General features: G+C 36.5%; 5 protein-coding genes and 3 long non-coding RNA genes across 13 annotated transcripts in view; 1 reads left to right on the forward strand and 7 right to left on the reverse strand.

Annotated features, from left to right (window-relative positions):
• The window catches only part of LOC130722521 (D-cysteine desulfhydrase 2, mitochondrial), a 4,744-nt gene extending 777 nt beyond the window's left edge, over positions 1–3,967 (reverse strand). Inside the window, exons 1-6 of the mRNA XM_057573270.1 lie at positions 3,687–3,967; positions 3,190–3,492; positions 2,629–2,671; positions 2,179–2,502; positions 1,101–1,230; positions 783–959 (exon numbers count right to left, since the gene is read on the reverse strand). Of these exons, the coding sequence (XP_057429253.1) occupies positions 783–959; positions 1,101–1,230; positions 2,179–2,502; positions 2,629–2,671; positions 3,190–3,492; positions 3,687–3,719 (1,010 nt within the window). The 5' untranslated portion in view covers positions 3,720–3,967. The remainder of the gene's footprint in view (positions 1–782; positions 960–1,100; positions 1,231–2,178; positions 2,503–2,628; positions 2,672–3,189; positions 3,493–3,686) is intronic.
• Positions 3,968–5,386: 1,419 nt separating this feature from the next.
• Positions 5,387–13,216, reverse strand: LOC130722520 (oxysterol-binding protein-related protein 1D). The gene is made up of 8 exons (XM_057573269.1): positions 12,239–13,216; positions 11,217–11,573; positions 10,569–10,656; positions 9,863–10,332; positions 7,708–7,863; positions 7,116–7,424; positions 5,995–6,339; positions 5,387–5,684 (listed from the first exon to the last, which is right to left on the reverse strand). Exons 1-8 carry the CDS (start codon positions 12,767–12,769, stop codon positions 5,502–5,504), a joined length of 2,439 nt encoding a protein of 812 aa, XP_057429252.1. The 5' UTR covers positions 12,770–13,216; the 3' UTR covers positions 5,387–5,501.
• A 16,782-nt stretch (positions 13,217–29,998) lies between these two features.
• Positions 29,999–31,634, reverse strand: LOC130723591 (uncharacterized). The gene is made up of 2 exons (XR_009014308.1): positions 31,420–31,634; positions 29,999–30,283 (listed from the first exon to the last, which is right to left on the reverse strand). It is a non-coding gene; the product is annotated as an uncharacterized LOC130723591 (long non-coding RNA).
• An 883-nt stretch (positions 31,635–32,517) lies between these two features.
• Positions 32,518–37,476, forward strand: LOC130722738 (T-complex protein 1 subunit epsilon). The gene is made up of 9 exons (XM_057573567.1): positions 32,518–32,882; positions 33,352–33,670; positions 33,835–34,183; positions 34,415–34,547; positions 34,726–34,778; positions 35,999–36,101; positions 36,378–36,544; positions 36,892–37,005; positions 37,152–37,476. Exons 1-9 carry the CDS (start codon positions 32,684–32,686, stop codon positions 37,320–37,322), a joined length of 1,608 nt encoding a protein of 535 aa, XP_057429550.1. The 5' UTR covers positions 32,518–32,683; the 3' UTR covers positions 37,323–37,476.
• A 1,018-nt stretch (positions 37,477–38,494) lies between these two features.
• Positions 38,495–39,233, reverse strand: LOC130726809 (uncharacterized). Its single transcript, XR_009015011.1, has 2 exons — positions 39,069–39,233; positions 38,495–38,863 (listed from the first exon to the last, which is right to left on the reverse strand). It is a non-coding gene; the product is annotated as an uncharacterized LOC130726809 (long non-coding RNA).
• A 3,829-nt stretch (positions 39,234–43,062) lies between these two features.
• Positions 43,063–46,057, reverse strand: LOC130723950 (probable pectate lyase 5). The gene is made up of 4 exons (XM_057575099.1): positions 45,939–46,057; positions 44,168–44,905; positions 43,758–43,896; positions 43,063–43,460 (listed from the first exon to the last, which is right to left on the reverse strand). The coding sequence occupies exons 1-4, from the start codon at positions 46,037–46,039 to the stop codon at positions 43,236–43,238; spliced, it is 1,203 nt and encodes a 400-aa protein (XP_057431082.1). The 5' UTR covers positions 46,040–46,057; the 3' UTR covers positions 43,063–43,235.
• Positions 46,058–53,548: 7,491 nt separating this feature from the next.
• LOC130723686 (uncharacterized) lies at positions 53,549–56,142 on the reverse strand. 6 transcript variants are annotated; one of them, XR_009014334.1, is made up of 7 exons: positions 55,784–56,142; positions 55,484–55,666; positions 55,202–55,306; positions 54,708–54,882; positions 54,498–54,580; positions 54,335–54,365; positions 53,549–53,853 (listed from the first exon to the last, which is right to left on the reverse strand). It is a non-coding gene; the product is annotated as an uncharacterized LOC130723686 (long non-coding RNA). The 6 variants fall into 6 exon arrangements; XR_009014333.1 differs by having other exon boundaries at positions 54,335–54,406; XR_009014329.1 differs by lacking the exon at positions 54,335–54,365.
• Positions 56,143–68,767: 12,625 nt separating this feature from the next.
• The window catches only part of LOC130725838 (probable pectate lyase 5), a 2,640-nt gene continuing 215 nt past the window's right edge, over positions 68,768–71,192 (reverse strand). Inside the window, exons 2-4 of the mRNA XM_057577027.1 lie at positions 70,269–71,006; positions 69,773–69,911; positions 68,768–69,274 (exon numbers count right to left, since the gene is read on the reverse strand). Coding sequence (XP_057433010.1) covers positions 69,053–69,274; positions 69,773–69,911; positions 70,269–71,006 — 1,099 coding nt within the window. The 3' untranslated portion in view covers positions 68,768–69,052. The remainder of the gene's footprint in view (positions 69,275–69,772; positions 69,912–70,268; positions 71,007–71,192) is intronic.

Consider the following 71,192-nt stretch of genomic DNA (forward strand, 5'->3'; position numbering starts at 1 on the left):
TGAGATTGTGTGCAAAATTAAGAACTACAATTTTTAAGCTTAGAATTAGACGCATTGTGTCCATATCCCGCTTCCTAGGTCATGATGACTTGCTACCTGAATACTGCCATCCATCTTGAAAATTAGGTGAACTAGTCATTGTTTAAATATTTATTATGCAGTATGGCACCTTAATGGTTATGTGATTGTGTTACTATAAAAAAAGAAAGTATTATGATGACCAATTTTTGTCAAGTCTGTGTTGCAATTGATAATTATTGCATGCCTCTTTGCATTTCCATGTGTATCTTATTGTATTTCCTACATTACTAAACAATGTCTTAAAAGTAAGTGCTTCAGGTATATGAATACAAAAATGAATGTCTTTCAGCATCCTTAGAGCAAATTAATCAAATGAAGAGTCAACATTCCTTCATTACAGATTGCAACAACAATGGACAAACAAGTTTAAAACAGTGTGAAAAACTAAAAAAACAAAAAGCAAAACAAGACATCCACACTAACAATCAATATACGCCAAACCGAGTTTATAGATTTATCCACAGTGACAGTTTCAGCTTAAATTATTGCAGAATGTTTAATTTTTCTTATTTTTGTTTTATTAGAAATAATTAGAATTTTTAATCTTCATTAAGGCAGTATGCCAATCATGGCTAGAAAGAAAAGAAAGGGCCACGCTCTACCCAAATAAAAGGATCACGAATCATTCAAATTTTTAGAGCTTATTATAACATTTTTTCACAAAGAAAAGAAAAAGGTAAAGGAAGCATATAACATCTTACTTTCTTGCATGGCCACGCTCTACCCAGTGCACAATGCCTGCATCTTCTCTGTTTAGATTGTGTTCACTGAACTCAAAATTAAAATGCTTCTTGAATTCAGAGGTCAAACGTTCCTCCTGTTTTCTGTACCCATCAATTTTATCAGCCAGCATGACTGCATATACTTCCCACGGGAGTCTGCATAGAAGCACCAACTAAGATTATCAAAATTTAATGCTGTCCTTTTTAAATATGGGACAAAACTCAACATGAATTGTTGTAATGAAATTATTCAAAAATATTTGTAACTTAATTGCCATGTTAGAAACTGAACCGCACCCTAAGCAATGGGCTGCAAGTCCTATACCAACAGCTGTTGTGCCAGTACCAGCATCCAGAACAAATTTCATGGCCCTTTGTTTTCCAAGTAAATGATCCTGTGATAAGTATTGCACTAACCGAATAATACCTATACAAAGAAACAATATGTTGATGAAGTTATAGCAACAACCAACCATTAAAGATAACTAAATCTAAGCAACAACTTAAAGAAACAAAATGAAATGAATATATACGTATGTAGTAGTTTGAAAATGAAAAAGATGTTAGGATGTGAGTTCACAAAAGGTACATTGACACATAGACAGGACACTAGTACACAACTACACCGTATATACACACACGTAAGGCAGAAGACATGTTTTGCATCATTACTGGCACAGATGCATATGAATTTTCTGTCCTTTCAACACATTCAATAATCCTAAAGGAAAATGGCATTTAAATGAGATGCTTGATACGTAATGATACTAGGATCCAAGCCTCACTTGATGTTACTTTATGAAGGCTCTATTATATGTTCATAGAAATCCAGAAAGATATGCACACTTGCAAACACAAATTATATTTGTAAGAACACAAACAATCTTTATCTATGAAAATATAAAACAAACATAAGCACCAACTAAGCAAGACTCCTGCTTGCTTAAAGCCTTAAACCCAATTCTATCATATTAACTTGGCAAAAAGATATGTTGATTATGTTCCTGAAGATTTGATAGACTATGTGCATCAAGCAAGTTGGTTCCTGGAGCAGACTTCCAGTTTGAGCTACAGTTTGAGGACCCCAATCTGTGCTAATGGGGGAAATGATCTATGACCTTTTCAACAGGTGAAGTCCCCCATTGGTGAAGGCAATGTCACAAAGGGGAAGTAAAGACTGAATATAGAACATGAACTCAAAATGGTACAATTTCATCAGTGGCAAATAAAGATCGATCTCTCCACATATTTAACTGAAAATAAGTAGAGCACACATGTACTTCTACAAACAAAAAAGCCTAGAAGTTTTACTGTTTATTAGATTATGTTCCTGAAGAAATGCATGGTTATTTTTCAAACTCCATCTTCTGATTACCTAGTAGAGCAACAGAATCACCTGCACCTTCATTGACAATTAAAATCTTTTGAAGATGGTTTCCCTCACTTGTACTTACATCCATTTGCATAAAATTTGAAGAAGCTTGAATGATATCACTGAACCAATGGACAGAACCATGGTTTCCAGCCACTGATTTAGCATAGCTCTTTAGCATGTCTTCCCTGTTCGCATAAATAGTTCTTGGAACATATGTGACATTTCCGTATATTGTAGACATCAAGTTATAGCCAGTCAAGATTTCAGGCTGCTCTCCTCGTAGAAGCAGATGCGATACAATTCCTCTCTCAGCACACAGAACAGCTGCAAAATGAGAAAATCATGATTTGGATTGAAAACAATTAAGAATTTAACATCAGCTCTACCAAAAGTATACTTCACAGCAAAAAATGCAGCGCAAATTTTACCATAACCAACAAAGTGACCTACCAATAGCAGCTGTGTGGGCACTCTGACATCCTCCGCAAGTAACCTAGAAAATGCCCCTTGATGAATGTAATTTTTATCTTGGAAATCCCAAAATTACGAACATTGTGTGGTATAAATAAAATACAAGGAGTACAATAATTTAGAGAAATTCAAGGAGACTTTGAGTGAATACCCTATATGACTGCAGGAGAAAACAATCTGATCAAGATGCAGAGAAACACCCATAACCTAATATATTCTACGTTGTCCACTGCTTTACACGTTAAGCTGCAACATAGACATGTAGATACTACATACTAACATGAACATCTAATATCAGTACATTGTTCATTATTTGCATATCACAAAAATGACTACAAGAACAAAATTTAAAATTGTCTGAGACTAATACTATATCTGAAAGGAAGCATGATTTGATTAATAACACCCTTCACTGAAAATAAATTTCGGGGACATGGATTTGAAATCAGGCAATGCAGAAGCCAAGCTATGAAAGAATAGTTGTCAAAGAAAGAGTAATTTTGTTGAACATTACTACTATGAGCTGATGGATAACTTTACCACGTCGGTCACGGAATAATCTTCAATCAGAGGAAGTAGTCCATCCAGTTTTCTTCCTTTGTTTCCATTAATCAGCGGGTGCAACAAATCATCCCGCACTATATAAAAGCTCTTCTTCTGTTTATCCATCTCAACCGTGCCATCACGAAAAGCCGGCTGCGTGTTCAATAGGAAGTTACGACCGTGCAATCCATTTCCATGTATTACTTGGTGAATTTTTGTTTCAGGGCATGGCAATGTCCACCTTCTGTTAAGCAACTTTTCTATAAACTCCTCAGTTTTCAGTTTTGGTTTTGAAATTACCTACCAAAGGGAACAGATGTTCAAGACATAGGAAGTAAATTTTAACAACAAAATCAATAACTAAAGTCTTGTTTCACTAGTTGGGATAGTTAGATGGACCATATGAAGTTATCACAGAAAATAGGTTTTCACCCTAAAAAAGAGACTTGAAAATGATAACATGGATTGAAATAAATAAAAGAAGAAATGTGCACCTGAAGAGTGTTTGAATGAATCAAGTTTCTCATGGCGGTTGAAGTCAGTGACTCATTTCGTTACTGTCTTCAGACGACGCTCATCCTTATCCTTGTTACTTGTGTTTCCATTTTGCAGGTACGCAAATTTCTCCGTTCATCCTTGTTACCATGCGTTCTTTTTCTCCACTTTTTCTTTTTTTTACAAAAATTAAAAAGCAAATAGAGACGCCAAAGTTTGTTATTGTATTTTAGACATCCATTAATTTATTATAAAAAAAAGACAATAATATAACTTAAAGAGAAAAAAAAATTATAGTAAGAACTGATGGACAAATTGAGGTAATCAATAGAATTTTGGGAAATATGATTTGGAGTGTCTGCATAGATAAATCTAAGTAGTGAGATCTAGCTCTATCTAAGGTGGAATTCGCTTATAACAGCGTCGTGCACTCAGCTACTACAGGAAAATCACATTTTTCTCTAGTTTACACTTATGTTCCCAGACAAGTGGTGGATATGCTTCATTTACCTAAAGCGCTTGGGGTAAGTGCAGCGGCTGAGACTATGGCTAAGGAAATTGTGTTGTCAAGGCCCGTTTGGAGGCTACTAGGACGAAGAACAAGGCTCCTGCCGACAAGTGTCGAAAAGCTAAAGTTTGTCGAAGAAGAAAGGAAACACGTGCATCCATATCTACACTGAGGGAGATGTTGTTGTTGTGTGTGATATGGTCTTCGTCATCGGAGGGGACGACAAAAACCTTGGTATGACGATGAAGGAACTGTGAACTGGTGATGAGGAAGAGGAGGTGGAGGAAGGGGATGTTGACGAAGGGAAAGTGGAGGAAGGAGTTAGGATATTTTTGTAATATGACTTATTTATTTTTTCCTTAACATGTTACTTTACCTATTTTAATTATTAATATTTGCTCTTATGTGGTGCAAGACTTAGTGTACACTTATCCTATAAGTCACTGTTATATGATTGGAAAACTAAATAAAATGAATACAAAAAACTTGGGGCCGGTTTGAGGTTGTTGCAATTTTTTGTTCTTGATTTTCAAATTTAATGTAAATTTAAAAATATAACATTTTTAGTAAAAATGAAGCTATAATTATTTTTAACTTATTTCCATAACGGTTGCCCTAACTTCTAAAACCACAATATGGTTGTGATCATGATTTTTATTTTTTAGTTTTAAGAACATGCAATCAAGCACTACCACCACCATCACTACCACCACAACCACAACTACGACTCACCGACGCTACGACCGCCATCCGCCATCGACCTCCGCCGTCGCCGCCACAACAACCACCACCATCTACCCCAACTCATGTTATCACCACCACCACCATATAACATCTACCACATCCACCATGTATAATGTTTATAATAAATATCTTACAACAAGGGTGACTATCAAATTACAAAGTTTTTTTGAACGTATCAAATCACAAAGTTGACGACATTTTAAAATTGAAAACCCCAAAAATCTGAAATTAAATTTATAAATTTAAAAAGTAGGTTTGATTTTTTAAAATTGTGAAACATAAAACTAAAAACCGCCCGAACACGCCTTATATTTAAGTTTTTCCCTTATAGAAAATTCCAACCCAATTCACTCGTTTGACACATACAGGAACACACACTCATAACAGTTAGATTAGACTTTAGAGCAAGGATATACGAAACAGCGACAAATAGCCCAAGGGAAAAAATTTGAGGAACCGAAACACTTAGAAGGATCTTTTAATAACTTACAACCTACGTCCAGATCCACATTTAGCAGAAACATGAGATTTTTAACGGCTGTGAAGAGGGAAAAACTAGAGTTCAATAAAATACAGTCTCTTCAGAACACGAAGGCAAATCACAACTCTGTCCAAAGATATCAGGGATTCCATCCCAATTATTCTTTTCTCTTTCTTCCCAATAGCCACCCATATATCGGTAACAACCATCCTCGTCCTTTTTAAACCATCTGGGCTGCCATCCTCTTTCTTGCATCTTTCTTGCCTGAATCATGAATCAAGCATGAGTTGCAGTTTCAATAAGAGAATAACTGAACATGCACAAAATAGCATGAATCTTAAGAGATTCAATAATAAGAACAGCGGATTTTGCAAACAAATGGCAACATATAATGCTGAGAAAAAAAAATGCTGCAAGGTGTTGGAAATATTTGGACACTGCCATTATCACGAAGGGGTAAAAAGAATAACAATTCAGCTAGTCACGCCTGGAAAAGAAACAGAAGAAAACTTATACACCAACACAGTAGATACGAAGGATCATAAGTTGTGTCTTGAGTATGAATTTCAATTACCTGTCTCTGCAGCTGTTCAAGTCTCAGTTTCTCTGCATTTGCCAATTCATACTCTCCATTTTCTAAATGTCTTTGGTCTGGTCTCAACCTTGAGTCAGTTGGAGGCAACTTCTCTGATAAACCAGGCGTTATTTCATTCAGCGAAATCGCAAAAGGAGAGAGGTTATATCTTGTTTTGGAAACATAGTTGTCCCTTTCCCACAATAATGCAGCTTCTGTCATTGGATCATAACCTTTTGGCTTTGTAGTTGGATCCCCAAGTACATAATACATCGCTTCATCCCACTTCCCAATCAACATTGCTACCTTCTCTCCGGTTCTGTTGTCTTGAACAAACCCATGGACCTGATATATATGATTAAAAGTCCATTCAGTTCTATTAAAAAAAGAAAAGCAGAGAATCCAAGCTACTCATGTGAGTAGCCAAGTTCCTAGCAAATGAGAAGAGGCAAAATGTAATTTAAACAAATGCAAAAAAAAGGAATATAAATTATAACCAAGGACATTGTGCTACTGCTAACTGAATCGGAAAGCACATCAACTAAGTTCAACAAAAGTAAGTTTGATATAATGAAGTTTGAAAAAATGAATGCTTTTTAGATAAAAAAAAGTGAAATTAATTTTAGAGATATATTATTAAAATAGACATAAGATGATAGATATAATAATAAAAACATGGTACATCAATATGGATAATTTGAAAAATAAAATCTAACTCACTTTTTACTAACCCAAAAGTATGTATGAAGTTACTTTATTTACACCTAAGTTTTACTAGTTAAAAACTAACTTTTACTTACTGAAAAAAATACTCAAAAATGATATTTGTGTTGAACTTTTTTCAAACATTTGTACAGTAAATAAACTTTGTTTTTCAATAACTTCTGCACAAATTTTGTACAATTGAAAATAATGTAAAAAAGAAAAAATGTAAGATTTTTTTAATTATTAGTGAATGGTCAACTGAACTGACAAGGTACTGCATGATTTGCCACTTAATTAAAAATATAATATCAATAGTGAATTCAGTCAAAAGATGAAGTTGGGGAAGGAAAAAATGACCAAAACAAAGTTCATTTATGCATGCAGTGTCTATGTCCTAGTTGCATTTAAAATCCTACCTGATGTGGATTCCGGTCTATGATAGATTGCTCTTTGAACTTCAGTTTGCAAGAGTAGTTGCCACTGCCTTTGATGTGCATGGTACCATAGTGGTCACAATATATTTTACCTAGTATGATATTGTATATGGAAGTGGTGACCTTGCTCCACTGAAATGTTTCACCATCCTCGAACTGTAGGGTGAGGACACCTACAGGGTCTAACTGAATAGAACGGCCCCAGAATTTTCCTTTCAAATTAGAGTCTGCCCAGAACTTCCATCCACCTCCCTCACAGTGACAAGCAACTATCATTGGATGATGACTGACCTGCAGCAAGTTTCTAGTTAGATGAAAATTATCAGCATAAACTAGACACAAATCACTACCATTTTCAGATTCAATGAGCAAGGCTCAGTCAGTTATTCTTGTTAGATGCATATTAATGGCATAACAGATAGAGACAGATCCCTACCCATTTTCAGATTCAATGTGAAAGGCTGTGAAGAAAATTGAATTTATGAGTTTTCTTATCGTTCTATGTTCACAAGTAAGTTTTGATTCATTTCATAGACCTTAATTGACAGAAAATTTAAAGGAAAAATCCAGCCACCTTCTCAGAAAAAAACCTAAGTCCTTTATCTGGATAGTCGGCTTCATAAGTCTCCCCAAGTAAAGGATTGAAAGGTTTACACTGCCTGCCTTCAGTTGACGCATAGCTAGACACAGCAAAAGCTGCAACATTTAGTATTCGCATCAAATCATTCCCCTGCACCATGCAAAACCCTGACTGGTATCATAGATTTCAAACAATTCTAATCCAGTAAGCAAAAAAAACATACAAAGCATGCACTCAAAAACTGAATCTTTTCCTTTTTCAACTTTCTTCTATCATAGTAAACTTGGATGATACAGCATCTCACATCATATTAAATTGTAAGATGGCCTTGCAAAGCATACTTTATTTGGAACCCTATCTACTCAGGCCTCTGATATTAGTATAAAACAGTGTGAATGCGTCTAGACACCCAAATCCTAAACAATATATCAGTTATGGATTTTAGTTATGCCTCTTTTTCTTATCAATGCAATCTCATGGGAAGCTACTTATCCAACAGCATGAAACAAGTTACAAAACTATATTTTGCTTAGTACAAGCTCTTAATCCACATGTTTAGATAACTATAAGATTAAAGTAGAATAACTTCCAAAGGTTAAAGATCATATTGTCCAAGGATGATGGTTTATTTTTATGGCTATACCTAGTTGTAATATTCAAAACACACTGTTATGTCATTAATTGAGCTAACTGCCAAGTTGTAATATCCGAAACACATTGTTATGTCATTAGTTGAGCTTAAATTTGTTCATAAAGGATGCCTTTTTGCAAGGATGCCTCTGTTCAAAGGAGTGTCTAGTGTCGAAGACCAGAAAAACACAAACACCCCGTCGGACACCTTTTTGCAGTGTCTGAATAAAAAAAATTCATCTCGAACATGGACATGGCTCAGACTCGAGTTGGACACTTCTAAAGAGAGTAAGTTGACACCTCTTATTGGCTGGAAATTTGGGGATATTGCTATCGCAAATTTTTTGGAAGTCAATCAATATATTCATTAGATAGAGCTCTTTCTTTGAGACAAGGTGCTTACTATGTAAAATGGCGCCTCCTAGTATTTTTTTGTGAAGCTCATTAGCATATGGAAGCTATTTTATGTTTTCTTTGTAAAGAGACTAATTTGTGACTTTGAGAAAGTGGTTTATATATCAGATTGATGATTTTTTATTTTTTAATGTATAGAGGGCGAGCCTTGGCGCAACAGTAAGGTTGCTACCATGTGACTTTGCGGTCACAGGTTCCAGCCGTGGAATCAGCCTCTTGCAAAGATTGAGGTAAGGTTGCCTGCATTAGATCCACAAAGTGGATCCGGCCCCTATTTGTACCTCCCGCAGAGCGCGAGCTTTATAGCACCAGCTTTGCCCTTCTTTTATATAAGCAGTGTCCCAAAGTCCTACTTTTTAAATATTAGCAGTGTCATGTCGTGCTCGGTGTCTGTGTTGGTGCTTTATAGTTGGTCATAGACTCATAGCCTAGCTAGCCTTTAAAACAACTCCTGCTTTTACCTATCAACAACCCAAGAAAATTCTAATCTACCCACTAATCCTACCATGAATTCGGCTGTCATGTATCTGTGAACAATTCTGAATAACATTTCACGGACATATCTATCTTAGAAAAACTCAAATTCATAACTAAAGAAGAACAGTCAAAACAATAACAAAATGCAAGGCAAAAAAGTGTATTTTAGTCGGTGGTCCAAGTCTAACTGTGGAGAAGACTGACAAAAATTGTAGAATAGTAAACGTGATGTTTATTCTTGGATAGCGTCTATATAACTGGCTAATCTCAAAATGGTATTAAAAAGCAATCTCTATTTTTTTTTTTAAGGACTGAATTTAGAAACAGAAGTGCAGACAAAAAATTGGAAAAAATAGTGGAGGAATTGTTAATTAAAACACGCAAGATCAAATGAGAATTATGAAGCTATATGAAATGATTAAATCTTAACAAGCAGCTACTTCCTTAAAATTAACCAAACATGTAGATCAAATGAAAATTATGAAACTATATGAAATTTTCAAATCTTTATAAGCAGCTATTTCCTTAAAGTTGACCAAACATATTATCTACCTTGACAAAATGAACCTAGGAGATCATGCTTTTAAAACTGCTTTGAGACAAAAGAAAGCACAGCTGAGGACCTGACCTGCTTTCCCCACTCCAATGCTCTATCAACCAGGTTTGAATACTCTAGGTCTTCGAAACACTTTTGCAATGAAGAGAGCGGTTCATTAAAATAAACAGGGAGACAAACTCCAGAAAGATCCTTTCCGATATTGTCTTTAATAATTGACCACAAGCCCATAGGCTTCTCTTTCTCTTTTGGCTCTGGCAAGTTGTCCCTTCTTTTAACAAAAGGATAACTTATATCTTTGATCTCTTTCTCAAACCCATGCAAACCATCATAAAGAATATAATCTCTATCATATATGCTGCCATTTCCTATACCTTCCCGACTTCGATAGGAAGCACTTCTCAAGGCATCCGAATACAAAATCTCGTTTGTGTCAAAATATGCTCCATCATCATCATCTGTTTCAGCATCCGCTCCATCTTGACTTTCATTATCTGCTACAGAATCAGTAGCACTGCCCTCCGACAACACAGAATAAAAATCTGAGACATGAGGGGGGCAAGTCAAGGAGTTAACTTCAAAACTACCAGTTGGCAAGGCATACAGATAATTCATTAACTTCCTAATGCTTCATACAAGCTACAACTACCCAGAAGTCAACAATGTTGGTAGTTATTCAATCTGAGGCATTAAGTTTGAAAAATCTGACTAAATTTAAAATATATGACCACATTAAACAAAACTACCCAAAACAGATGATGGTTAACAGCACACTCACCACTAAACCTTCTATTCACTTGTCCACAATATGACTCACGTTCCTTTGTTTCATCCACTACAGTAGTTTCCAACTCTATCTTCTCCGTCTGCATTAATTGTGAGAGAAAAAACCAAAATCTTTATTAGCAAGCATTTCATCATTCAACATGGCATGACCAACAGTAGAGCTCATAGGAGCGAAATGGTATGTAAATTGAATATATTCCAGGAAAAGAAATCAAGAGACCAACAGTTGTACTCACTACCCATTCAAAATCGGCCACAAATCAGCATGTCAGTATTAACGAGAGGAAAAAGACTATGTAAGAGCCATTCAGTGCCCTTGTACTCATAGTGAGAGGAATAAAGGGGTTGACATAGGGGCATGCAAAATTTAAGTAATGCAGTTGTGGGCTGGACGGCTTATCCATAGCATATTGTCATGTCCGTGACAGAAACATTACTTTACACTACTTAGGGAGGTTCAAACCATATATACCCAGACCCTGCAATATTCTTTATGTAGCCTAATATGTCAACATTTAACTTAAAATAATTCAGTAGATTTTGATATTCTGAAACCCTAAAAGGCTAGGCCAAACTAAAATACACCTTATTAATTACGAGATAATGTTCCAGGAAGTGTTTCAGAAGGAAAGACCGATACCTCCAGTTGTTTTAAGGTGTCCAGCAACATAAAATGTTTCTGCTGAAGAAACTTAAACTTGCCTTGAAGATAAGAGACTTCAGAGAGCATAATAGACTCACAGTCACTAATGATTGCTTCATTAATGCCTTCCTGTGATAATCGCGAACGGAGCTTCTCTGTCGAAACTACAATATCTTCTGAAGTTGCAAGATCGCCACTAGTTAGAGCTCTAGGAAAAAGATCTTTAGCACACTGCAAGGCCTCAATCCACATGGCTCTGTCTTCTCTAGAAACGCAACGCAAGTGAAGGGTTTTTGTCCCAGTAAATATAGAAAGTCGCTTGTCATCTGACTTGCTGGAACGAACTGAAGAAACCTGTAAGCAAGACATTCAGATTTAGTCCTCACTACAAGAGACTAGCAAGGAAACTTGATACGAAAACCAAAAGAAAAAGATACAAGTATAAGGACTTGATCACAGCTCTAGCAAATATTTACGCCCAAGTCAAGTATAACTCAATATTTCAAACACACAAGTGACCCAGATATACTTTAGAAAATAGTCAATCTAACACATAAATCAATAATATCGGCAAACAAGACATGGTGATTTAATCGATATTTCAATTGCATATCACTGCCCGGTCAAGGTAAAAAAAAATGATAACCCAACCACGGAGAGTACATATATTTCAATGCGGATACATGTTTGCAAGCAAATGCAAGAGATGATCCATTCAACACCTTGAGTTATATTTAGCACGTCAGCCATTAATGTCCCAGTTCTCTTGCCTCACAACCCTCCACCCATAGCCCCCTTTTTCTTGCAAATATTGTGGTAAATCAGGCCAAGCAGCACAAAGAAACACCACACATGCATATACATGACGATTCTAATCAATGAAGTTGGAGCAAATTAATAAAAAAAAACTATAGCATGACACGAAAAAACCAGAAAATTAACAGAGTAAAGAGGCATTTCAAATTAACAGAGCAAAAACATTGAAATTTGATCAGCATCTGAAATCACAAGAAACAAACCTTCAAATGTATCTCACCAAAGGGCTTGCATTGCTTGGTGGATCCTCCTCCTCCAACTCCAGAGACTCCCCGATTGAGGTTCCAATTCGCCTTCTTCACGAACTTCGACGACTCCTCACCGATCACCCTCACACCCCTATCCTTAGCAGGGCTCATCAAGATCTTGTCCGGCCCATGAATCTTGTAATACGAAAGCACACCATCTTCAAGCACAAACCACCGTGACCTCCACCCCTTGCCGTAGTTCACCCACTTGTACAGTATCCCCGCCACACTACCTCCACCACCAGCAAACACCTTGGAATCCCGAGGCTCCTCGTCGTTGTCGTCGTGGGCGGTTGATGATTTGACGGAGTCGCCGCCAGCGAGCGACGAGTCCTGAGCGGAGGAGACCGATCTGAAAGCGCAGTTCACCGTCGTCCTGACTGTTGAATCTAGCCCTAACTGACACTGACCAGGCGATTTCGTCACCACAGGGTTCGGCCTGTCCCGATCGATCGAAACCGGAGCAATGCAGCACAGTGGATTCATCTTTCACTCAAACAAACAAACTCAACTCATTTTCTTTTTTATATTGAAAAGAAGTACAAGGGGTACTTAACAAACAAACGATCAAGCCCGATGATGCGGATCGATCTGATCGGAGATTCGTAACATAGAGAAGTGAGAAGAAGAAAGGAAGAGGTACAGTTTTTTTGTTGTTGCTGTTGTTATGGCAGGTTATAAAGAACTGAACCACTGGGCACACACATTCATTTAAATCACAGTCAGATACTAGTAGTACATAGATAGCAGTGTGTGTTTTTTGTGTGTCACTAACCTCTCACTCTCTCTTCCCATTCCCCATAGCTAGTAATAAAAACGCTCTTACTAAGCCTAAGCCATGCCATGATGCCGTTTAATAAATGCGTTGTGTTTGCATCTGGTTTCTTTACTTTTTGAGTTTTTTCCATTCAATTTCAATGAACGATGAAATTTTTGATTTGATTTTTTTGGTTTTGTTTAAGTAGTTCTACTGACTCAGTCACTGTTGTTGTTGTGTGTGGCGAAGTGGCGAGAGAAGACATGATTGTGAGAGGGGACAGCTAACGTGCGCACTTATGCGCAGGTAGTGATTGATGAGGGGGCGGGTGGGGAACGTTGTGTCCGTTGGGTGAGGGGAAAACACTTCCTTTTTTTCTTTGGGCCAGGCCCATTGCCATGATGAGAAAGGCGGGAAATGACCACCATGCACTTGGTTGTCTCATCTTGACAGCGATGGGGAGGAGGGTATGTCGGTAATTTTGTGTGGGTGAAAGCGATTGTTGAACGATGAGAGTGGATGGAATGGAAATCCGTTGAGCTTGAACTTTTGGTGGTGGTGAAAAGAGAAGCATGATGGTAGATGCTAAGACCTAATGGTTAAAAACCTAACTATGTTTGGATGTGGTGAATGGGTAAGGTAAGGTAACTAATGTCTCCATTGTGGTTCAGCATTGATTATCGTTGACTTCTTAGACCCATCAACTGCCATTGGATTGAATTACTTTAGTTTCTTTATGGCACTTCAATTAGACCAAATACATTATGTTTGTGTTGTTTTCTCGTCTTGCCGGAAGGAAAACCGGTGAATGAGACTTTAATTGCTCCAGCCAGCTGATATCAGTAAACTGACTCAAACCAAACTAGTCAAACTCCATTAGACCATAGTATTAAATTACTAATGAGTTTGGTTTGATGTTATGTTTTATTTGATTCCATTTATAATCTGTTTATGTTTAGAGTATCTATTTATTCATATGTTTGACATGATAGTAGAAATTTCGAGATTTCGAGAATGGTTTGTTAGATTTTTTTAAGGGTTAACTATAATATTAGTCTTGGTTTTTGTGTCGTCGTCTGATCTAGGTCACTCACCGGAAAAATTATTGTAAATGATCCTCATGTTTAAAAATTATTTGGAGCGGATCCTCGCCGGAGGTCAGAGCTCCGACGAGTGCTTAAATACACAGTGTTTAGTGAGGTGGCGTGGATTAAAAAAAATAAAAATAAATTATATGTCAGATTAATTACCTCAATTAACCAAAATTAATTAACTAACCCTAATCTAATTAATAAAATCATTTCCTCATTCTCTTCTAGAGCTTCTTCTTCTCTTCAATTCTTCAGAAAAATCTAGATTTTCAAATCAAACCCATTAACCTAGAATCAAGATCCATAACCAAGCCAAAATCCCACCCAAACTCAAAACATAAGTGACGAAGGAGCATGACAGATTTCCAAATCAAACTCATTAGTCGTTCTTCCTTTCTTTCCAGATTGTAATTTTTGTTTTTTGTAAACATCTCAGATAAAAAAAAAAACACAATATGAAGCTAAAGAAGGACAAGAGACCAAGAAAAGTCTTCAAGAAGAAAGCTCTCATGACCTTCGATGCGACTGATTCTGATGAAGCTGAGTCAGAAGAAGATGAAGCCGTGGAAGCTCTGATGGCTACCACTAGCAGAGGTGCTGAAGCTTCAGAAGATGACTCAGACTCTGAAGATGACGATGAGGTATTCTCTAACTTTTCTCCATCTGAGCTAAGAACTACTTTATCTGAAATAATGGAGAAACATGATGTTCTTGTAAATAAACATAAAGAGCTTAAAAGAAAATATGCTGTTAAAACCAGTTCATCAGAAGTTCATGAGAAGTCAGTCTCTGAACTCATTGAAGAGAATAATTTTCTCAAAAATGACAACTCTTTCCTTCGTGCTAAAAATGTCATGCTAGAAGATCAACTTGCATCATCCGATGTTAAGCAAGAAACTTTATATGAGAAAGCGTTTCAGAGGTTCCTAGCTAAAGGCATATATAGAAGTCTTATGGCTTCAATGATCTATGGCATAAGCAGAAATGGGAACAGTGGCCTTGGCTACTCTAAACCTATGAGAGGTGAGTCATCTGAGCCCAAACGCGAACCTTTGCATAAGCATTTTGTTTCTGCCGGTACTGTTGTTCCAGAAAAGGTTACACCCAAGATGGTAAAACCAAAGGGAAAAATTTAAACTTGACATGTCTAAATATTATAATCAAGTTCCCTTGTATTATCCTCCTGTTGCACCCAAAGTTTCAAGAACTTCTGGGAAAACTAACAAGAAAGGACCTAAGATATGGGTACCTAAGACAAAAATTATTCCTGTTGCAGACATCTTATGCAGCTCAGTTAAGACACATGTCATGGTACCTGGACAGTGGATGCTCGCGACACATGACGGGCATAAGGTCTATATTCCAAAAACTGATGCCGCTTAAGTCAGGAGGAGACGTTGGCTTTGGAGGAAACCAGAAGGGAAAAATTATTGGAAAAGGCTCCATAGGAGATGGAAAAATTCCAGTTATTAATGATGTACTTCTGGTGGAAGGATTATTGCATAACTTGCTCTCCATAAGCCAAATAGCTGACAAAGGTTATGATGTGATCTTCAATCAAACCGGCTGCAAAGCTGTTAGTCAAACAGATGAATCTATTCTGTTTTCTGGGAAGAGAAGAAATGATATTTACAAAATCAAATCTTCTGAACTGCTTTCTCAGAAGGTCAAGTGTCTCATGTCAGTTAACGATGAGCAATGGGTTTGGCACAAACGTCTAGGACATGCCAGCCTCAGGAATATCTCTCAACTAAGCAAGCTAAATCTCGTCAGAGGATTGCCTCGTCTGAAGTTCTCATCAGAGGCTCTGTGTGAAGCTTGTCATAAGGGAAAATTCACCAAGAAACCTTTTAAAGCAAAGAATGTAGTATCTACAACAAGACCCCTCGAGCTACTTCACATTGATCTCTTTGGACCAGTGAAAACTGAATCCATTGGAGGAAAGAAGTATGGGTTAGTCATTGTGGATGACTACAGCAGGTGGACATGGGTAAAGTTCTTAAGGCACAAGGATGAAACACACACTATGTTCACCAACTTCATTGCCCAAGTTCAGAAGGAGTTCCAAACCCCAGTGATTACTGTCAGAAGTGATCATGGTGGAGAATTTGAGAACAAAGCCTTTGAAGAATTGTTCAACTCTCAAGGGATCTCTCACAACTTCTCTTGTCCACGCACTCCTCAACAAAATGGAGTTGTTGAAAGAAAGAACATAACTCTTCAGGAGATGGCTCGCACCACGATGCAAGAATCAAGTATGGCCAAGCACTTCTGGGCAGAAGCAATCAACACTGCATGCTACATCCAGAACAGAATCTCCATCAGACCAATTCTGGAGAAGACTCCTTATGAGCTATGCAAAGGAAGACAACCTGATATCTCTTACTTCCATCCATTTGGAAGTACTTGCTACATGCTCAACACTAAGGAGCAATTGGGTAAATTCGATTCTAAAGCTTTAAAATGTTATTTCCTTGGTTATTCTGAAAGATCCAAAGGTTTTAGAATTTATAATATTGTTCATCAAACTGTTGAGGAATCTATCCAAATTAGATTTGATGATAAGCTTGGCTCAGAAAAGTCAAAATTGTTGGAAAGATTTGCAGATTTAAGCATTGATTATTCGGAAGCAAATCAACCAAAGAACAGCCCAGAGAATGTTGCTTCAGAGGCAGAAGCATCAGAAGAAAATCCAACAGCTTCTGATCAACTTCAGAAGAAGAAAAGAATAGCTGCCTCTCATCCAGAAGAACTGATTATTGGCAACAAAGATGCTCCCGTCAGAACCAGGTCTATGCTCAAACCTTCAGAAGAGACTCTTCTGAGTCTGAAGGGACTTGTATCTCTCATTGAGCCCAAATCAGTTGATGAAGCTCTTGAAGATAAAGGTTGGATTCTGGCAATGCAAGAAGAGCTAGATCAGTTCACCAAGAATGATGTATGGACCTTAATGCCAAAACCCAAAGGTTTCCATGTCATAGGAACCAAGTGGGTATTCTGAAACAAGCTGAATGAAAAAGGAGAAGTAACAAGAAACAAGGCAAGACTGGTGGCTCAAGGCTACAGTCAACAAGAGGGGATTGATTACACTGAGACCTTTGCTCCTGTGGCAATGCTTGAAGCTATTAGGTTACTGATCTCTTTCTCAGTAAATCACAACATCATTCTTCATCAGATGGATGTCAAGAGTGCTTTCCTTAATGGCTACATTTCTGAAGAAGTGTATGTCAAGCAACCTCCTGGATTTGAAGATGACAAGCATCCAGAACATGTCTACAAGCTCAAGAAGTCACTCTATGGACTGAAACAAGCTCCCAGAGCTTGGTATGAAAGGCTCAGCTCCTTACTTCTGAAGAATGAGTTTGTAAGGGGTAAATGTGACAACACTCTTTTCTGCAGAACCTATAAGGATGATATTCTTATAGTTCAGATTTATGTTGATGACATTATTTTTGGTTCTGCTAATCCCTCTCTGTGCAAGGAATTTTCTAAGATGATGCAGGCTGAATTCGAAATGAGCATGATGGGAGAACTCAAATACTTCCTGGGAATTCAAATCGATCAACGACCAGGAGTCACCTATATCCATCAGAAGAAGTACACCTTGGAACTTCTGAAGAAGTTCAACATGAATGACTGCAACATCTCTAAGACTCCAATGCATCCAACATGCATTCTTGAGAAAGAGGAAGTTTCCTCTAAGGTTTGTCAGAAGCTCTATCGTGGAATGATAGGCTCACTTCTTTACTTAACTGCTTCCAGACCTGATATATTGTTCAGTGTGCATCTCTGTGCTAGATTCCAATCAGATCCTAGAGAGACTCACTTAACTGCTGTTAAGAGGATCCTCAAATATCTGAAAGGAACCACTAACCTTGGCTTGATGTATAGAAAAACATCAGAGTATACACTTTCAGGTTTTTGTGATGCTGACTTTGCTGGAGACAGAGTGGAAAGGAAAAGCACCTCTGGAAGCTGCCATTTTCTTGGAGCAAATCTTGTCACTTGGTCAAGCAAGAGACAGAACACAATTGCCCTATCAACTTCAGAAGCAGAGTATGTCTCAGCTGCCACTTGCTGTACACAAACCATATGGATGAAGAATCATCTGGAGGACTATGGTTTGTCTCTGAAGAAAGTCCCTATCTACTGTGACAACACAGCTGCTATCTCACTCAGCAAGAATCCCATTCTACATTCAAGAGCAAAGCATATAGAGGTAAAGTATCATTATATTCGTGATCATGTTCAGAAGGGCACTCTATCATTAGAGTATGTTGATACTGACCATCAGTGGGCAGATATTTTCACTAAGCCCTTAGCAGAAGATAGATTTTTATTTATTCTTGAAAATCTGAACATGGACTTTTGTCCAGAGTAAGGTTCTCTTCAGAACTTCTGACCATGGTGTGTCTGAAGTCATCAGACGTTACCCTTTCAGAAGGTACTCGATAAGAAGCTCTTAACCCACTGGTTAAACTTCTGTGGTAGGCAACAATACACATGTCACTTCATTTGTGACACAGTTCCTTAAGTCGCGTGGTGTATCTGCTATAATGATGAGGCCTACTCTCCTCCACTATGCTATTTTCAGACTATCTATTTTACAAACCGTTGATTTTGCTTTTCCCTTTTTGCCTCCTAAAATCTCAACGGTTACCATTAAACCCACTATACGCACTTTGCACACACGATCTTCCACACACTTACACAACGGTTTTCAAACTCTTTGTGTGCATTTCATTCATTCATACTCCTCTCTCCAATATTCCTCTCTCTCTGAACCCTAAACCTCACTACCTGAGAATCATGGGCAAATCAAAGAAATCAAAGACAAATGTTACTGCTTCCTCCAAACAAACTGCCGAAGACCAAGAAACTCAGAGATTTGAAGAAGCACAACAAATTCTAAACACACCCAATGTGGTCACCTGCGTCAAGAAAGCTGAAGAACTGGTTGTGTGCAACGAAGCAAGAGTGGACTTCGACAACCTGGCTGATCATGGGTTCGACATCAGGGATCAAGTCGACTTGCAAGGTTGGTCTGGTTATTTCAATAGGCTCTGTGGTCCTATCTACTACAAACTGGTGGTGGAATTCTAGAAAAATGCAGTTTGCAACGACTACTACGTCGTTTCCCATGTGCTGGATAGGAAGATTGTGATTTCAGAAGAGTCCATTGCAAAGCTGCTGTGTATGGAGTTCCAACAGGGAAAAATGATCAAAAACGTTGATGCTAATGTTCCTGGCATGAGGAAGCTTGTCAATTTTGCTATTTATGACAATTGGTCCATGGATAGGACCAAGTATGCTATAAAGGATCTGAAGCCCAAGATGAAGATCTGGCAGAAGATTTTCATATCCTGCATCCATCCTAGAACAGGCGGAACTGATTACCTCAATGCAACTCAGAAGGTAATCATGTACTACATTTCTAGGGGTGAGCCTGTATGTCTGCCATTTCTGCTTTTCAACTATCTTAAGGAATGTGTTGAGAAGTCAAGAACTACTGGAATTGAGAACAAGAGGTAAATTTCTTACATTCCTTATGGAAGGTTACTCTCAGATATCTTCACTCAGAATCGACTGGTCAAGACTCTTTTTGATCTAGGACTTCATGATGATTTGGCGATGTCCATTGGAGATGCTCTCAATGGGACTAAACTGAAGAGAATGCAGATTATTGAGAAAGTTCAGATTGAACCTAAAGAAGACACATCTGAAGAGGTTCGTCCGAAGAACTACCCTGTTGATGATTTTCCTCTATGGTCTAAAAAGGACAATCCAGCATGCATTCTGGAGTATGTGAGAATGCTCAGAAGAGAAGGAGATCCAATCACCCTTGAAGAATTTGTCAAAAACCTTCCTGATAGTCCTCCTGAGATGGCAACAAGAAAATCCAAAAGAGTAACAAGCAGCCAGCCTTCAGATCCTAAGGACAAAGGGATTCTGATAGAGGAATCTAAAAAGAAGAAAGCTGCATCCAAGTCAGTGATCATCAGGGAACTCACTCCAGAAAGTCTTCCTAAGAGAACTTCAATGCAATCATCTCAACTATCTGAGTCTGAAAGCTCTGAGAACTCCTTGGAAGATTCCTCAAGTGAGGAGACTGAAGATGATGATGTTCCCCTGGCCAAGAGGCGAAAAATTCTTTTTGAGGAAGAAGATGAGCAGGATGATTGTGAGATCATTGAGAATGTGCTTCAGGTTATCAGGGAATCTTCAGAAGCTGAAGAATCCACGGATTCTGATGAAGTACCCTTAGTGAAGAAAAAGAAATTGTCTCTGAAGGGTCCATTTCAGCAGAAAGAGGCAGAATCAAAGCAGGCATCGGACTTGCTTCAGAAGCACAAAGGGAAAGAAGATCAAAGAGTACTTCTGATCCTGCAAGGGCTGCAAAACTCACTAGAACCACTTTCATCAGAAGTCCAAGTAAGGTAATTACTGAAAGCATTAACTCTGATTCTGCTTTAGTAGTTATTCCTGAACAACCCCTGCCTATATCTACTTCCATGCCTACCTCAACCCAAACAGCTCCCACTCAAACAGAACCTCAAACATAAGCTTTCTCTCAAGCTGAAACACAAGCCCCCCAATCAAACATCCAAACAGCTACCACTGTCATTCCATCCATCCAAATTCAAACCTCTTCCACATCCACCACAACTGAACCTGTACCTCCTTTCAATTCTTTCATTCAAGGTATCGTTCAAAGTGAGGCTACCCTGAGAAATTTGGTTCAACATTTCACTCCCAAGCCTCCATCCACTTCAAAGACCCTCCTGTTAACTCAAACTGGTGAGATCCCTGCTGAGGAAGAAAAAGAGGATGATGATTTTCAGATCCTTGAACCTCCTTTCAATGTGAAGCCTATTCAACAAGTAGCTTCCAACTTTGAAGATCAGCTCCAAGATGCTGCTGAAACTTCCTATGTATCCTTGTCCAACTATTCTGCAGTAAACTCACGAGATCTGAGTTTTACCTCACCTGAGAAAACTGCTACCTCCAGGCAAAGGCAAGTAACAATCTCTGAAGCTGAGCATATGGATGAATCTGACCATTCAGGAATAGAGAAGAACCATGAGATTGATTCTACTCCTTCAGGACAACCCAGAACTAATAGTTCCAATGCTTCAAGCTCAAATGCAACCAGAACTCCTCAGCCTGTCCTGACCTTGGCAACCTCCTTCCGACCTCAAAATCTCATTCAACTCATTCAGGAGTTCTCTGAAGAGGCTACCAGAAGATTGCAATGGTTATATCAGGTAACTGATAATCAGTTTGATGCTTCATTTGTTGATGGTCTGTGGTCTGCCTTCGGAAGATGGTCAGAAAGCAGAGCTTATGAATTTCAGAAGCAGCTTAGTAGTGAGAAACGTCTGAGAGTTCATGATGCGTCTGAGAGAGCTTATGAGCAAAGGCAGAGAGTGCTGCACAGGGTTTGTGAACCTTTGAGAAGAGCTATGGCTGAAAGAAACTATGTTGTCTCTGAATGTACCTCAGAAGATGCTGAGATGATTCCAGCAGAGGGTGCAGAAGACAGCTTTGACGGAATAGTCATTCTGGAAGATGCAGATGTTGATGAAGTTGAGAAGCAAGTGCCAATTCAAGTTGATACTGAAACTCCATTAGAGGCAGAAGTTCCTGCTCCTGCTCAAGCTCCAGAAGTTGCTACTCTTGCTGCCAGGATTGACATAATTCAAGATGATCAGCAGAGGCTGTTTCAAATGGTTGCGCAACAAGGACTTGTTCAGAGTGAACAAAGTCGAAAGATTCAGGAATCCTCAAGCTGAATGGAAGCTATGATGAAGTATCTGATCGAAAATCTTCCTTATTCATCAAAGCCTTGAACCCCTCTCATCTATCTTTCATGCATTTGTTTTAATTATCTATGAATTTATTTCATGTTTGACTGTGTTCAATTCTAATTCTCTTATTCAATGCACCGTCCACTTAGTAACTCGCATGCCTTTATGATTTGATAAGTTTTATGCATGTTTTTCTGTTACTTTTCTTCCTTATAATCTGCTGCCTTCTTTCTTCTCCATCACACCGCAATTCACTTCAACTCAGTCAATTCATTCTTTTCTCATCCTAAAACAACAATGACTTCTATTGAGTTAATCTCTGACCTCAAGACTCTGGTCTTTGACCAAGTCTTCTCATGGAGTGTTAATCTCTCTACTTCTCAGATCTCTCAAGCTCTTGGAAAGATTGACAATCTTTTAGATTGTTGGTTGACACCCCACCAGATTCACTGTCTTCAGAATCTTCAGGAAGTTCTGAACAACCTCCTTCGTCTGGCCTCTCGCCGGAAGGATCTTGAAGCTCAGTTCGAGGGCATTTGTATGCTTCTTGAACATGAAGAAGATCAACAAGACGTTGGTCAGGATGCTGCCTCCAACCCTGGTATCCGTGAAAGCGAAGTTATGAAGGAAGAACTAGCTACTGAGTTAGCCTCCATTGATCAGGATATTCGTCCTTTACACCTTCAGCTTCTCTCTATGAAGAATTCTCGTGCCTTCTTGTGTATTTAGAAATTGTTCTTCTAGTTTTGCTTTCTATCCTCTGTATCCCTCTTCGTTAATTAATAATAACAAGGTTCTTATCTGCATTAATTCTTGATTGTTGTTGTTATTAATTGTGTTTTTCACTCTTTTTGCTTATGACAAAAAGGGGGAGTACATAAAATGGTTTTGATAAACTTTTTCTTATATTATATAAAACCAGTAGAGGAGAATAAGTATCACATACTTATAGCACATAGATATTGCCAAGCGTCCTAAATAAGGAATACATTTTGTTCAGAATTCTGAACTAATCTGCTTCTGACGCTTTATTCCATTATTACCTGGACAATACTCCATGTTCTCATGTGATCTACGCCAGCTCTGAACCATCAATTTTTGATGAGTACACATCCCTCTAAGCGTATATTCTGATCACATAACTAGACTACGAATCTAGACCCTTCATCATTTCATCAAGTCATAGATTCAGGGGGAGTCAGGGGGAGACCCCAGCTCAGAATCAGGTGTTATCCCAGATTCAGAAGGAGCTATACAAACCGTTACACAAGGATAAGTTTAAACTCTAATCTTTTCTCTCCTGTGTATTCAGTTTATTGTTTAAGAATTGTTCATCAAAATACTTGTTTTGTCATCATCAAAAAGGGGGAGATTGTAAGATCAAGGTTTGATTAGTGGTTGCATCTCTATATTTTGATGATTACAATTAAGGTTTGTGATGATGAACAATTGTGGTACCCTAACGTTTGTCTCATTTAGTTGTGACAAACAGGCTCTGAATCTGATCCAAGCCTATCCAATCAGAAGATAAAGACCCAAGGGTAACCATAAGAGAGTTCTCTAGCTTACCATGTTCGTTCAGAACAGTGACATATACTTCAGAAGTTCTGAAGTAAGAAGCTCTCTGAAGGTACTGAAGAACCGGAGTCAGAATCTGAAGACCAGTTGTTCCTGAAGGAATGGTTCTGAAGAAGAAAGACTCAAGTTATGAAGACCGGCAAGAAGTTGGCTCTGAAGACCCAAGCTATTCTAGCTCTGGCGTTCAGAAGTTCTGAGGAACTTGTCCAGAAGCAGAAGTTGCAAGGTCAGAGGATCCAAGCTTCCGTCTGACACTGATCAGAAGCTTCACCAACGTCCATCTGAAGCACACCAGATCAGAAGTCAACTGGTGAAAGGACAGGTCACTATCACAGTACAAATCGTACAGCCTCAGTCTGTCCGCCACCTACCTCGTCAGCCTAGCAGTCTGATATTACAAGATTGCCACTCCAACGGGCAAAACCCTAGCAACGGCTACACCATTTGCCTTGGAGTATTTAAGGCTGAAGAAAGAAGAAATAAGCTAAGAAACTTTGCTGATATTCTTGAATCCATTCGAACCAATCTCTTAGCATTATTTCTTCACTGTTCTTAAACATCTGAGTTTACTATTAGCTTTTCAGAAGCAACTCTTGTAAACCCGAAACCTTTTACAAACACATTGTAAAGTTCCTTAAGAGACCAAGGTTGGTCGGATCTTGAGAGGACTGAATCAAGGTTGATTCAGTGTTTAGCTAGTCTTGAGAGGATCGGTAGATCAGCTTCTTAAGAGAATACTAGTGAGAAAATCAGTGTATTGTTAGTCACTTAGCAGGTAGCAAAGTGCAGTTGTAACACTCATTGATTTTAGTGAATTGCCTTCATCAGAAGAAGGAAGAAATCACCTTCACGGGTGGACTGGATTAGCTTGAGCTTTTATCTCAAGTGAACCAGGATAAAATACTTGCGTGCTTTACTTCTTATCCTTCAGCACCTAGTTCTTATCTTTGAGTTTGGAAAAAGTTCAAAAGTCTATCTTTTATTGAAAAACTCTATTCAAACCCCCTCCTTTCTAGTGTTTTTCGCACCTTCAAGCAAAACATTATCAATGCATGGACTCTTACCGACACCTATGGTACCAGAGCCAATGATCTTACCCTTCTCATTGCCTCCAAAACCAACATCACCTCCAGGTTTAAGTTTTAGGTCTTGGAACATACACTTTTCTCCCGTCATGTGTCGCGAGCATCCACTGTCCAGATACCATGATTGGTGTTTCAGTGGAGCGATCAAGGATATCTGCAACATAGATAATCTTTTCCTTAGGTACCCACTTTCTGGGTCCTTTCTTGTTAGTTACCACAGAGGTTCTGACAACCTTGAGTTTCTCAACATGATAATACAAATGAATCTGAGCAAGATATTTAGACATAGAGAAGGTTCCCTTTTTGAGAGGGGGATCAGCAACTTCAACAGTTTTGGGTTCAGGCAATATAGTACCCGAGGGAACAAAATGTTCAGACAAAGATTTTGTTTTAGGCACAGGAGGCTCCTTTCTACTGGATCTAGAATAGCCAATGTCATTCATTCAATTTCTACTCACGCCATAGATCATTGAAGTCATTAAGCTTCTATCTACGCTCTTAGCTAGGAATCTTTGAAAAGCCTTTTCATATTTAGATTCATTCTTAACATCAGAGGCATCACAAGCAACAACTTCTTCTAATTTAGCAATTTGATTCTTGAGCACAGAGTTAGAGTTAACTAAAGCATGGTTACTCACATTTAATTCAGAAATCTTTTTCTCATGTTCAACAGAAGTTTCAGAGGCAGCAAAGAAATTCTTTTTCAACTTTTTATGCTTAGTCAAAAGAGAGTAATATTTATCCATAATATCATACAAGGCAGATTTAAGTTCAGAAGTTGAGAAAAATGCAAATACCTCATTTTCATCATCAGAGTCTGGCTCTTCTTCTGATGCAGATTCAGCATTAGGTGCATCATTTGATTCTGCTTCCTTGTCCTTGACAATCGCCATGAGTCCTTCTACGACTTCACCATCAGAATCAGCTTCTTCTGACTCTGATTCATCAAAAGTCACCATGAGACTTTTCTTTGCTTTGAAATTCTTCTTAGGCTTCTTGTTCTTTTTCAGCTTGGGACAGTCACTCTTGTAATGTCCAGGTTCTTTGCATTTGAAACAAGTGACTTCTTTTGATGAGGACTTCTTCTGACTGGATGAAGATTCTTGCTTTCCTCTAGCCTTTGTTGAACCTTTGTACTTGTTCTGCCTATGCTTCCAGATGCGGTTGAGCTTCCTGGAGATCAATGTTAGCTCATCCTCATCGGAGTCTTCAGAGGATTCTTCAGATTCTTCGACTGCTTGAGGTGCCTTGGACTTTTCAGATTTGGATTTCAAGGCTATAGACTTCTTCCTCCGAATCATATGATCAGCACGATCTATCTCATGACTTCTCAGAATACCAATGAGTTCTTCTAAGCTCATCCTTTTGATGTCCTTAGACAGCTTCAAGGAGGTCATCAAAGGCATCCACTTCTCAGGAAGGCCTCTGAGAATTCTCTTCACATGGTCAGCATTGGTGTAGCCTTTGTCAAGTATTCTGATTCCAGAAATGATCGTCTGAAATCTGGAAAACATAGCATCAACTGTTTCATCAGGTTCCATCATGAATAGGGGTGGGAATAGGCCAGGTCGTTCGTAGGGGCCTATGGCCTAGCCTACCACAGGCCCAGGCCAGGCCAGGCCAAATTGGTAAATAGGCAAGGCTTAGGCTTTTTGAAAAGCCTATTTAGTTAAAAAGGCTAGGCTCAGGCCATTTAAAAAGCCTTTTCAGCCTTATGGGCTAGCCTATTTAAGTAAAAATAATTAGCATTTTTCTGGTATATTGTAAATATGATTAATATAAATATATTTTACCATTGATAATGTCTATATATTAGAAAATTATCATAATATCTTAATATTATATACTTATTGACATTTTTATATATTTCAGTAAATTGACTTATATAATGACTCAAAGTTATAAGTCTATTTAGAAATAGATATATAACGTATTTAAATACCTTAATATGAAGTTTGATTTTATACTGGCCCTCCGACTATAAGAAACCAACATAATCTCTCGTTTAGTTTCATTTCTACCTAATAGCTTATAATATTATGAGTATGATTGTTGAAAAAATTATTTTAGTATAATTTAACCCGTTAGTTTATAAGTTTGATAGCTTCTTTACAAATAATTTTGTTAGCAAACGTAAAACTCTTGTTGTGAAATAGGCCTTTAAATAGGCTACCAGGCCAGACCAGGCTTTCGAGAAGGCCAAGTCAGGCTAAAAAAAAAAGCCTTTGACAGGCCACAGGCCAGGCTCAAACCTTAAGATTTTTAAACAGGCTAGGCCTATTTATGTAAAGCCTACCTAGGCCCAGCCTATTCCTACCCCTAATCATGAAGGCTTCATACTTTTTGATCAGGGACAACGCCTTTGTCTCCTTGACTTCTTCATTTCCTTCATGAGACATCTTCAGGGAATCGAAGATCACCTTGGCAGAATCACGGTCTGTGATCTTCTGATATTCATCATATGGAATGGCACTCAGCAAGATAGTTCTTGCTCTGTGATGATCTTTGTACATTTTTTTTGAGCTTCAGTAATCTTGTCTCTTGGGATCTTCTCTCCATCTGCATCAACAGGGCAAATGTAGCCATCAGTAATGTGATCCCAGAGATCAACATCGAATCCAAGAAAGAAACTTTCGATTCTATCTTTCTAGTATTCAAACTTTTCTCCATCAAACATAGGTGGTTTAGCACTGTAGTGCTCTCTTTGAGCATCGCTGGTGGTGGCAACCATCTAAGTTTTTCACACCGGTCCGGATCTCTGAACACTGTTAAGTGTGGTAATTAGAACTTATGCTCTGATACCAATTGAAGGTATGAAAAACGATAGAAAGGGGGGTTTGAATAGCGTTTTCAGATAAAACTTTTCCCACTCAAATATTTAGACAAATCTTTTCGTAACAAATAACACAAGGTGCAAAGATAAGAGATGAAGAGAAGCACACGAGTATTTTATCCTGGTTCACTTGATAATCTCTCAAGCTAATCCAGTCCACCCGGTAAGGTGATTTCTTCCTTCTTAGAATGAAGGCAATCCACTATTCAATGTTTGTTACAACTGCACTAGCAACCTGCTCAGTGACTAACAATACAATGAACTAGCAAACACTAAGATTCACTCTCTTAGTCTTCTCAAGGATATGACCAAACTTGGTCCCTTAAGGAAATACAAACTCACTATTTGAAAGGTTTTGGTTTACAATGAAGTGCTTCTGAGAAAGCTAAGGTAATAAGAACGAATGAAGAAAGATTGCTAAATGACCGGTTGAATATTTGCTTGAGTTTTGCACAAAGTTTCTTAGCTTCTTTCTTCCAACTTCAGCCTCTATTTATACTCCAAGGATTAGGGTTGTATCCGTTGCATGGAATGCTACCGTTGGAGGGCAAATCCGGAACTTCCAGATTCTGCTAAGGCTGAACATCTTAGGTAAGGCCATCAGAATAGTACAATTGCTTTTGTACTTGGATAGCGACGTGAGCCTTATCCTAGTTGACTTCTGATCTGGCGAAGCTTCAAGTTGGGACGCATGCAGCTTATGAGATCAGAGTCAGAGGGAAGTTTGGATCCTCTGACCTTCGTAGCTTCTGCTTCTGAACTGTTCATTTGAACTTCTAGCCATCAGAGTTGGAAGTACTTGGTCTTCAGAGCCAGTTTACTCTTGGACTTCAGAGTCTTCACTTCTTAGCTTCTGGACCTTCAGAGCTTCTGGACCTTTAGAGCTTCTGGACCTTCAGAGCTTCTGGTCTTCAGAACTTCTGGTCTTCAGAACTTGAAGTGATTTGAATCCATATCAGAGCTTATGATCTTCAGAACTTCTGAAGCATATACTACTGTTCAAACAGAACAAAGTGAGAGCGAAAGCATTGTGTTGGCTACTCTTTTTGCTTTGTTCTTCTGATAAGTGTGTATTTAGACCAGAGTCAGAGCCTGTCAATTAAACACTCAGAGAACAACGTTAGAGTACCATAATTGTTCATATACAGTCTTTAACTTGTAATCATCAAAACATAGAGTTGTACCACATGACCAAATCTTGGTCTTACACTTTAATGCTTGCTTAATGTGATATTTATGTGTGACCTTGTATGATAGATTTAATCCAATGGAAATGATACTTTGATTATTAATATTGAAGTTCTTTTCCAAGCGTTTCATTCTTTGTTCGTCGGAGAATTCGACTGCACTTAGGAAAACGGTCAAACCGACGCGTTTTCGCCTAGAGCGCCTTTTTGTCATTGAATTATTATTCGAGTGTAAAATAAATATTTTCCTCATATTACAACGATCTACGTGTATTTTCGAGAATTTTGACTTTAATATCGATATAGGGTCGAGAAACTCGCCCGATAGTGTTTTCGGCTCGAAAACGAGTTGAGTTCGACTTGTAAACGAGCCAATAAAAAAAATTGGCCAGCTAGTTCTGATTGTAGGGTTGAAAATTCAAATTTTGAGTGTTGGAGGGAAAGCAAGTAGGGTAGACTCATGTACCAAGACAAAAAGACTAGTATCATGATGAATTTGTCCAAAAATGATATGCATCAGTAAAGGGACCAAAACCAAAAAGCACAAACCCTTCCTTTTTTGTTATGTGAGCCGTCCGTCACATTTTCATAAGGTCTTTCCATCATATTTCTGAATCAAAGTGAAGGAAAGGAGAAGTTTTAGAGAAATAAGTGAGAGAGTGTGTAGAGAGAAGTTTCTTCTTCTTCATCTTCAAGAGGAACCCTAGACACAAAACTTACTCAAACACCTTCAAGACTTCATCTTTTCCTTTTCCACTCTTCACAAAGGAGCTAGCATTCAAGGTGAGGATCATGGTGATGGTTTCCAAATTCAAAAAGGAGCTATCTTTCTCTTCATCTCTTCAAAAATTTGAGTTGTTGTTGTGCTTGTGGTGACCTTGTGACCTCTTTGACTCCATGTTTGTGAAAAGAGTTTTGAAAAAGGTTGAAGCTTGTTGTTAGGGCTTCAAGCTCTTGTGCTTTCGAACCATAGATTTCGAAAATGGAAGGCCAAGGAAGGAACTACTCACCGTAAACCTTTTCTTGTTCAAAAAGGTTGAGTCTTGATGTTTTAATGTCCTCATGAAGTAAAGACTTCAAGAGTAGGTTTTCAAGCTTTGTTTCTTAATGAACAAAATATTGAGGTGATCAGTTTCAATACTCTATAACAAAGTGTTGTAAGAACATATAGACAACAAACAATACAATAAATAGTGCTCAGCATCATCTTTCCTATATGTACCACAGTCCAAATGGATTGAACTTCTCTGATACCATACAAGTAACACCTAGATGACTTAAATGCAACTTAGCCACTTTAAAACGTTATTTTCTTGGAAACACCATTCCAAAATATGAAGAAAAGAAAGTAACAGGGTCTCCTTAAAAAAATTAAATTGAATGAAATTAATTTCATTATTATTGAAAGAAGCGAATTGTCATCAACACTATTTGAGCACCATCACATCGTCTATAAAATAAAGGCATGAAAACACCATGCATCCAGGTGTCAAACATAGGCCCGTAATTAAGTGGGTACATAGTTAAAAAAGAAATTAAATCCCAAGATCGAAAAACATAAGGAAATGAAGTAGTAACTTGTTTTCCCCACCTAGGAGCTTGTAAAACTAGTATGCTAGAACTAGTCCACTGAAAGTTGTCACTGGATTAAGGAGTGGGACCTGCATCAAGAAAATCACTAGAGTGAGTTGAAACTCAATGAATATAATAACCAAAACAACATAGATGTGAGAGTTCAATTGTAGCTTCCGCTACGATTCAAAATTTGTCTCCAACTAGCCATTGGAACGTCATCAAGTTTGTCCTGCAATGTTATCATCTTTCTATTTACTCTTTTCTCCACATTTGGGATTCGCCTCTATTGGCTCTCTTAAGGTCGCCAGGTTTGCCCCACAATGTTATCATCTTACTATCTACTCTTTACTCTAGAGTTCACTCTTTCTCTAGAGTCAATGAATACACAAGTGTATTCTGTTTTGTATACAGGTAACATAAACAACATTAAAATAATCTTTTGTTGTTAGTAAGCTCTTAAACACACATCAATAAGGGGTCCCTATTGTTCAAGCGTTGCAACCCACAAGAAAGGAGTATTTCATTCAATGATAACATCCAGTAGTAATTCCAAAAAAAAAGGCACCACATATTCCATATCATTAAAAGGAGTATTAAGGATCAATGTAACATGGAAAATTAGAACATCAAAGACAAGATAAAGCGGTTCCATTTACTTCTCATCATGTTTAAGCCACTGATGCAAAAACGTGGCAACAAGATCCCTTGGATAAATCCTAAGCTTTTCTAGTTTCACATCATGTGTATTACCTTAACTTACCGACACAAAACCAAAATCCTACCTCAAGCATCCATTCCAAGGAATACTTATCACTCAATTTGCAAGCCACAAAGTATACATAATCAGACAAGAAAAATATATACAAATTAAAATAATTTGTAACCTGTAACATAATATATACTATACTTTTTTTGAAGTTCCCCTATTCAAATTAACAATCTCTAACATAACAACATAAAGAATACTGGGTCAAAGGAGAAGAGAACAAAAGTAATCGCTACTCTTAAATTCATGTAAGTCTCGCAAGACAGGGGCCAAAATTCAGTAAAACCAAGTGAGTGTAAAAACTTACTAACCAGCAGAAACCATCATGGGTCATCACTCAAGGATATCCCATCACTTGGATGATTTTTCATGTTCAGAATCATAAGAAGGTTTTAATCTCATAAATGGAAAGAACTATACTCGTAGGACATAGGGAGAGTGGAAAATTATACTCACAAAAGTGCTACTAGAGTGAACCAACTTCTATGGAATGGTTTGTTCTCTTCCTCTCTGGAATCCTCTTTCTTCTCCCAAGCCCTAGCAGAGCAATTTTTCCTCTTTCCCGTCTTCTGCCTCCTCTTCCCAAAAACGTAAAAACTTAGTGGGTGGGGTTTAGGGTTTTTGTTTCTCTGATTTTTTTTATCATATATTACCTCTATGCCCCATCTCTAAATTTTAATTTACTAAGCTGCCCCCCCTTTTGCTCTTAAAACCGCTAATTCGTATTGTGTCACTATCCTACCTCAAAGTGTTCAAGTGTGAGATATTATTACTAGCCTAAGTATTATTTTTTTCAACCACAAATAATTTAACAGTCATATCACACATGTGACTCATAAACATGGTAAGAATTACATTCTAAATAAAACATTCATGTTATAGAGTTTGGGGTGTTACACGGACCGTCGTCGCCACCACCACCACCGTTATCGTTGCCACCGCCACCACCACCTTCATCACCATCATCACTGTCGTACAACCACTACTGTCGCCACCACCATCACCACCATTGTGACCACCACCATCACCGTGGTCACTGCCGCCATAGTCATCATTGCCGCCACCACCGTCGTCGTCGCCTGCACTACCACGACCACCAACTAGTGAGATGAAGAGCGGTAATGGTGGAGGTTGGTTGTGGTGGTGATGTTAATGGTAGCGGTGGTTGCAACGATGACAGAGGCGGATGGGGTAGTGGGTGGGGAGGAGGTGACAGTAGTTGTGGTGGTGGCATCAACGAAGGTGGTGGTGGTAGGAAAGATGGTGGTGGTGGCGGCTTCTTTGACGACAATGAAAATCAAAGCAGAAACTCAACAAACCTGATTTCTAAATTTTAAAATGCAAACCATTTCCAAAAATTAAAAATAGAAAATGTTTTCCTAGTTTTTGTTTTTTTTTTGGACAATTCCTAGTTTTTGTTGGAACAACAACATTTGAAGAGCATAGTGAAATTGGATCTATGAAGTGTCCCAACCCAGCCCAAGAAAATCAGCCCAATGTATGTGTTCGCCCTATCTTTGTTCCCATCCCTAACGAGGCCGTAATAATTGAAACACCGAGAAAAAGGTGGGAAGCATAAGTAGAGACTCACTGAGCGAGCGAGGGCTTGTGTTCTTGCATCGCATACTTGCGCTGCTTCTCCACTCTTCTCCTTCTTCTTCTTCTCCAATCGCGAAACCGAGATCGGGATCGTGATCGTGATCGTGATCGTGACCGAGTCATGGCGCTGGCTTTCGACGAGTACGGAAGGCCGTTCCTCATCCTGAAGGAGCAGGAGCAGAAGAGCAGATTGAGAGGTCTCGATGCTCAGAAGGCCAACATCTCCGCCGGTAAAGCCGTCGCTCGCATCCTCCGAACCTCTCTCGGCCCCAAAGGCATGGACAAGATGCTTCAAAGCCCCGACGGCGACGTCACCATCAGTCAGTTCTCCCTTCCATTTCTTTTCACATCGAAATGAAACCCTAGCACTGCTCTTTTTGTTTTTTATTTATTTAGATTTGAATTTGCAATTTGTTTTTTTTTCTTTTCAATAACATAGGGTTTACGAACGTGACATGTAAATATAAAGCGAGTTTGGTTTGTGAAATTTTTATTGGGATCTTTTGAACGGAAAATGAAAATGTCAATAAATCTAATCTTTGCTTTCGAATAAAAATTTGTAGGTATTAACGAGAAAGCTTGATGAGTGAGTGAGCTTATAAATAAATAGTTGAGATTTACAAAGTTGATTTCCATTTTCCACTCATGCAACACGTTTGTAGGCTCTCTGTTATTCCGATATCGTTTCGATCTTTCTATTTGTGGAAATGCTTGGTGTGAAGTATATAGAAACTGTTTAATTGTTGCCGGTGCTTGTTAGTAACCTTTTCTGTGTGTGTGTGTGTGCAGCAAATGATGGAGCGACAATCTTGGAGCAGATGGATGTTGACAACCAGATTGCGAAGCTGATGGTGGAGCTGTCGAGGAGTCAGGATTATGAGATTGGTGATGGGACCACTGGTGTTGTTGTGTTGGCTGGAGCTCTTCTTGAGCAAGCGGAACGGCTCTTGGAAAGGGGAATTCACCCGATTAGGATTGCTGAGGGCTATGAAATGGCATCCAGGATCTCTGTTGAGCATCTGGAGCGGATCGCAAACAAGTTTGAATTCGGAGAATCAAATTTGGAGCCTCTCATTCAAACTTGTATGACTACCTTGTCCTCTAAAATGTGAGTGAGTTAATTTAATTCTTGTTCTATCATGTACCTTGTTGCGATGCATGTCACATGTCTGTTTTTTCTGCACCGAGTATATTTCTGGATTTTATGTAACTTCTTGCTTTATGACTTCAGTCTTATTTGTGTTTGTTTATTTGTTTGTTTTGATGCTGCAGTGTGAATCGATGTAAGCGTAGCTTGGCTGAGATTGCTGTCAATGCTGTTGTTGCTGTTGCTGATTTGGAGAGAAAGGATGTTAACTTGGATCTAATTAAAGTAGAAGGAAAGGTTGGTGGGAAGTTGGAAGATACCGAGTTGATATATGGAATCGTTGTTGACAAAGACATGAGCCATCCACAAATGCCAAAGCAAATTGAAGATGCTAAAATTGCTATCCTGACTTGCCCCTTTGAGCCTCCTAAGCCAAAGACTAAACATAAGGTTGATATCGATACAGTGGAGAAGTTCCAGACGTTAAGGAAACAAGAAGTGAAATATTTTGATGACATGGTTCAACAATGCAAGGTAGGATGTCACTGTGCGTCAGAGGATCGTTTTCTTTTAATAATTGTTGACCTACTAATATAATATGCCTTTTTATCAACCCTCTGTCTTTGGAAAGCATAGTCATCTCAATTTTAGCTGGTTTATGAGCTTATTGAAATTTTAATTCAAGCTGTTCTACTTATAACCTATTTTTGGACTACTAGAATGTGTTTCAATTTCATGGAAAGGGACTATTGTATTGATTTGCAGGATGCGGGCGCAACCCTTGTTATCTGTCAATGGGGTTTTGATGATGAAGCAAATCATCTGTTAATGCATAGGAACTTGCCAGCGGTTAGATGGGTTGGTGGTGTAGAGTTGGAATTGATAGCTATAGCGACAGGTATGTCTGAACTTTATATAACATGAGCTATAGCATCCCTTGTTATCTGTTAATGGGGTTTTGATCTGAAAATTTGTAGATTCTTTCTATAACTTAATAACATGAGCTATGACTGCAGTCGAGTATAAGATATTTATCTATGCCTGTTAACAGATTAATGATCTATTCGTTAATGCAGGTGGAAGAATTGTTCCTAGGTTCCAGGAGCTAACTCCAGAAAAGTTGGGAAAGGTATCATCTCATTCTTTATTTCCTTAAGGAGGTTTTCAAGACTTCTAATTAATTATTTTGGGGGACCTGTTGTCATTTTGAATACAGCGATTGAGGGGGCTTGGTAATTTAGAACATGTGGCAGTGGTACCCTTCTGCATGTACTAGACACTATTCTCTTTATCTGTCAGTTTATACGCCTATTCTTTCACAAGGTTCTTTTGTATTGTTACACCCAAGCAATTGTAAGCACATGAAACATTAGTACGAAGATTAATTGGAACCAAGGGAGTTCATTACTATGAAGTTATAAGCAGTTACAGCATGTTTGGATCTACTGTGAAATCTTCCAAAATCACTTTTATCCAGTTAAGGGAGTAGCTTCTCCCTAACGTGGAAACTTATGGAGTTCCAAAGCACACTTAATTTGGGCATTCCAGATTCTCCAGTTTTTAATCTAATGTTTCTGGTGCATTCTTCTAGGGCCTTTAGTATATGTTCGGATTAATGGAAAGGATGGAATAAAGTGAGTGTAATTATAATATATTCCATGTTTGATAGTTTTGATTCGAACGTAGTGAACTGGAGTAAACTGAAATGGAGTATATTTCTGCTTCTTGCACGCATAAAATATGCTGTGGGGTGCAGTCTTCTCTATCTTTCATTTTTTCTCGATTCTTCTTCTCTAAGACTACACAGCATGCTTCTATCCTTAATGGGAATGGATTTCACTGGATAGCTGTTATAGCATTCCACATTTTCATCAGAAAGCTACATTTTTGTGCAATTGATACCATAGTACTAGCAGTCTAGTCACATAGCTCTTTCTGCATCTAAGTACCCCAGCCCCTGCTGTCATTTAAGGCACAAGCATAGGTAGTCGTTCTGTCTTGCTTGTCTCTCTTATCATATGTACAAATGCTGTGGCTTCATATGGTGTAGGAGGCACTATTCAACATTAGATCCCCTTCAGACCTATCTCATTTCTTCCACTTATTCTCTGATGAACCAATTTGTTTGGGTTTTTCAAGCCCCTTAAGTTGATGTTTTCGTTGGTCTGTTATTCATTTTGACATGACATGCAGTTGGGGGATTTGTAATTTAGAACATGTGGTAGTGGTAACATTCTTCCTGTATCCCTAGTGTGGTAGCATGCTCTACAGGCTAAACTATTTTTATGATCTGTCAGTACATTTGAATACAAGTAATATTAATTTGTGATCTATGTATATATTTTTAAGGCTGGTCTGGTTCGAGAAAAAGCCTTTGGCACAACGAAAGACCGAATGCTTTACATTGAGCATTGTGCAAACTCAAGGGCTGTAACTATATTCATTCGTGGAGGTGAGTAATATACTGTTTGACCTTTTTCATTTAACATGTTTGCAGGATTTTATGTAAATACATACTTTTGAAAAAGGACAGCTTTCTAACTGTACTGTTATTCAATAATGTATTTGCAACTTCAGTGCTTCAGAGTGTGACTTATAAACTTTGAAACATTGCCCATATTCATGGCTTTGCCACTTTCCAGTCATGGATTTGTGTGCCTTATATAATAGACTTTGAAGACCATCTAAGCACCCTTGATATATTAATAGAAGCTGTCTTGTTTGGTAGGTAACAAAATGATTATAGAGGAGACAAAGCGCAGCCTTCATGATGCCTTGTGTGTGGCTAGGAATCTTATCCGTAACAATTCTATTGTATATGGTGGTGGTTCAGCTGAGATTTCCTGCTCTGTAGCAGTTGAGGCTGCTGCTGACAGATTCCCTGGAGTTGAACAGGTACGGATATTATGAAGCTCATATGGGTTTAGTGCTTATTTTATATTGATTAGCCAATTAATTAGTTGTCATAGCGGTTTAAAGAAGCTATTGAAATTTGAAACCCCTCATTCTTTATTGATAATGTATATAGTTTTAACCGAGTCATTGACATTGATGAGATATAATGCCTGTTTGGATACGAACCAAATAGCAATTATTGGAGTTTCTTTACTAAAAAAATGCAGTAGCTATGCTCCAAAAAGCGCTCTTTGGTCAGCATCTGGGTCATAGTCTCATCACTAATTTATGATTGTTTGGTTATTCCTGAAGCTTTGTTAAATGCTGACATTTCTTCTCCCCTGCAGTATGCTATCAGAGCTTTTGCGGATGCTTTGGAGTATGTCCCGATGGCCCTTGCTGAAAATAGTGGTCTCCAACCAATTGAAACGTTATCTGCCGTTAAGTCTCAGCAAATAAAGGTAATAAATTGAACATGATGGGATTGAGTTTGCGTGCTACACTCTTACAGACCAGTAGTTCTTATCTATCTACATTTTTACAGACCAGTAGTTTTTATCAATCTACATTTTTTTATATTTTGCCACTGACCTTACTCTGTCTTCAGGATAATAATCCCCATTATGGCATTGATTGCAATGACGTGGGCACTAATGACATGCGTGAGCAGAATGTCTTTGAAACTTTGATTGGAAAGCAGCAACAGATCTTACTCGCTACCCAAGTTGTCAAGATGATATTGAAAATTGACGATGTTATTTCCCCATTTGATTACTGATATAATTTTGAAGTTTGAGTACGTCAAGAGGCTGAATGATTGTATTTTGTTCGTTTGTTATGTTTTAGTTAGAGTCCAGGATTTTACTTGAAGACAATTTATGTATGATTTTGGCATGGATTTATATTTGGAGTTAGCTGACTGTTTTTATTCATTTGTTATGTTATTAATGTTGAAGCATTATGGATTGGTTTGTTTTATTTTAGACGTAAACTTTGGCAGTGAGGGGAAACTTGCAAGTGTAGTCGTACTTTGACGGTGGCACTAGCCACTGCCTGCGTAACTGCGTAAGTGTGTCGGGCTTTAAAGGTTCCTTTGAATTTCTTCTTATATTCATCATTCATGAAACTGCTGTGCTAGGATCTGGCGCAACACTCTTGATATAATAAAAAATTGAATGGTAATTTCTCTAATGTTCTTTCGAACACTAGACATCTAGACATCACCTCGGCCTTTCCAGGCTATTGGAGTGCGTCTTGGTGGGCAGTGGTTAGTGTGGGACCTGTCATTGTAATGGGTGATCAGCAGCAGCTGTCTTTTGTGTCTTCCATGGCCATTGGCAATGAAATGGGTTCAAGGTAAGAATTATAGGAAATGGTATGTGAATTTATGATGAGGATTGTAAATGGTGGTTGCTAGTTTGAGCACATTTGTTGTGTAATGGTTTCATCGCTTGTTCTTGTATGTAAAAAATCTCTCTAAAATCACGTATCTCATCTTTGCTACTCTAATTTTTAGAATCTATGTTTCAAAATCCTTCCAATACATCATTATTCTATTGGATGATCGTTTTCAGGGTGGTAAAATGCTATACCTGTCTTGAATGTGAATATAGAATACACTCCACTGACCTTTGTCGTTGATAGTGTTGAGTCTTTCCCTATATGTTGGCTAAGACTATTAAGAAGCTATTTGATGTAATGTATTGATGGAATTCAGAATATAATTAGATAAGTTGTTTGTTTAAGTACTTCAACTCTTTCTGGTTTACAAACTAGCTTGCTATCAAATTCAGAAAAAGTTCTCTTAGCATGCACTCAGTATTTTACATAAATATGTCTTCCAATGAATGAAATACTATCTTGCTATTATTTTGCTGATATCCAGCTCAACAAATAGGTACCAGAGCTCCTTTGATTATAAGGGGACTGTGAGTGAGAGAAAACGATAAGTGACGAATCCTCAACCTAAAAAAATTAAATATCAAAATGAGAACTCATCTAAGAGCTTGGAGTTTATGGAAAATGGTAGAAATTGTCAGCAATCAAGCCAATAACCCGTTCGTGGCTCATATAAGGTTCCACAATGAATAAGTGGCTAAGGAAGACATTGCACAACACTACATGATGAAGTTTCTATTAAGATTTTGAATTTTTTTTGAAAACAAAATCTGTATCATTTGAGCGTTTCCCCATCAAAATAGCATTGCGTGCACGAGTCATGACGCCATAGGGATGAGAAAACTCCTCCAACAACAACATCAATTCTCTCCCTGATGCCCTCGAGACTCCGATGTTCGATGGCCCAAAACCAGTGCATCTCTTAGGATTAAAACAACAAAAAAAGGCTTCAGACAAGCTAAAGGATGAGCTCCAAGGTAGTGAAAGAACAAGAAGGATGCAAGTTTATAATTTGAGAAGGGAATTTGAAGCAATCAAAATGAAGGAATTTGAAACTGTGAATGAGTTTCCATAAAGGCTTTCAAAGATTTTCACACAAAATTAGGCTGCTTGAAGATGAACTTACCGATCAAAGTGTGATGGAGAAAGTCTTGGTTTGTCTTCCATATAGGATTGAGTCAAAAATATCCTCTCTTGAAGAAAATAAGGAATTTTTTGAATATACCACTTATAGAGCTTGTGAATGCTTTGCAGCCTATTGAGGAGAGAAGATTGTTGATAATGGAAGAAGAAGTAGAAGAAGCCTTTGTAGCAAAAAGCAAAGGTAAAAACAAATCCCCCGGTATTAAAACAACATGTGAGAAGAAGACTAAGCAGAATAAAGAATACAAAGAAAGAAATTATGTAGAAAAGAAATGGAAGGAGTTTCACCTTGCATGCCCAAATTGTAAAAAGAAAAATCATATTGAAATTTTATTGGTTCAAACATGGAATACAATGCAGATTTTGCTCCAAATTTGGCCACAAGGAATTAATGTGTGATGGAAAAGAGAGATGCAGGGGTAGCAAGCACAAGTTGTTGTCAAGCAACAATAAACCATTTTAGACTTGGGAGAATTTACCCAAGGTGAAAATGAATTTAAAGAAGATAATTGAAATCCCGATAAATGAGACAAGAACACTAAATGATATCTATGAAATATGAAGCATTATAATTTTGGAGCCTGCAAACTATGAAGATGCAGTAAAATTAAATGAGTGGAACCATGGAGGAGGAGATTAAAATGATAAAGAGAATGAAATTGGCACTTGGGTGATGGACCAATAAACCATAATGTTTTTTAAGTTTCATACAAGTTTTCTTTAGAGGTTTATGCAATCTCCAAGTCAAATTCATTTTGCAGCAACCAAACGAATATTGAGGTGCATTAAGGGTACATTCAATTATTGTATGTGAAGAACATGGATGAACGATTCAAGACTATGCAAATAGCAATTGGGCTGGAAGTTTGAATGATTCCAAGAGCACTTCTAGATATGTTTTTTAATTTGGTAGTGGTATTTTATCTTGGAAGTCAAAGAAGCAGGTGGTTGTAGCTCTATCTATAGCAGCAACAACTTCAAACCAAGCAATTTGTCTTAGAAATATCTTGAAGGATTTGATGAAGCGCAAATATAGCTATTATAATCTAGATAGATAACAAATAAATAATTTCAATGGATAAAATGTCCAGTTCAGCATGGTAGAAATAAATATCAATGTAACACTTCATGCCAAAAGAGAGGTAGAAAGGATGAAATAAGTGAACTTTATGCAATGTTGTTTAGAAAATCCGTTTGCAGATATTTTTACAAAGTCTCTTCAAAAGACCAAAGAAAATGTTTGAAATGATGTGAAACAAGCTTGGAGTCTGCAAGAAAAATTTCAAGGATGCGTGACAGTGTTGGGTGTTTAGGTTATAGGATGAAACTGTTAGGAAGTTCTTTGATGTAGTGTAATTTTGAAATTCTAAACATAATTAGATAAATTACTTGTTTAAGTAGTTAAACTTTTCTGATTTATAAACCAGAGTATTTTCAAGTACAATAGAAATATTAACATGTACTCTAAGTATTTTGTATAAATATGTCTTTCAATGAGTTACTATTATTTAACCGCTATTCTCTCTTACTCACCTTTCACTCCTTGTATTGTAACCCCTTCCTACTTTCTCTTATTAGTTTATAGTTACATTACACTTACTTCTATATCTATTTGATGATGTTGAGTCTTTTCCTTAGGTTATGTAGGTTAAGTCTATTAGGAAGCTTTTTTAAATAATGTAATGATAATGTGCAGAATAACATTAGATAGATTGCTTGTTTAAGTTATTTTACTTTTCTGGTTTTCCAAAACTATGTGTTGTCAAGTAGAGTAGGACACTAAGCATGCACTCAATGTATTTTATATAAGTATGTCTTCTATTGAATGAAATGTAAGTTGTTGTTTTTGCTTCCATCTTAGACTCTAAAACACAACAATTGGTATCAAGAGCTCCTTGATTTTAAGGGGACTGTGAGTCAGAAAAAACAAATGAGAAACCCTCATCTAAAAAAATACACAAACTAGAATGGCTTCTAGCAGCTCCTCTTTGCCTCCACCTTCTGTATTTATAGGACAAAACTTTGATTTATGGGTTGCAAAAATGAGAACTTATCTAAAAGCTCAAATTTTACAGGATGTGGTAGAAAATGACAACAATCGAGCCCCTCTACGAAACAACCCAACACTAGCTTAGATAAGGTTGCACAATGATGAAGTTGATAAGGAAGAAAAAGATCTTGCCATCGTACAAGAAGCTTTACATGATGATGTTTTTATTAAAATTTTGAATCTTGACAAAACAAAAGAGTCTTAGGACAAGCTTAAGGAAGAGTCCCAAGGCGCCAAAAGGAGAAAAAGGATGCAAGTTTTAAATCATGGAAGAGAATTCGAAGCAATTAAAATGAAAGATTTTGAAATTGTGATGGAGTTTTCTGAAAGACTTTCGAAGATTGTCATACAAATCAAATTTCTTGGAGAGGAGCTAACAGATTAGCGTGTGGTGGAGAAAATCCTTGTGTGTCTTCCAGAGAGGTTTGAGTAAAAAATCTTCTCTCTTGAAGAAAATGAGTATTTTTGTGAAATTTCAGTTGTAGAGCTTGTGAGTGCTTTGCAAGCCACTGAACAAAGAAGATCTATGAGGACGGAAGAGAAGTCTGCAGCTGAATATGCCTTTGTGGAAAACAATAGAGGAGGAGGTTGGAAAGGAAAATACCCAGCCTACTCTCATTGTTAGAAGACTAACCATACTGCAAATTTTTATTGATTCCGACCGAGAGTAAAGTGTAGAGCCTGCAATTAGTTTGGTCATGTGGAGAAGGTTTGCAAAAACAGAGTAAACGAACAACAACAAAAATAAGCACAAGTTGTTGAACTACATGAAAATATTGAGTAACATTTGTTTGTTGCTTCTTGCTATTCATTAAAATATAGCAATGAAGTTTGACTCTTAAACAGTGGATGCACAAATTATATGACACATGATGCCAGCATTTTCAAGGAACTTGATCGATCCTACTTAGAGTTACCATGGACAATGGTGGAAGTGTTGATGTCAAAGGCAAAGGAGTGGTTAGAATTGATACTCCTTAAGGTACAAAATATATTTCTGATGTCCTATTAGTGCATGAGTTAAATCAAAATTTGTAAAGTGTTGGACAAATGCTGGAAAAATATTACACTTTGTATTTTGAAGATATGAAATGCACTATATTTGAATCTTCTGGTTGTGAACTAATATGTGTTAAAATGGGAAACATAAGTTTTACTATAAAGTGAAAATATATTGTAAAGCATGCTTCTTCAAGTGAAGAAAATGCCAAAAAAAGGAGAAGCTTGGAGTAGACAATCTCAAAGACCAAAAATCTAAAAATGATGAAAATTTGAAGGAGGATGCTTATTTTTTGTTAGAAAAATGTACCGCTTGCTGAACGTTATGAAAGTTTCAAAACAATGTGCTGTGAAGTAGAGTAGGAAACTAAGTCTGCACTCAATGTATTTTATATAAGTATGTTTTCTATTGAATGAAATGTAAACTACTGTTTTTGCTCCCATCACAGACTTTAAAAACCAACAATGTTGTAGCTCACTTGCATATTTGAAACTACCCTTGTTGTTTGTGTAATTACGGGAAAATATAGGTTCATGCAGACACGATTAGTGGTTTTAATGTCGTTATGGAAACTTATGAAATTTTACGATGTGCAATACGAGTTTCATACTGCAATTTAGAATGCTTCTCGGTTTCGGCCCCTTTCATGAATGTTGCCCAAAGACTGATGTGGGGGAGTTGAAATGTGTTTAAAGCATAGTGGAAAAATTAGTCATACTTAGATGAAACGACAATGGCCTGACTTCTTATTATATTTTGCAACAATTTTTTTAGACCCAACATTATAGGTTATCCCTCCCTTTTCATGGTAAATACGGAGGGCCATTTTTTACCTTTTAATCAACAGGAATTTAAGGCATGTAGTATGGACTATGGAGGTCATTGCATATTTGCCAATAGAGACAACATAACAAACATTTCTAATATTCTATATTCAAATTTCAACTTTACAGAACCCTTATACTCTTCATTGTCCCTTCAAGGGAATGAAGTCACAACTGATATAGCTAGCTACACATTTTGCACTAGTAAACTAAATTTTGGCATGCCTAAAATCTGGACCATACTTAATAGTTCTCTTAGCATAGTGTAGTAGTAATCTAGTAGCACATGTAGTCTTTCTTGCATCTAAGAGCTCCAGCCCCTGCTGTCATTGAAGCCACAAGCATTGGTGGTCTTGCTTCCATGCTTGACGCCCTAGCATATGTAGAAGTTGCACCGGCTCCGGACGGACTGAAGAAGGCGCCATTCAGCATTAAATCCCCTTCAGACCTCCAGTTCCAGTTCTTCCATTCATTCTCCGATGATCCAAAATGTTTGGTGATCTGAAGCCACCCATAAAATAAGTCATCACCGTTAATTGATAAATTATTTCTTCAAAATTTAAAGAATACCATAATTTGGTTAATACATGCAAATATATTATCACGGTTTCAAAATGATTCAGTTTATGAAAAATGCTAACAACACTCACTTTAACACTCTATTTCCAACCCTCTCTCATTGATTAATTGAAATTCATGTAAGATCCACCAAAAGTATGAGTATCAATTCTAATTTAGTGAAAACCATGTGAATTTTAACCAATAAAAAATCCACATTTCTTTACATGTATCTCTGACCTCTTTGTGTTCTTCATCATTTGGAGCAAGAAATCTGTTGCCTTGGCTGAAAATAGTTGGGGATGAACTCCCACCTATTGCGTACTTCTGCCAATGTGTGTAATCATTGTTCACCACGTGGAAATATCCGAACCTGCACCTGCAAATTTGGGTAGAAGTATTCAAGTTGTTGCCTTTTTCCAAGAAAAAAAATGCATAACAAGCCAAGTTTACAATTCATGTGTTGTCATGTGTTTTTGGACATGTAGCCTATCTACATACAAAGTAAAAAACATTTATTGGAGTTCTTTATTAAAAATGCACTAGATAGCCTCCAATAAATACTTTTTGATCCGCATTGGAATGAGCTCATAGTCAATTTAAATCAGGATGTTAGGCTTATTTTTGTATATTGAACAACTACCACCTACCTGGGCATTCTTCCCCCAAGTCCTTCTCCAAAATGGTTGAAAGCAATCGTAACCTGCATCTTTTTATCCTCTTTATTGGAATCACTATGACCCAAGAGCATGACCTTGTTATGGTGCGTCATGTAATTGTTCGAAATGGTAATAGCCGTTGATCCATGAACAACATCAATCAACCCATCAAAACAGTTCGACAAAGAACAATGGTCCACCCAAACATTGCTCGAATCATAAATCGTGACCCCATCACCGTCTGATCGTCCTCTCCAGCTCTGATGGTTAGGAGAGTCGCTCACGTACCCACTGCCACCGCGTTTGCAGTCATGGATACTAATGCCATGGATTATGATGTTGGTCTTTCTCTGCACCTTGATGCAAGGCCCTCCAGCAATGTGGACATTAGCTCCTCTACCATCAATGGTCTTGTAAGAGTTCATAACGAGATCCATCTCGAGCTTGATCACCATGTCATGCTTGAATATGATCCACAAGGGCTCTTGTTGGATTGCAGCGTGTCTTAGAGTTCCTGGCTTGGGGTTCACTGCGTGGTCACTGGGGTCCGTGACCAGATAAAACTTGCCATCCCTTCCTCCAATGGCATGTCTGCCAAACCCGATTGCACATTCTGCTAGCCGTTTGCGGTTGTTTTCCCAATTGGGGTCGCACCTCCAACAATCATCAATGGGGTTGCCTGTTCCACATGAATAAAAACCCAATTTTCTCCTATGCTCAATGATGCTCCTGTGAAAAAGAAAAACCAAATAATATAAATGCAATGTGGTCAAGGACTCATGTTGCACTGCATCTATTTAGGTGATGAACAATGTTTGGTAGATAGTATTGGATGTCTAAAACCCAAATAATAGTGAGAGAAATGAAGGGATAAATCATAAATATAGATGTGATATATGATACGATGTGATAAGAAGAGAGATAGTGAAAAATTGACGTGTATGTGGGATGTTGCTATTAGGGTGTTTATAATCGGGACTATTAGATGAAATTCATGAGAATATTTTAAATCACTCTTGACACTCAAAAGAATAGACACTATGTGAACCAAATTTTTATTTATATTAAGACATCTTTTTACTTCGTTTTCTCTCTTTATTCCTCACTTTGGATGCTTACATGTAACCTTTTCTATTCTAATTTATTCCCCAATGTTAATGCATCATGCAACATACTTTCTTGCAGTAATTCTTTGATTGCACATTTTTACATGTGTTTTCTAAAAAATGTAATAAAGAAATAGATTTGTATAATGAACTCAATTAACCAAGAGAAAATGTCAAAAGTTAGAAAGATGAAAAGCATAATTGACTTACAAATTTAAATTTAATAACTGGTGTATTATTCTTTAAAATAATTTTACTTGTTAAATATGATATTCGAGTTATTCAAGAGAGTGTTTTGAAACTATAAGGCCTCACATTAGTGGGATTAAGAGGAAAAAAGAGAGATACATGTTTGGGTATTAGAAGTCTAAAAGCCTTGTTTTTTGGGTCCCCAGGTGGGTTTGTGCACTATCAAATTCAACAAAGCATAGGCATAGGAGCTTTTTGAAAAAATACCATGTTTTATACAACAAATGTTATCTGTAAATACCATAATTATGTCGCTATTTTCTACTAAAAGAATAGTATAAACCAATTGATATGAGAAAAGAAATAAAAGAAAAGACAGGGGAACTTCTTGCTTTCCAACACAAGATTTTTCGTAGAATAAGACAGGGTCCAATTGTGGGGTGAATGATATATGAAAGATAACATACTTCTGAACTTCCTGGACAACTGATTCAGGATCTTGGACTGGGGAAGAAAAGATCAAAGTTGGTGTAAGAAGCAAGAACATCAGTATGATCGGAAATGCCATGATTTCTAAGAGGAATGTTAATAAGCAGGAAAATATACAACTATAGAACTTGTTTTCCAAAAGTGATGGAAATCAAGGTTATATAGGTAGTAAACTGAAAGGTCCTGAATTCTTCTTGATTAAAAAACATGCTTCTTAACTAACCATGATTTGTGGGTTTAGAGCCTAGAAATGCTTCCCTACGAGGAATCTTTCTTCTAAAGTCAATTACACACTATTAGGGGGCTTCTATTCCATTACTTTAATAAGCAAATTACACTGATTAGTAATAGTAACCGATTTTCCTCTCAGGGGTCAGCACATTAGTTTAATCACAAAATTACACTGATGAAAATGAAAACTACCATACGCTGAAGTTTAAGCTATGAGATTTCTGTCTGTATCTGCGCCTAAGAGGTACTCTTGGAGCTGACAGCATCACAATATTCTCCTTCTTTGGTTTCTCTATCATCCATTTAATTATTTAGTATAATTGTTTGTTAAATTGAGGTGAAGTTTTGGTTGTTATTGATGATAATTGATCTATTTCACATTTTGTCACTTTCACATGCGCATCGTTTTAATTTGATGAAGAATAATATTTGTCCAAGAAAAGATACATGTTGCTTTCATGTTAGATTCTACCCGCTAAGCAGTTGCATTAGTTGGTTTTGGCTTTTATTCTCTAAAACGGCCCTTATAATTATGTGTTCATCGCAGCATCTTAGGCTCTTCCTAAAACTGATTCTCACAACATTTACCATCCTGAAATAGCTTTTTTTAATAAATATATCTAAACATAGTTACATAGATCAGTTTAATTTTAACTCACTTTTGCTAAACTAAATTCTATTTTAGAGTATCAGGAAGGGCCTGAGAAAAGGGAAGATGCTAAAGAGATAAAAATATAATAGTGAACCCAACACCATCTCTTGACACAAAACTTTAAATGCAATGAGTCCGTGTGTCTTCACACTACTTATGTTGCCTCTAGTTAAGTATGACTTTCCCTATCCTTAATTATAAGACATTTTTCAGACAATTACGTTAATTAAGAATCCATATAATGAGACTAATTAATGTTTTGATTATAATCTTCCACACTTAATTAAGGTATTGGTTAGCATAGAAAAGATTAAATACAAGTGGTAATCAAAATTTTAGAATGCCAAATGTAAAACAAAAAAATGGAGTATACATGAAAAATAATTTTTTTTTAAATTTAGTAAAAAGTCTTTATATTAATGCTTCGTTTGGCAGAGTAGAAAGAGATAAAGAAGATAGAGTAGAAAAGAGAGAAGTTGAGTAGAGAGAAATAAGTGAGAAATATAGTAGATTTAAAAGTTGTTTGGTATGGTAGAGATAAATGAGAGATAAAAAAAATAATGACGTATAAAGTTAAATTTTGTGTGAAGGTACATTATTATCTTAACATATATATAATTAAAAACAAAGATAGTGATAACTTTAAGGGCAAAACAGGAAAGAAGAAAAAGTAGCATCAACTTTATTGATTTCTCTTCAAATTGAAGAGACTCTAAAAAGCTTCTCATCTCCCTTTCCACGGTCCCTCTCTCCTCTGTATGATTCATACCAAACAAGGTTGATATTACCATCTCTCTTCCAATTCTCTCTTCAACATCTCTCTCTTACATCTCTATGCTAACAAACATAGCGTAAGGGATACCAAGTATGTCTTTGATGTGTCTTATTATTAGAGATAGACGAAGAATTAGCCAATGTGAATTTAACCGCTCACGCTTTAAATTTCCAACATTCTTCCTCTTAGCCCTGCAAAGTGAGTTCCAACATCACTCGCAAGTGAAAGCACACGCTCATTAGACATCGCAAACTAAATACTCGGCTCAATAGAAAAAATTGCTCTGAAACGTGTGAGGAGAAGCCCAAAGAGAGAAAAATACTTTAGAGTAAAATACACTCCCCTCCCTTGAGGTTTATCAAAATGACACTCAGCCTCAGTCTTAACCAAAATCTACACTCCACCATACTCACTCCAACAAGTTAATTACATGTTAAAAGATGCTAACGAAATATTCTATATAATTCCTAACTAATAAACTTAAATATTTGTAGTTCTTTTGATTGGCTGCATTTTGCTCAAAACATGATGTGCAACCATATGTTCCAACATCTGGAGCAACATGTTGCGTTTACGTATGTTGGTAGTTCAATCGCTGAAATCAAGTTTTTTGTTGGGCTGCTGACTGTATGGGGATTCAGAAGATTTATTCTATGTTGTGCGTTTTATCTTCTGAAGGCGTGTTTGTTTTAATATTGGCTGAAGTAACAAGATTGATAACGTGTGAACCAAGTCTATCTCAAAGTTTGAACTTCAATTTACTTGGTTCTGTTATTTTACTCTGGTAAGATTTGATTCCTTGAAGATTCTGTCCAGAAGTGCTTTTGTGGACTCTTTGACGTGCGGCCCATTGAAGATCCAAGCCTCGTTTGAACGTCTATATAAAGGAGCTTATAAACCCTAGCTATAGAGGGATTCTGAGCGTGAGATATTGATCTTAGGGTTTATTATTTGAGTCCTGTTGTGAGTGTTGTAACAACTTAGTGCTTCGTGTGCTATTGCAAGTACTAAGTTGATATGTTTAGTTGAGTGCTAGTCTCAACAAAACTTGTTATTGCTTTTGACAAGTGAGATCACTGAGGCAGTGATTGAGAGAAAGAGAGAATGGGTTCTCATACTTAGGGGGAGACTTAAGTATTAAGCCACTGGTAGCAATAGGTAGAAAGGTTTAGAACTGTGTCTGTTTTTGGTGAACCTTTTGTACGTGCTTGACTATTATAGTGGATTATCTTTCTCGAGCTGAAGCCCTCCAGACGTAGGTGATGTTCACCGAACTGGGTTAACAACTCGTTGTGTGTTTTTGTTTAACTGTTTATTTAAATTTTGGTACTCTGATTGTGTTTTGTTGTTATACACATTGTTGCAACATTGTGTATCACATCTGTCCTAGGTGAATACGAATTTCAATATTTAAATAGTAATAAAAATAAAAAAAAAGATATTTTATTATTTTATATTTTAAGAAGTTTAAGATATTTAAAATAAAATACTTTCAAAATATTTTATTAGAAACTATTAATGCTTGTAAAATTTCATGATTAATTATATGACATTTATTCCAACGAAAAGCCCGAATTTTTCTTTTATTTATATGATTGTTCTGATCACCTTCTCAGTTAGTATATTACTAGCTTCATGGATTGGTTACACTTGCAACATGCAGTATTAATGTATTATCTTAGTAAATAAAATGAGAAATGCAACAAACATGAGATGATTATTCTTCTACCGAAGGTGCTTGGTCTTGTCGAATAACTGAATAATATATAGTTTCATATCTCAAAATAATGGATTTAAATTTTTAGTCATCTCAATCACATGATGTCGTAATCGTTATTAAACATGATTGAATTATAATTAGAGAGTACAATAAAAATTTAAAATCTAATTCATATATCTTGAAATTATACAATCCAAAAGATGAATTTTATGAAGAAAAAAGTCATCTAATATTATAAGACTATATTATGAGAATATTTATAGTTTTCGTTGACATATAACACAATCAAGTAGTTTCAAATAAATTATTATAAAAATATAATTGTAAATATCTTAAAAATTTTTAAACAAAAAATAATAAAGTTTTTTTTTTTATTTTTATTATTATCTAAAATTTAAATCTATTAGTTTGGAATTAAAAAGAATATTCTCCGAGCATCTTTTAAGATGTAGTTAACTTGTTAAAGTGATTGAGGTAGAGTGTAGATTTTAATTAAGAATGAGGTTGAGTGTCATTTTGACAAACCTCAAGGAAGGAGAGTTTACTTTACTCAAAACTTTATAATAATGAGCTTAAGAGATGAGACCAAATTAGTAATACAACACTACATCTTAACCAAAAATCAGCAACGAATTTGTGGGTCTTCACACTTATATAATCTTTAATTAACTTATTATCAATCAATGTTGAACTTTTTTTTTACAAGAGGAAGGCGATCAGTGTGAAACTTAACCACCCACACTTAGAATTTCCATAATTCTAATCACAATCAAGTTTAACAACTCCAAACATGTACTAAAAGGTGTGTATTGGAATTACTAGTTTATCAATCTAATCCATAGCTTACTACGTAGTGCTCAACATGATTCAGACTCCTATCTGCCTCTGTTCCCTAACAAATCACTATCCTTTTCCTTTGTTTGTGTTTTATAAGCTAAACAGCCGTCTGGTTTCTATTCATGAAACTAAATATGGCCAATAGCATAATGTTCTTTTACTGTGCGCGTGGGTGTTGATCGTCAAACATTGCTCAAGTATTTATTATTTATTTTTCATAACTACCCTTTAGTTTTATTTATGAAAATATTTTAGAAGTAGAAACGTAGTTTATAGAGTGCATTTTTTTTATTCCAGTGCATATTCAACGTCTCTGAAAACCATGAAAAGCCGGCCTTATCTTAGTAGTTTCTCCATTCCTTTATTCTCAAAACAATATATTTTATAATTGAAATACATCTATTTATATCAGAAAGAGAAAATGTTAGTTTTTTAAATAATCGGTGAGAAATGTAATAATAAGTGAAAATATAAGGTGGTACGTGAGAAATATAATAATAATTAGAGTGTAAATAGAAGAATGTGAGATAAAAAGTTTTGGAAAATATATGAAAAGTTAAATCAACGAATGTTTTGTATGGAGGAAGTAGTAGTTAAAAACTCGTTCCCTCATGCCTCCTAGAGACACACATTATTATTGTTGTTATTAAGTTGGTGATATTAAATAACTTATGATTAGTATGTACCATATGTGTTATTAGAATTAAGGAGGTCAAATTCAACCCAAAATCGAGCTTAAGAGTTGAAGGTTGTTCTACCCTTTATAAGCACTTGTTTGGCCACATCTCTAGTCAATGTAGGTAGAGCAATCCTCAACTCTTGAGTTAGTTTTTGAGTTGAGTTAGGTCTCCCTAATCTATATATTATATAAAAGAACAACGTTATCAACAAGCATTAGACACGTGACATTCCAAGGTTCACTCTCATCACACCCCCTCACTGGCTGACAAGTGTCACAGCCACAACAATTCACACAAATTTATTAATTGCACTAATTTGGTTTTGTTGTCCCCCATTAAATGTGATTTTCAAAATCATTTCCTATAAATCAATCTTCTTATTGTTGATTTCATCTCATATTCAAAAGGTGTTTTTGTCATCCTTATTCTGCAAGTTTTTAGTTTCAACCTTCTCATATCAAAATGTATTTTTTCGCACTTTCTATTCATTTTACCTGTTAGATCTGAATCTTTTTCCGATTTTCCCACTATCCATTCAATTGAACTGTTAGATCTGAATTTTCTCCGTTAACTAATACTGAGTTTTTGGCCTTTTCAACTGCAGTTGTTGAATTGACAACAAAAGGTATTTTTTTCGCACTTTCTATTGAATTGACATGTTAGATCGGAATTTTTTCCGGTTTTCCCACTATCTATTCAATGGAACTGTTAGATCTGAATTTTTTTCGTTAAATAATACTGAGTTTTTGGCTTTTTCAATTGCAGTTGTTTAATTGACAACAAAATGTATTTTTTCAAACAAACTTTTCATATCAATCGAAATTTTTGTATGCAAATTTGTATCAATCAACCTTCTCATATCTAAAGTCTTTTTTCCCACTTTATATTCAATTGACATGTTAGATCTGAATTTTTTCTGTAAACTGATACTGAGTTTTTGTCCTTTTCAATTGTAGTTGATGATTACCCACAAAAGGTATTCAAAGCTGTCAAGAAGGATAAATAAGCTTTTGAAAGTTGTCAAGAAGGAGAAGATATGAGGAAATTATGTTCCTGTTTTTTTATGTGAATTTCGTTTTGACCATACGTGGTCTAGATTATAATTTTCTTTGTTGACCTATATCATTATCGTTGTTTTGAAGTTTACTGACCATATGTAGTCTAAACTCAATATCTGTTTTTCTTGGTCTAATTGCATATTTTGATGCCTTTGCATGGCAATTAGTTCATTCAATAAATTATTCGGATTATGGAACTCGCAAGTACTTCTAAGTTCGATTTCAATTTACTATGTTTGATGAAGAATACCTTCCAAAAAACATCATATTTAATTAGTGTTCAATATATAAAAATCATTTACGAAAACCATTTTTTTAAAATATTCCAAATTTAACCATCCAATTTGGTGAGTCTGATTTGAAGGAGAAAATTAAAATTGAGTAAATGCATTTCCTTAAAAAAATGGTTTTAATATTTTAAAAATAAATTGATAGCTTAAAATCCACAAATTAAGGACCTAATGTGCATATATTCTCCTTACATAATTAATTATTATTCTTATTACCGAATAAATATAAAAAAGGAAATGACGACAAGGTTCAAATTGGGAATTTAGTTAATACATTATGATTTCTTGCATTAATTTTAAAAAGGAAAATGATTGATTATTCCTTGCCTAAATCAACTTTAAATCAGGGGGAAAACTTTGGGCATTAATGTTTGATTGGTTCCAAGTTCAAAATAAAAGAATTTTGTTATTCAATGTGAGATTTTTGATAAATAATCACTATTTCCTTAATGAGATACAAATTTTCATTTTTTTTATATTCTATAAAAAAACGGAATTAACACATTTTTTAATTCAAAATTAAATATCACTATTATTTGTTTCAAGTTAAAAAAATCATAAAAATTCTATATCAGAGCTTCACTAAGGAAAATCAATGTGTCAAGTTAAAAAATGTTTTATACATGAGTTTGACGTTAAAAATATACACTCAATATTTTACTTAATTTTTTTTAACAACATATTGAGTGTTGGGTTAAAATCTACACTATTAACTTAAATAAGGAAATTAAATTAAATGAGAAATATTGAGTTTTTCTTTTTCATTTTGAGAAATAAAATGCATTTACTTAACTTTAATTTTTTTTCCAACAAATCAAACTCACCAAATTTTGATAATCAAATTTGAAATGTTTTAAAAAAATGGTAGTATTTTTAACGTAATCAATCATTGCCCCACTACAAAAAAATATATTTTTAGTGGCATTGATATTGTTAAATTGTGGCATTTAATAAATGTCACAAGTGATATTACCGGCATTCACCTTAAGTGCCCCTATTCCCGGTGCCACAACTGCCTTTGTGGCGTTTTTTGCTTAAATGCCGGTTTTGTATGCCACAATTTGCTTCAGGCATTTTTTAAATGCCACAAATGCATCTACCATTGAATTAGGCTTAAATTTTACTGGCACTTTGTAAATGCCACGAATGCATCAATCATTACAGGTTTTGAAACATCACCAATTTAGCTTTACCAAGTGAATATTTCATATTTTTCTTATTCGTAAATATATTTAAATTAAATCTTAAAATCTCTAATATGTTTTTTTTAAAGAGAAATCTCTAATTTGTTGGTGATTAGTTAATCCCTAATCACCAAAGTAAGCAGAAGAATAAGATAAAAGGAACATATGAATATTAATGAGCATGAGCAAGATTATGTTATACATAATTGCAAGACCACTCTTCAAAGGTGGTTCTGTCACTCATAAGAAAAAAAAATTACAATTTACTGATTTTCCATGTTTCAAATATGAAACATCTTTACTAAGTATGCATCAAGATTTAACATGCTAGCACACTAGCAAATGGGCATGAAGCCATGAACATGGTAGGAAATGTATATATTTGTTCCAGCCTCCAAAGTTGTAAACTACCAACACTAGCTGGAGTAAGAGTCATTGCAACATGAGACTTAGATGAATGTACATCCTACACAGATTAAAACACCAAAGTACATAAATCAGTTACAGGAAGATATATGTAAACTACCAACACAAGCTAATCAAGTACATGAAGATTTAAAGTCTCAAATATTTTTATACGTTTCTTCATTGTAACTATATTGTTATCAATTGACCCCGCAATAAAAAGAGTAGGCATATGTCAAGTTTCTAATCAGTAGCTGAAATCCAAAGGAATACTATCCAAGCAACTGCTCAAACAAAAATGTTGGGACAAACCTAGACATTACACTAAAATCAATTATATTAGTATATCACAATCTAATAATTGGAAATAACCAAAACCCATTTCGACATATGGATAAGAATACTCAAAAATATAGTAAAGAAACAAGAATGAAGCATGCAAACACAAACAAGATTCATTAATTAATTTAACTATCAGATATGAGAAATTAAATATAAGTAAAGATTGTGCAAAATTCCAATACAGAGGTAAGGACAATTACATGAGCATACATATGAGAACCAGAGTCGATTCTGTGAGAAGCAGAGGAAAATTTAGACAGGCCAAGGATCAACTAATAATTTCCAAATGAAGTGAATATCAAAAACATCAAATCTATCAATAAATTTACTTAAAAAAATTCAAATGCTAGACGGACCACTTACTAGCTTCAATGAGAATGGAGTTGGTGAAGGGTCATGAGCAGGAAACTAAGCATGTGAATGATCAATCCATCAATGAAGCGTTACTGAGATCAAAAGGGAAAAGGGAAACAACACATCAGGTTTCAGAAAATTTACTATAGCTTGAATTTCTTAGTTTGACTCCTACAACATATTCAACATAAATGTTAAGCTCCAACTCAGTCAACTCACCACCAGTATTGCATTCCCAACTTTTGCAGCTTCATGGTGATGCATTTCTCTGTTTCCATAGCTTAACTCGCCCTTCTCTAGGTAGTCCTCTTGAGAACCTCCATGACCTTCTACTAAGGATCAAACACCACAAGCCACAAGCAACCAATTCATCGAACGAAATTTCACCCAGAAACTATTATCCAGGCAAATATGTAAGTTAGCAAGAAAAAAGAGAATATAATAACTAAGTTAAACAATACTAGGAGTTGGATTTAGAGCAGGACATAAAATGATATAAATACAAATAATCACAAGCTCAAGTAAGACATTGTACTTGTAGTCTCAAATATTCATAAATCAATTCTTTACGGCAAACTATTTAAATCTAGATTTGACAATAAAATATTTCATCAAATTTTAGTAATAGTTTAAGGAGTTATACAACACAAATCAGGAACAGATCAAGTGGATAATCTATTTGAGAAAGAAAGAGTGAATCGATAGAATTGTACCTCAGATAGATAATAGATTTGAGCTGGAATTGAACCCCTTAAGTCAACCATTTCCAAATAAACAACACGAAAACAGAGAATTGAAATTGCTTTCAACCCAAATTTCTGAAGAAAAAAGAAAAAGATTCAACAGCTTAGAGTTTTGTTTCTTCAAAATCATAAGATGGCGATTTCGCTATGTTCAATGCAATGAATTCAAACACAATACAATTCAAAGTGCATGCAGAATACCAATACAAGCAAGATTGTGCAAAATACCAAAGCAGAGGTAAGGAGAATTACCTGAGCATACGTATGAGAACCAGAGTCGATTCCGTGAGCAATACCTCTATCCATCCTCCAACTACAGATGTTGATGCGGGTAGTATGGGATCACCGTCAACCCAAACACCTCCAATCCCTAAATTCTCTGTGTTCAGCCCTACAATTCCTATCTCCGGCACCGCAATTTCCAATTCAGTGTACCTGCGGGTAAGAAACTAGATCGAATAAGAAGAAGAAGGGCAAGAAACGCAACCTCTCGAGCTTGATTGGGTTATTTGAACTCCAAATCGAACGAAACCAAATCCACTTACTACCTACCTTGTTGCGGCACCTGGTGGTAGCCGGAGTGGAATCCTGGAGGTATCAGCCATGGAGCATCGCGGATCTAGGGTTTCTTCTCCGGTGAGTATTGTGAACGAGAATTTGCTGGATCTGGAAGCAGAGGAAGGAGCATTGCAAGCACATGGCGAGGCGTGGAGTGTGGCTGCGACGGAGATGGTGCTATGTGGTGATAGAGGGACGGCGGCGAAGGTTGCATCACAACGGCCGAGCTTGACGGACGATCGGGGAGGACGACGATGGTTGTTGCGTTCGTGAATCAGAAGAAAGAGTGAACGTTTTTTGAGAGCGTTGGAAGAAAAAGCTGAAACAAATTTTTCTTTTTTCTTTTGGGTTTAAAAATCTGAAACTGTGTGAGTGAATTTCTTTTTAAAAAATTATATATTTAAATTGAAAAGGGTTATTTGTGGCATTTGAGTTAAGTGCCACTTTAGAAAATTGCTACCAAATAGCTCCTTATTAGCTAGGAATGTGTTTTTAAATTAGTGGCATTTAAGTTAAGTGCCACTTCCGAAAACTGCTACCAAATAGCTGCTAATTAGCTAGGAATGAGTTTCTAAACTAGTGGCATTCTAATTAAATGCCAGAATAATATACGTTTATGGCATTTTTAGGTAAATGCCACAAATGTAGTGCCACTAAGAACAAGTTTTTTTGTAGTGCCCATTCAATAAACATAATCACATTAATTATCATTTTACATTAATTGGTTAATTTTTTTAAAAAAAATATTGATTGTTGAGTTAAATAAGGAAATTAAATTACATAAGGAAATTAAATTAAATGAGGAAATTAAATAAAATAAGGAAATAAATAAAAAAATAAGGAAATTAAAATAAATGAGGAAATTAAATTAAATACAGAAAATAATTATATATTTGCGATTTTTAATTATAAATTTTTATTTATTATTTGATATTACTTTGAATGTTTTCAATTAACCTTTCTTTACTGTGTATATACAAAAATCCGCCTATAATGTGTTCAGTATATGTTTTCATAAATTGAGAAAAAACGCCTCAATTAAAAATGGGTGGAACCCATAGATCAAGGAAAAATATTTACTTTCAATGTGTTCTCTTCAATCAAAAAGGTGTGAACATTCAACATTAACTTAATCATTTACTATATTCAATGTATATAAATTTTAAAAATATAAACGACAATTATATGTATTAATATCGTTGACTGATTTGTTAAAAATCATGATACAAATTACATCTGCTGCATTAATTACAATCATTTAATTGTTTAAGTATTTCTTATTTTTTCATTAATTAAGTGTAATAACCATATTAAGCCATAAATAAACCGAAATCATATAATGCATAAAAAAGTATGAATCACTTGATTTTAATTCTTGATTTTTTTATACAATTAATTTATAAAAATTAATTCATATCATAATTTTGCCAAAATTACTTTAATGCATTAATAAAATTAATATACCTTATTGGGAGGCAGCATTATTTTTAAATGTTGTAATTAGCCAAAATATGCGTAAAAAGTCATTTTCACCTATATTTAAATATGAATGAAACTAATTCATTTAATATAATTTGTAATTAATGCATTTAAGAAATTTTTTTGTCACATAATGTTTATTTGTATCATGATTTTTAAAAATTTACTCAACGTAATTAATTTATTAAATTTCGTAGGAAATAAAATTACATTAAATGTTGGTGGTCAATACCTTTAAACTCTTTTGTCCAATTACAATAAATAAACCAAAATGATGGTGGTTAATGCATTTAACCTATTTTATGTATAAAGAGAATTTTTTAGCAAAATATCAAGTGATTTTTAATTTATTTCCATTTAAAAAAAATAAACGGTTGTATGTACCAACTTTTTTAACTATGTACCTATATTAATTATGGGGATTTGATTTTTGTGGTACTGAATAAAACTGTTTTAATTCCCTATATTGTTGTTTTTAATGCTTAACTTTTTAGTCATTTAAATTTAAACTAAGAATCATAAAATTGAAGGAATGAAAATCAGCAAAAAGTCTTCCTCAAATTTGACTTCTGAAATGGCTCTTACAAATTACAAAACCGAAATTATTCAAAGGAATTGATTTAATTTATTTTGATTAGACCTGTCTTAATTCTCCAAAATAAACAATATTTAACATTTTGTTTTTCAAGGCATTCCGTAAAAACTTGGATTTATTTTACTGTTCATGTGTTGACATTGGTAGGTTATACAACGTTTACTATTTAACATTTTTAAGTTGGTCTATTCACATACATATTTGAACCTATTATCTGTTATTCAACTTTTATATATATATATCTACACAATAAACTTAATCGCCGTGCAACGCAAGGGGTAAAAACGCTAGTTCTAATATGATATCAGAGTCCATCTTAAATCCAATATTTGGGCCACCTGTAGATGTTCATTTCATGTTTCGGATGTCCAACCTTGGACGTGAGGGAGTGTTGTAGAAGTCCTACATTAGCTAGAGATGTGGCTAGACAAATGTTTGGTAGAGCACTCTTCAACTCTTAAACTAACTTTTGAGTTGAGTTAGACCTTTTTAATTCTAATATGTGTAAACTTTGATGCACTATTGTTTTTGGTATTAGCAAAGCTATTGTTGCGATGTGAAGGAATAATTGCACGCGTTTGTTGGTAACTCTTGGTTGATCATTACGTTCATCCTCCTTAATCTCATTAGCCGTTTAATTAGTATCAGCTTGATAGCCTCGCAATTCCATTACTAGTTTGGTTTTAATTGGCTATTAATTCTCTGCCAATTTTATAAATGAATGGAAAAGATTCTTTTAATAGAGAATGTGAAATGAGATTAATTTTTATGCATTGACAGGATAAATAAGTTTTACACAATCATTTAATTATGACCATCCGTTTTGTTAGCTCATATTTAATTTTGAATTTAATAATATTTAAATAGGAAATAAAGATGTGATTGAATGATTGTGTAAAACTTTTTACACTGTCAGTGCATAAAAATTAATCTTATGTAAAACTTTGTCTTCCTTTTTTCTCCATTTTATTCTTTCCCATTTTTAGATGTACATTGCCCCAGTACGACAGTCCCTTAAAGCTATGCCCAATATCTTTGTCAAACAATCACTTATCCCAAAAGTTTAAGGTATTAGGTAAGGGTCACATCAATGATTTTACATTATATTCTAACACGCTCGCTCACGCAATGACCCTTTGGTACCATGTGATTGATTAAATTCCACTGCTTTTAATTAGAAAGTGAGGCGAGTAAGGATCGAACCCTAGACGTTTCGACCATAAATCGAGGCTCTGATACCATGTCAAACAACCAATTATCTCAAAAGCTTAAACTATTGGGTTAATGTCACATCAATGATTTTACATTATATTCTAACACTTTTATTCGCAACTATGTTAATTTTGGGGAGTGCATAGTATTTGTAATTTTCCGAGCTTGAATGATTTATTTTTATGCATTATTTTGGAGAAATAGAGAAGATAAAGAGAGAACATAAGAGAAAGATGTGCTAGGGTTTCATTGGAGGCAAACAATAGTCCAAGAGTATTACGATAAGAGATAAAGCAAAGTATAAATATGTCAAGAGTAAAAGACTATACTACCCATAAAACCTAAATAACAAAATAAGGGAATATTATCTAACATCCCCTCTCAAACTCACGATGCATCAACGTAACAGGAACAAGAAGCATCGAGAGTTTTCCAATAAAGAAACGAAAACGCCTAGCAGAACGAGACTTAGTAAACAGGTCCGCAAGATGCATGGAGGAGGACACAAAGGGCAAGGTGATAGTCCCCTGCTGAAAATGATGTCTAGTGAAATGACAATCAATCTCAATGTGTTTGGTGCGTTCATGAAAGACTGAGTTGCGAGTGATTTGAATGGCATGCATATTATCACAATACATAGGAGTAGGTGTAGAAAGGAAGACACCCATGGATTCAAGTAGCCAACGCAACTAAATAATTTATGTTGTAGTGGATGCCATGGCACGATATTCAGCTTCACTAGAAGATCGAGAGACAACAGCTTGCTTCTTACTTTTCCAAGAAATAAGAGAATCTCCAAGGAAAATGCAAAAACCAGTTGTAGATTTCCTATCAGAGGGAGAACCAACCCAATCAGCATCAAATTAAGCACGCAGCTCCAATGAGGAAGATGAAGGAAATAAGAGGCTTTGAAACTGAGTACCCCGAAGATAACAAAGAATGCGCAGAACAGCTACCCAATGAACTGTAGTCGGGGAGGAAACAAACTGACTAACAATATGCACTGCATAGGCAATGTCGAGTCTAGTAATGGTAAGATACATCAAGCTGCCAACAAGAGTGCGATACAAAGTATGATCTTCCAAAGGGACACCATCAGATGAGTTATATCCAGTATTCAGTTCGAGAGAAGTGCCAACTGTTCGAATATCAAAGAGACGAGCTTGTGCAAGAATGGTGGCAATGTACTTAGATTGAGCGAGCAGATAAACTCAAGGGGAATAGTCAACCTCAATTCCCAGAAAATAACAAAGAGTACCCAAATCTTTCATCTCAAATTGTTTACCCAAATGAAGTTTCAAATTCGTAATCCCAACAACATCATCCCCAGTAATAATCATATCATCAACATAAAGAGAGAGCAAAATACGACTATGAGGAAAGCATTTGACAAACAATGCAGAGTCATGGGGGCTGGAGGTGAAACCAAGGGATTCAATCACAATGAAAAACTTCTAAAACCAAGTACGAGGGGCTTGTTTAAGCCCGTAGAGAGCCTTCTTCAATTTTCAAACTTCACTTGGATTATGAGAAACACCTGGTGGAGGAACCGTATAAACCTTTTCCTGTAGATCACCATTCAAGAATACATTTTTAACATCTAGTTGGGAAATATGCCACTGACGAACAGACGCAACGACAATAAGGGTCTGAATAGTGGTCATTTTAGCAATAGGAGCAAAGGTTTCTTCATAATCCATACCATACTGCTGAGAAAACCCCTTAGCAACTAAACAAGCTTTGTATCTCTCAATTGACCCATCAGACTTTGTTTTGATCTTATAGACCCAACGAGAACCAATTGCAGTTTTTCATGGTGGAAGAAAGACAAGCTCCCAAGTATTTGTCTTGTGTAGAGCAGAGAGTTCTTCTTCCATAGCCTGCTGCCAACAAGGATCAAGAACTGCCTCTTTATAGGAGGAAGGCTCAAACAAGCTATGAATATAGGTTAAAAATGAAGCAAATGAAGTGGAATAGAGAGAATAAACAAAATCATGCTTTTGAGTGGACTTACGGTCACGTTGAGGACGATGAGGTTGAGGACCTATAATCTTAGAAGCTGCTTGGGGAGGAATTGGGACATATGAAGCTTCAAGAGTAGCAGAACTACTAGTGTCAACCCTGCAAAGCTCAATATGAGAGTTAGTTTGACTATGGCGAATAACAGGAGCATCTGTGATGGACGAATCTGTAGAAAAGGGATTAATGCGAATGAGATCAGATTTGGTAAGATCATGTGCACTAGAAGGAATAGTGTAAAAAGGAATATGTTCTAGAAACACGACATGACGAGAGACATACAATTTTTTACTTGCAGGGTCATAACAACGATAACCTTTTTGACCATCACTATAACCAAGAAAGACACAAATTGATGAACGAGATGACAACTTACTCCGTTCTACATGCGGACGAAGAACAAAGCAGGTAGAATCGAAGACTCGCAATGTAGAATAATCAGGAGCATAACCATATAGTTTTTCAAAAGGGGACAAACCTGAAGTGTGAGAGATATGGATTCGGTTAATGACATGAACAGAAGTGGGGACAACTTCCCCCCAAAACTCACTAGGAACAGAAGCAGATATGAGAAGAGAACGAGCAGTTTCAACAATATGACGATGTTTTCTTTCAGCAACTCCATTCTGTTAAGGAGTATCGATACAAGAGGTTTGATGAGAAGTACCATCAGATGCAAGGAGTTCAGTAAACTTGTTAGAAGTATACTCACCACCTAAATCACATCCAAAGCACTTAATAACAGCATTGTGTTGAGTTCCAACCATAGCACGAAACATATGATAGACAGTTATTAAATCATAACGATGTTTCATAAGATAAACCCAACAATAACGAGTGCAATCATCAATGAAAGATATATAATATCTAGAACCACCTTTAGTAGCAATTGAGGATGGACCCCATACATCAGAATGAATTAAGTTAAAAGGTGTAACATAAATTGAGACACTTTTACTAAAGGGCAAAGTAGAAACTAAAGCTCATGTAAAAACTAAGTATTTCAAACGGGAGGAAGAAACATGACCAAGACGAGAGTGTCATAAATAAATCTTAAAAGAGGATGGAGTCAAACGAAAAGACGGCAGGTCAGCACTAGTAGCTGCAACATCTGGACTTCGTAGCTCTTCCAAAACATAAAGTTCCCCATGTCTACGACCTGTCTCTGAGACCGCAAATCCTGCACATAACAATAGGTGGAGGAAAATAAAAGTAAGCAACCAGAATCACATAACTGATGTAAGGCCCAAGTTTTAACGCTTTGGATAAGTGAATAAAATAAAAGAGTTATTTGATTAAGATAAATTTGGGAAGGAAAGAGGTTCAGGAAAAGTCCAAGAATGTATCGAAAAACCGAAAGAGTTATAGCACAACTAACATACGCTTAATCCTAGGTCGAAGGTATTAGTGAATAGTTAATTTACGCTTTAGGACACGATGGAAACTAATTCCAAAAATCCTCAGAGAAATGTTAGAACTTCTCTTTTCCGTCCTTAAACAACCATTTCGATGCGAAATCCTGGAAAGTACGAACGTCAAATTCCAATTCTCGGGAGTTTGCCGAAACGGAATCCCTGATAGTTCGAAAAACCTAAGATCGACAGACGATGAAGACTTTTTCTATCCGGAAACTCAAATGAAGATTCCACCCGCTTTCTCCTACTTCTCTCATCATTCCTAATCTTTCTTCAGAAGGAAGTTTTCTCATCCGACGATCACTGCAAAAAGTAGTTTTTCGGGATAAACCGACTTACACCGACTTATGCCGATTTTGGATCTTTTGGTTTAATTCCAAGAATCCTGTTTTGAGTTCTGGAATTCTGTCGCCAGAACCTATCTTAGAATGCGCAGAGGAACGCGCAGGAAAAATCGGAATCGCAAAAAAATCATTTTTCCGTTTTTTTCCAAAACCTATAAATAGCTTGAAAATTAGATTTTTTGCAAAAAAACCCATTTTCCCCACCCCCAAAACCGCGAGTTCCTAGAGAGAGAGAGAGATCCGGATCTTCGTCGTTTCTTGCCCGTTTGCTTCACCGATCGTCACTAATCGAAGACCTCGAGGTAGGTAATCTATACTCTCCTTCGAATCGTCGTTTCTGTCCATTTCTCCTGCGACTTTCTGAGTTCAAAATTTTGAGGTTTTTGAAAAACTGTTCAAATCAGCTGATTTCAGCGTCTAAACTTCTTCCCTGCATGCTCCTGAGCGTGTTCTGTGGATTAGATTTTGTCAAATGTCGACGAAATGCCGCCGGGATCAATTTCTACCTTAAATACCCATTTTTCGGCAAAGTCGCAACCTTTAAGCTGAAATCTATCGACTTGGCTTAGTGCTAGTAGGATTAATCGTCATAAACGTCGTTGTTGACGTCCCCATCCAATTTGTTTTTCAAAAATCCAGTTTTGAAATTCTGAGTTTAAAATAATGACAAAACTACCCCTATATCAGTTTTCGATCCGAAAATTTTTCCGAGCTTAGAACCGTCTTAGTTACGGCGTATGTTAACCTAGGAACCAAGTTTGATCGAAGAAAAATCGACCCTCCCAATTAAGGAAAGTGGCCGAGAGCTATATCAAGGGGGGAGGAGAATCCGATTTTTCGAAAACTTGTCTTAACGCGTTAGATTGTCGTACCAAGGAGGTAGTAGTGTACTGTGTAACCCTAGGACTCTTTGATTGCTGAGTTTCTGACTCTTGGTGTTGATTTCTGTGATTTTTGCTTAAGGTTCGTTTGGGGAGATTCCAAGAAATCAAGGAGAAGAGTTTGGAGAACATCTTGAGGAAGAAGCTGGAAGACCCACCGGTGAGGGCTACTCTCTGAATTACTAGATAATGCTTTAGGTGTCGATGAAATTCGACTTGATTTATGTGTTATGCACCTAATTGCTAAATGTCTGAAATGATTTCTGAGGCTTCGGCCGAACTTGTTGAGTACTTGATGCCATGATATTGTGTGCTAAATGATTCACATGCTATGTGCTACATGGTAAACTTAGGATGTGTTGGAATATGCTGTTTATGCCTATTGGTTGAGCTGTTTCATTGATGCTATTCCACTCGTGCCTATGTTTCTGGAAAGTGAGGATTACGGGCAAGTCATGCCGAATTTTTATGAGATTTTGAGAGAGTTTGAAAGGACGAACGAAGTTCGGACCTTGTTATATTTTAATGGATCGAGACCTTCTCAGAAATTAATTGGGATTATGGGATCCATGAAACTCATAGGAAGTATCATAAGACTAAACGAAATCTATTTTCTCAAAGAAAATTCATAAGACATTAATCAATCTCTAAACCCCTTGAACAATGATAACAACTTTAGATAAGAGCTTAGAGCCTGAATATTAGTCTTGAAGATATGAGAAGTGTCGTCGAGTCCAAGTTTTGAGGAACTTACAAGTTTTCGAGTATGTTGATACTCTTTTGCTCGATGAGCAGGTTAATGTTTGGCTATCTAAAGTTTAGCCGGAAACTATGAGTTTCCAAGTACAATCGTACTCTTCCGCTCGATGAGCAGTTTATTGTTTGGCTATCTAAAGTTTAGCCGGGAACTTTAAGTTCCAAGTACTTTGGTACCTTTTCGCTCGATGAGCAGTTTATTGATTGGCTATCTAAAGTTTAGCCGGGAACCATGAGTTCCAAAGTACATTCTTCTTCTTTTGATTAATTCATTTTGTCGCAGAATCGACATTTGCCTTAGGGTATTCTTTTTAGAGACTTTAAGTTATTTAGAACACGTGGCGACGTGTCGGGTGAGGCCGGAGACGTTGTTTGGCTAATCACTTGCATTCATGCACTCATTTTGAGGTTAATACACGGCGTGATACCGGACCTCGGTGGATTCCAAAATGGTCATAAGACCCGGATTTCCATATTTAGGACACTACGGTGGTCCTCAGTAGCAGACGGAATGGCAGACCTACGGGTTCACTGCTGATCTGACTACTTTTGTGTGGTGTAAGAGACGCCCGAGCGGAATGGTCCCACTATGGCCGGTGTTAGGGCTGACTCGTTGGTGTCCATCCTTCTTCCGGAATGCATTTTGTTAACCAGCATTGCATTTCATGCAACATACATTCTGACTTGTTTGCTGAGTGTGATTGGTACTTGTTTACCCTATTTGAGGCATGCTAATTGTTATTATGATCTTTTATATTTTTTTTTTTGCGATACATGCAACCCTAGGATGTTATCCCTAAACTCTAAGCCTGAGAGGCTAATAATTATTATCCCATATATATATATCTGGCTTTAATATTTATATAATTCTTTGGAGTTGACCCTCGCGTCTTCTGTGTGTGTTTGGGCGGACTACGCCTTTGTCAGATGTCCATGGCGGACCGGTTCATGATGGTTCACCCTTCAGGGGAAACTAGGTTGAAGAAGCTTGATCAGGAGGACTACGGTTCAGGGGTGGTCGACCCCGCTGGCCACCGAGCGACTTACTCGAGATGGGATTAGTGTAGGAGTAGAGTCTTAGCTCTGACCGTCATTGTTTCTTTGGGGACAGGGTAGTTTCCCGCCTATAGCTTTTTGTGTGGTTCCTCTACGGGGATCACAGAGAGTTGGTTGGGCTAAGAGGTCTTGTTTTAGGCCATCTGGGCTAACTCATTCTCATTTTGAGGGATAGTGTTGCGGACACTTGACTTTCTTTTGGTTTGTACTTTTGCCTACGGGCGTTACTCTCTTTTACTTTCCGTCACTGGAGGTTTACTCGTGACGTGGTTTACAACTTACAGTGGGGGGGCTGTAATTATATTGCATATTAGTACTGTTATCTTTCGTTTTAAAGTTTCATCTCTTTCTGTCTTTAATTACATTATCGAAAAAAAATAATTCACGTTTTTCCGCTTAAGTATTTCTTTGTGGTTACTAAAGTGACGCCCCCGGAAATCGGGGTGTTACAACTGACTTATAGAAATAAGACCCACACAAAACTTAGGAATGTAATAGACATATGGAATATATAAACGAGATGTGGAAACAAAACCAATTCCTACTACAGGCAGAGGTGTGCCATCAACAGTTACAATAGGTACAGTTGAAACAGGGTGTACGGACACAGATGATTTGAAATCAGGTGACGTGTGATGACATGCTCTAGAGTCAAGGATCCACAAGGATGGAAATATACCTGAGGGCCTAGTGGAGGACAAACCTATGTTGGACTCGACAGTAGATTGTGCGGCAGACATAACATACATGGAATATGAGTGCGTGGAAGACGGTACAGGCATGGCAGACGATTGTGGAGCAAGAAATTTGTTGAATTGTTCAGCAAGATCATCTAAGGAAGGACCAGAAACATAATTTCTCTCATCAAACATAGGAGTAACTGCATTGGTATTAGGTGCTTGAGGCCCGAAGTGGATAAAGTTGCTTTGGTTGAACTGACTCTGAGGTTTCCATTGAGAGGACTGCTGTGTTTGATGTGCCTTGTTCATCAGTTTTGGGCATTGGGCATTGGGCTTTCCAATGCCCTTTTTTCTTACAGAAGCTACACTCATCAAGACCAACTTTTCCATGAGATTTTCCTTTCAAAGGAGGAACAACAAGAACATAAGAATTTGGACTTGGGAGAATTCTTTTGTCAACCTTTCCTTTATCAGATTGAGACCTAAAGAAAACTTCCTCGGCTAACAATTCACTAACCACTGAATCAACAAATTGTAGAGGATTACGATGTAGAATCGTTCCACGTATCCCCTCAAAATCATTCCGAAGAGCCATTAGAAATTGAACTAGACGTTGTTCCTCTCTACGTTTAGTGTACGATGCAAAAGCACTCAGTTTTGCAGATTCAGTGAGAGCCAACTGGTCCCAGAGGTCAGACATAGCAGAATAGAACTCTTGAATGCTCATGTTATCTTGTTGAAGAGCCCGAATGTCAATTTCTAGCTGATATTGCTTTGCAAAATTTGACTGCACATACAGCTTTTTCAAATGATCCCAAACCTCCTTTGTTGTTTCAAATTTTGCTAACTGAAATCCAATAGACTGCATAACAGAATTATTAATCCAAGTAATAATCTTTGAATTATTTGCTTCCCAAGATTCGAGCTCCGTTTCATATTTTCCATCTTGTCTTTGGGTGTTTGAGAAGTTCTAGAAACATAACCCCACATTCTTTTGCCTTTCAATTTTTTTTCCAGTACATAGCTCCAATATTGGTAGTTTTTACCATTCAATTGCACACTAATAGCTTGAAGGAAATCATCTTTTTCACCAGCCATTGTAGATAGAGATGAACAAATATAAGTAAAGAGAGAAGTGTGAGTGTTACCAAGTTATGCAAATCTGATGCAAGAGACAAGAAGCAGAGCAAGCACAAGACAGAAGCAAAGCTAGATGATTAAACAAGTGACCAAATAAATTTCTTCAAATAATTAGTGTTGTGGAGCACTAATTCTTCAAACAGCAACGAACACAATTCTGAAATCAATATACAGTCCAAAACATGGGAACAACGCATGACGTGGTGGAGCAAAGCATCACAAAGCAAATTTTTCTGCAAAAAAGGAAAATTTTCAACCAAAAGCCAAATCACGTGGTGGATCTACAAATAATTATTCCGCGCTCTCTTTTCTCATTTATAAGGGATGATGTTATTGGGTTTCTTTCCCCTGCTTCATCTTGTAGTTTCTGTTTTTTTTTTCTTGGGGCTTTGACCCCCCCTATCAATAAAAAAACAAAAAACCATTATGAAACCACTTAAATGTCAAATCTATTGTAATTTGTCCTTAAATGATGTGAAAACTATTGTCTGCATCAACCATCGCCTTGCATGCAGGGACGGATCTACATGGGAGAGTATGGGGTCAAATGCCCCCACGTAATTTTTATTCTGAATGTATATATACTTGACCATCCTTAGTTTTTCTTTGAATTATGTATAAACTTTGCCCCACCTGTTTTTCTTTTGATGATATATACATATATGTGTTGCATTAGTTGTACGTCTACAAAATATTCAACAAGAGTAGATTATTGACAAGAGTAGAATCTGAGGTCAAATAGGAAGATAAATTGTAACTAAATTTTTTTAAATAGAAAAATTCATTGGATTTTATTTATATGCACATATAATGCAAGAAAATTATACATGTATTTAATCACTTCCTAATGATAACTCATGATCAGAGTTGAGGGACATATAAGTTGGGAAAGGTAAGATTCAGGGATTAAATCTTAGATGACTGTAACTTATTTTTCTGATGTAAAGAAAACACTTCTCAACTTATTTTAACTTATTTATTTTTTGATACATCGGAAAACATTTAAACTTATTTTAACTTATTTATGATGTGATAAAATAATTGATTTTGATTGGATGACTATGTAAAAATATTACATTGTTAGTATATCATTATTAAATTTTTTTATATGCATGTCTAGATTTACCCCCACGATATAAATTTTCTGGATCCGTCACTGCTTGCATATCAGATAAAAATTTCAAATTAAACCAGAGATATTCTTTGTCAAACTCATCAATGCAGACCCAATTCATTAATGTTGTTGTCGACCGCAAATAATGGCCCCATTTTTCTATGATCTACATGGTTACAATTACCAAAGACGATAATGTTTCACCACGTCGCTCCATGTGAGGGGTATTATTATCCCTTCATATAATAATTCAAATACATTGTGGGATAACCAGAGGCACAGACACATAGGGGAAGTATAATAAATTTCCATTGAACCTGCTTTTTCTCCTTTCTGCTTTTCCACTTAACATACAATTATATCAACTCTTTCGCTTGTGTCTATCAGCCTCATCAAACTATTGTATTTGTAAACACAAGCTAAGGTTGTAGTTACAAAACAAAATGTCTAAAAAGTTCAATGTACAAAAAAGTTGAATCATTTTTTTTTGTTTCTCCAAAAGTAGATACACTTGGCATATGGTAATTTTTGCCTTAATTTATTACTATGCATGATACTTTGTGGTTCATCAGCTAGCAGCGGGAGCCCTTTTTGCAGCTAAGTGATCCAGCTGATGCTGTGATAGTACTGACCAATGATGATGATTTTGCTGCCAAACTTGATGCTCTGGCATAGCTTGAAGAAGAACCTGCCCCTGATGCTGTAAAGAAGGCACCGTTTAACATCAAATCCCCTGAAGATCTCCAATTCCAATTCTTCCATTGGCTCTGTGGTGAATTCTCACGCTTTGTTACCTGAAATTAGTAACTTGCATTTTTAATGAGCACCAATACTATTTGTAGCAAATTATTCAATCCAAAAGTAAAATGAGACATAACTTTGATTTTTCTTCCTCTTTGTTCAATAACAAGTTTGTTGGGGAGACACATGAGCCCAAAAAAAAAAACGAGATATCTAAAGAACCGATCGAACAACATTTAGTAGTTCAATTATGAACCATGTTAAAAATTGTCTCATTTAAGAACTATGGATTTATAGATATCATTAATATATGTTATTTGTAATATACTACAATTCACATAGAAAGCATATTTTATGAACCATGTTTTTCTTCTCACCCATCATATATGTAGGCCAATATCTAATTTTATGTTTATCTTACCAATTTTTAACCAATGTGGAATTCAGTTTAAAAAAAAAATCAATGTGGGAGACTCAAAACATCAATTTTGAAACAGCAATAGAGTTATCATTTATTAAGAGGAAATTCATAAATCTTCTCCATGTCTAACCTCTTTGAAGGTCCCATCATTAGGAGCAAAAAATCTATTGCCTTGGCTATTGATGGTTGGAGAAGCACTCCCACCTATGGCATACATTGCCCATTGCGTGTAGTCATTGTTTACCACATGGAAGTATCCATACCTGCATCTGCATACACATATAAAGATGTAAACAAAAATTAAGAGATAAAATAGAAATGCAAATTAAATTCAAAGACATACATAAAAAGCTATCCGGTTCAGATTTCGTTAGGATATGGATCAAATAATATTTATTAGAGTGTATCTATTAGGAAAAACAATCGAGTCTGTTTGGATACACACTAAAGAACATTCATTAGAGCTTTTATGCTAGAAAAAGTATTTGATAAACTCCAATAAGTACTATTTAATCTGCATTCAAACAAATTCTGAATAAGTTTTAAGAAGTGCGTGCTCTGCATCCAAACAGAGTCTAAAGCATCTTGTTTTGTTATTCAAAAAGAAGGTTTTGAATTCTTCATACCTTGGCATCCTCTGCACTAGCCCTTCTCCAAAATGGTTGAAGGCAACGGTGACCTGCATAGTCTTATCACGAGTGAAAGAATCACTATGGCCCAAAAGCATGACCTTGTTATGGTGGGTCATGTAATTGTTAGAGATAGTGATAGCTGTAGATCCATGAATGACATCAATCAATCCATCACGGCAATTGGACAGAGAACAATGGTCCACCCAAACATGGCTCCCACCGAAGATAGAAACCCCATCACCATCAGAGAGTGTCCTCCAACCATAATGTGAAGGTGAGTCTCTCACATAAGTATTCCCTCCTCTTTTGCAGTCATGGATGTTGATCCCATGGATGATGATGTTTGTCACAAATTGCACAGTGATGCATGGTCCACCAGCTATATGCACGTTTGCTCCTCTACCGTCAATGGTTTTGAATGAGTTCATCATGAGCTCTTGTTTCAGCTTGATCACCATGTCACGTTTGAAGATGATCCATAGTGGTTCTTCTTGGATCACACCGTATCTTAATGTTCCTGGCTTTGGGTTCACTGCATGATCACCTGGGTCAGTGACTATGTAGATTTTACCATCTCTGCCTCCAATGGCGTGCTTGCCAAATCCAATGGCACAATCTGCTAGGCGCTTACGATTCTTTGCCCAATTCGGGTCACACCTCCAACAATCATCAATGGGGTTTCCTGTCCCACATGAAAGAAATGCTAAGTTTCTCCTTGAGGCATTAATGCTCCTGCAACAACAACAAAAAAACACAGATTTTGATACCATTTTAGTATGACTCTAAGAAATGCAAGTATATACATATATTATGCGTTGTTGAGAAGTCTCATATTGACTAGAGAGAGAACGCTTAATAAATCTCTATATAGGAATAGTCAATGTGGGATGAATTTTATGATATGGAGGAAATTCTTGT

Source organism: Lotus japonicus, chromosome 6 (genome assembly GCF_012489685.1).
Source record: "Lotus japonicus ecotype B-129 chromosome 6, LjGifu_v1.2".
In the NCBI taxonomy this organism is placed as follows: Eukaryota; Viridiplantae; Streptophyta; class Magnoliopsida; order Fabales; family Fabaceae; genus Lotus; species Lotus japonicus.

Excerpts from the sequence above, each read along its gene's own strand:
- LOC130723950 (XM_057575099.1), bottom strand. The coding sequence starts at position 46,039 with ATGGCATTTCCGATCATACTGATGTTCTTGCTTCTTACACCAACTTTG. Across the intron at positions 44,906-45,938 it reads GTTGTCCAGGAAGTTCAGAA|GAGCATCATTGAGCATAGGA; the intron begins GTATGTTATCTT and ends TCTTTTTCACAG. Across the intron at positions 43,461-43,757 it reads ATGATGAAGAACACAAAGAG|ATCACCAAACATTTTGGATC; the intron begins GTCAGAGATACA and ends GGGTGGCTTCAG.
- LOC130722520 (XM_057573269.1), bottom strand. The coding sequence starts at position 12,769 with ATGAATCCACTGTGCTGCATTGCTCCGGTTTCGATCGATCGGGACAGG. Across the intron at positions 6,340-7,115 it reads TAGACCGGAATCCACATCAG|GTCCATGGGTTTGTTCAAGA; the intron begins GTAGGATTTTAA and ends CATATATATCAG. Across the intron at positions 5,685-5,994 it reads TTGAACAGCTGCAGAGACAG|GCAAGAAAGATGCAAGAAAG; the intron begins GTAATTGAAATT and ends TTCATGATTCAG.
- LOC130722738 (XM_057573567.1), top strand. The coding sequence starts at position 32,684 with ATGGCGCTGGCTTTCGACGAGTACGGAAGGCCGTTCCTCATCCTGAAG. Across the intron at positions 33,671-33,834 it reads ACTACCTTGTCCTCTAAAAT|TGTGAATCGATGTAAGCGTA; the intron begins GTGAGTGAGTTA and ends TTGATGCTGCAG. Across the intron at positions 36,545-36,891 it reads GATTCCCTGGAGTTGAACAG|TATGCTATCAGAGCTTTTGC; the intron begins GTACGGATATTA and ends TCTCCCCTGCAG.